Consider the following 72089-nt stretch of genomic DNA (forward strand, 5'->3'; position numbering starts at 1 on the left):
AATGGATATTAATAAAGCTACAAGCAGCAGAACTAGACTAAAGAGAGAGCTACAGTCTAGGAGACTTTATGGGGCAAATTCACCCCATAAAGGTTTTCTGCAATCCTCTGTCACTGCATCCTGACATTCTTTGTTTTGATTTCTCATTTCCTTAAAAGAGGTAAAAAACCATTTTCAGCTTGGATCCTTAAAGAGCTAGGCCACAGGCTGGTTCCTCAGAGAACTAGGGCGGCTGGATTTGGCCTACCCTTGTGCCAACTCTATTTCCATAATCTCATTCTCACTTTTTAGAAGAACAAAATATCATAGAGAAAAACCTTTAAAATATTTAATCTGACGAGTTTTAAGAATTTGAGAATTATTATGGTGGCTTCAGTAATTTAGAAAATTTCTAGAAGACATGAGGTGAGGAAAGGAAGAGAGGTCAGAGATCATTTTTCAAAAATGTTGAAAGGAGCTGTTATCTTGAGAGGCAGGGATAGAAATGGTCCAGAACCAGGTATAGAACGTGGTCAAATGGAATAACCAAGTCAGGTTATCTCCAAAGCAGGGTTAGTGGCTCATACATCACAGCTCTGTGAGGTTAAGGAAGTCGTTCTCAGCCTGTGGCTTAACCTGAATCACCTCATAAGCAAGGAAGTGCATGCCACAGGCCCTCATCTGCATCTCTACCGCCAGGCCAGGATGCTTGCTCTGTCTTCACGGGCAAAGATGAGGGAAAGAGTGAGGAGCAAGCCTTGCACATTGGCCAGGGAGGGAGGCAAGAGAGGCAAAGAGCAGGAGCAAGCGGCAAGCATCTCTGGAGTCAGGAAACACACACACACACACACACACACACACACACACACACACACACACACACACACACAGAGTCACCCAAGCCATGCAGCTGTAGTCAAGATCAAGTGTTCTTTTCTAAGATAAGTGACCAGCAGCAGCATCAGGTCAAAAGAGAATGGAATCGGAAGACAAACCGAGTGATCCTAAATCTCAGAAAAGGAAAGAGAGAAGAGAATCTCACACGTAAGACAGACGAAGATGACCGATCTTTTCTTTTTTTCCTTTCTCAAAGATATCTGAAAACCAGAGGCTTTAAAAAAATGCCTTTGAAAATGGTAGACATCACAAAGAAGGGCTAAGGTTTTCCTCAAGTGCTAGGACATGTTTCAATAGCAGTGTCTTGGGTTCAGACTTTAGCCTTCTGACACCAGGGAAACATCCAGTTTGTTGAGGTCACTGTTTTCTCATCAGGAGAATGAGAACGATGTGCTTTTCCTGTTTCACTGTTGAGGTTTCATTTGGAAGGATATTTTAACGGGCCACAAACGGTTGAATAATGCTGGACTTTATTTCCTTGGTGGGTTAACTGGGATTGGGCACACAGAGCCTCCTGCATACTGGGATTGGATAGGTTTCCAAAGTATAAGTTTCCTATGAAAATTAGACTCTAACGAGGTGATTAAATCACTTTCATGAGGCTTAAAGTCCTCAAAGTCTTCAGGCTAATTAAAGACTTAGAAGGTACAGATGCTATTGAAACCAAACCTCGGTCCAGTGGTGGGCATCTCAGCTGTTGACAAGTTGGCTGCCCAGGAAGCTTGGAGAGAAAGAAGCCAAACAGCCATTAAATATGGAGGGCCCATGGACTGGGAGGTCACCATGTAAGCACTAAAATCCTGCACCTAGCTTAACAATTCTCACTCTGGGTAAGATACATTGTACAGGTCTAAGGGTTTTGAGGGGTGACAGACTGTGGGCGTTTGACTTTTAAATTTCCTTTCCAGTGTCACCCCTTCTCCCTCCCTAAACCAATGGCTTTTCGCAATAGAGTCCTGACCAAATCTCTTAGAAGCATGCACCAGCAGGTCACCCCCCCCTCTTCCAGGGACTACTTAGTTCAGTCTCTTGTGCTGTGGTTGGGACTGGATGCTACTGGCATGAGGGAAGGAGATGAGTGGCTTTGAAAGGTCAAGGACATTACTAAGCAACCACGAGATGCGATTTCTCCTGTATCTGTTATTTTCTTCATTTGATTGTTTGTCAGCCTCCTGGGTTATTGGTGTCAAGGACAATTCCAGCAAAGGGGTCTCAGAGACAGAACAGGCACACAAGTGGAAGAAACAGAGTCACTGTTTAGACATGAGCAAACAGATCTAAAGCTGTTAACATCCAATAGAAATGCTATCGGAAGTTCAGCGTGTGGTGTAGGAGGGTGGAGTGTGTGTGTGTGTGTGTGTGTGTGTGTGTGTGTGTGTGCGTGTGTGTGTGTGTGTGTGTCTGCGTGCTATCTGGGATAGTATGAAGTGTCTGCTGCTTGCAGAATGTCTCCTGTGTGACTCCATTCCACACATCTATGATCCATTAGCTCCTTTCTCTGAGTTACTGTTCTCATCCTTACCTTCTCTCCCTGCATTCATTCTTCTCTCCTTCCAGTCACATCTTTAAGTGGATCATAAAATGAGTAGAAAGCAAAGGGAACCGAGAAAAGGTGGGTACTTTATTAATTCATTCTTCCTGCTTAATTTGGTTGCACGAGAGTAGCTCATTTTTGGTAGGAGTCCAAGACAGGTGTTTGGAGGTACTTGGCTGCAGTTCCCAGGCTGGATGTGGAAAAGGTGTAATCGTAGAGACCCTAAGTTTTAATGACATGGTTTTAAATCGAGAGCCAAGAAGAAGAGGGCTTTCACACTACTTTGCTTCCACAAAATTGGTTTCCTTTTCATTTCTTGCTTTGGCGTTGGCAGAGTGCCCTGGGAACGTGGGAGTCGTTACCGGAGCACCCCGCAGTCATTACCTGGCTTGTAAACTTGGCACAGGAGGCCCAGAGAGTTGTTTCTTCCTAAGGCCAAGCTCTGTGCCTAGATTCCAGGTTTAGATGTTCAGGTAGGAGGAAAACTGAGAGCCTTGGTGTTGTGAGGGTTGGGTGTTATAAAGTCATATAAAAAGCAAGTAAATAAACAAATATAAATGATAACGAAATAAAAACGAAACAAACTCACAAAACTGATTGAGTTCTTTCATTTTCCCATTTTCGTTAGGATTTTCCCAGTTCATCTGCTATGTGTGATCATGTGGGGCTCGCACTCAGATGGGTTGCCGCTGTGTGTCATCTGAATATAGTATTGGATAAGACGACAGTTTCTAAATAAGAAAGCACTCCACAGCTGTTTAGGGTGATGTGGCGCCACTAAAATTGGAAGACCCGGAGACCCCCTCTGCAGCATGGTTCCAGCTAGTTCAGAGAGGCAGTCCAGAACCTCAGGCCTAGACTAAGCTAACTCTCTAGGCCCAAATTCCCTGGCTTCCGAAGGACCGGACTCCAAATTCAAGGCTGAGCATCTCTGTGCTTGAATCTCTGCTACTTCCTGCCTCTAAGACTCTGAGGATGACTTTCCACCTCTTCACTGGTAAAATGGGACTATCCACGGGGCCACCATTACGGTTGCCATGTAAACGAACTGATAGAAGTGAACCCACAGATAAACATTCAGGAGGGAGCTAGCTGTTTGTAGGACTGATCTATTTTTAGTTGTGTGAGTCTCCGCCATACTGATTTGCATAACGTCCGCACCATCCCATAATCGATGAGAGAGGTTCCTCTTTTTAATGCATCTTTGCTATCAGGGGTTGTTTGTTTGCTTCATGTTAGTCATTTTGACTGACGTGAGGTGGAGTCTCAAAACAGTGTTTTAAGTTGGCGTGTTCACAGTGGCTAAGTTTCACATCCTTATTTATTGCCGTGTTATTTTATGAGAGCTAAAAAAGAAAACATCCTAGATCTTCTTACTGGATGAAGTGATTAAAAAAAAAAGGTGGTAATACACACATGGGAGTATATTGAACTCTAAAGAAATACTGGAATCACGGCATTTACAGGAACAGGGATTGAACTGGGAATCATTATGGTAAGCTAAAAAAGCCAGGCTCACAAATACAGATATTACAGATTATTTTCTCTTCTATGTGGATCCTGGTTTTTAATTTATGCACAAGTACATGAGAGAGCTGGGGAGATTGTGGAACCAGAAGGGGGACTGTGGGAAGGGAAGAAGTGATGTTATTAAGACACAGGGGTGGGGGTTGGGGATTTAGCTCAGTGGTAGAGCGCTTGCCTAGCAAAACGCAAGGCCCTGGGTTCGGGTCCCCAGCGCCAAAAAAAAAAAAAAAAAAGAAAAAAAAAAAAGAAAGAAAAAAAGACACAGGGGTGAAAACAGAATAGCATGATGTATGTTATATAAAAACAGAAGAGGAGGTGCTGGGAGGAGAGAAAAGAATGGCAGGGGAGAGGAGTAAGGAGAGAGATTCAGTAAGAAGAAAGTGTGCATAAAATTGGCGTGATGAAAGCCAGGGCTTTGTAGGCTAACCTAAAGACCTCATCAAAACAAAGAAGCAAATGGTCAGCCTGTAACTGCTGAGTAAGCCACTAAGGACCATGCCTTAGGGTACCTACTTATACTTATGGTCCTGATGAGGGTTCCTGCCTTCTCTGAGCATCCTCACAGCACTTCGATGCACATTGCCAGCACTCCCCTAACCACAGTCACAGCCAGGCTCCAGTTAGGTGCTAGAATCGCTCTCTCCCTTCATCTTCTCCGTCTGGACTCTTCTACTGTTCGTGAAACCACACCCCTTCCCCACTACAGCAGCACACAGTATATTGGTCTAGTCTTTAAGTTTGATTCATGAACTAGGATGGGGAGAATACTCTTTGATTTGTGTAGAGATACTAACATGACCGGCCCTTTTCATAGTCGCCTCTATTCTGTGATAAGAGAGGACATTTTCTCTTCTTGGGGAAAAAGTAAATGACAGGAGAGCAATTTAGAAACAATGGCAGTTGTGAGCATGCCCATACTTTGAAAATTAGTAATTAAATAGAAACAGTAACCTCTTCTATGTTTGTTGCTGGGTAACCTCTGTCACAGTAACTGCCTCAAAGCTGGAGAGGATGCCCGTTTTATTTATGGCCTGCACTCTGTGCCTCTGGCTCCTTGGTCCGTCTTCATTTAGGGATGCAAAGTGACAGAGATGAATTTAGAAGGCTGCTGCTCCCTCTGGCAGAGGAAATGGAAGTACTAGGGAACATTCATAAAAAGGTTCTTGTTTCTTCAGTCCACATGAGTTATATGGTGACCCCCGGATTTAAGACCGAATTTTCTCCTCTGCTCTTCCCCAAGGGCATAGTTTACTTCTTCCCAATAACAATCTGTGATTTCCTTTGTCTGATGCGGTGTGGGTGGAAGTAAAGACTGTTGACCCCAAGCTGAGTCACCTCAAGCTTTCCCTTTCCCTTGCCTTACCTATCCCCAGGAAAGGCAAGGCTCTCTCAAGAGCTATTTCTTCTGTATTCAGTGTTCTGGCTAGAGAGATCACCCAGACTCCAGGAGAGCAAGCAAAATCACAAACCTGTGAGCAAGGCATGTTTGCTGACCTAAGGCTAACAAGGTTTAGGCTTGTTTGTTAGTTATAAAAGCAAAAGCTGACTGTCGTTGTGCTCATCAAACACCCAGAAAGAAAAGAAAGAAAACACAACGGAACAATGAGGACTGGTTCGAAGGACTAATTCACTGTTTTTATGCCTTTAAGAGTTTTTTTTTTTTAAATTGGTGCACTATATGCTTTTATGGGGTACAGTTCAATCATTTGAAATTTGGTACACTCCCTGAAAGTACTTTATTTGAAATGTTTCAACTGCCTTTAACCCATACCATTTCATGAATGTGGAAGTCTGAGGTCCAGGTAGTGTTAATAAGAAATGGCCATAAGAAAACAAGCAGGAATGTGCTAATTTTATAAGGCTGCTGCGCAAGACTTTACAATGCCCCTGACGCGGAGTTGAAAGAGCAGTATGTGCTTCGTGCTGTTCTAGTTTAAAATTAACAAAGGATGAGAAACCGCAGGGCATGCTGGGGTTGGAGACATCAGTGCCAGCTGTGCAGGCATAAGGAACTGCACTCGGATCTCCAGGACTCCCCCCCGCCCTCCCAGAAACCAACCAACCACAAAACAAAACAAAACAAAACAAAATAAAAAATATAAAACAGAAAGCAAAAAAACCTGTGCACAGCAGCACGAGTCTGTAGCCCCAGCACTCAGGGTGTGGATCTGAGCTAAGTGGACGAAAGATCATCTCTGGTTAACTAATCTGACCCCGTGAACTCCAGGTTCAATGAGAGCTGAATTCTTTCATTAAAGAATAAGAAGGAGAATAACTAATGAAAATGCCCATCGCTGACCTTTGACTTCTACATGCACATACACAGGTGTGCATATATATGTGTACGTATAGAAGCATGTACACATGAACCACAATATCCACACCTATTAAGCACACAAATAAATAAGTTGCAACCCATGAGCATTGATTGTAGTTTTTAAAAGCTAACCAGAAAAGCACTTAATGCTCAACCTGGGAAATATGTCCTGGATTTTGGGTGCTGTCAGGTTATCTTTTGTTGTTTTAATATTCCTGGGTGTGGTAACGTATTTAATCATAACAGAAATCATTCTCAGTTGAAGAAATATTCTGACAGATTATTGCTAAATACTATGAGATCTAACCCAATTTTTTATCATGGAACATAAATTTACACAGAGACCTAAGCGTTGAAATAGCATCTGCAAGCAAGGAGAGCGTTAACATCTCTTCCGTCTATGTGACAGGTGCATCAGTGTTCACTGTTTTATCACTTCACATTTAAGTTTGAATTTTTTCATAGGAAAATGGGATGTTGGAAAGACAATGAGGTAAGTCATTTTGTGGTGTTGGTGGACCGCGGGTCTATTTATAGACCCTGTGTTTAATTGTCATCCTAATCCAGAAGTCTTGAGGTAGACATGATTTCATTTTGCTGACACTCCCCTCTTCTGAGTCTGAATGGTGCTCTTGACCTTTGGCTACTCTCATTGTTCCAAGAACCACCCATCGATTTAGAGAAAAAGATCAATACCTGCACTTTACTTGACTTGTTGCCCACCTAGAGAAAATGTTCCTTTTCGGATAAAGTCTCTTCTCGATTGTAGAGAAAAACATCTGTAACAAATATATTTGTTGATCTTGGTGTGTTATCATTTTTCCTATACTCCTACATCTTTTGTCTTAAGAGGTAAATGGATTTATCTTCTTCCCTAAGGTGATTTTCATCCTTACCCTATTTCATCCTTTCTTAATGCCTCTGAGACCTTGCTCTGATCTCTGGGCTTTAGTTTTGCTTTTGTTTTTGTTGACTTTCAGCCTTCAAATTAGTACACATATAGTCTGTTTAAGATATACGAACACACACATACACATACACACACAGACACCACACAAACACCACACACATTTGCCACCATCATATAAAATATAACTTCCTTTTCTGACACCTACTCAGATGTGCTGACGTGTTCCTATTCTTCCCCTTGAGAAGGCTAGGCTGACTCCATGACAGGCTTCAAATTTGCAGTCGAAGAGAAGAGGCCTAAGTCTCTGTTTCCAAGAACAGGGCAAGTCCTGCCCTCAGAAGCCGCCCCACTACCTGGCCTGAGGAAAGGACAGTGGGTCAGCAGCAGTTTCCAGACATCCTCAGCTACTTCTTCAGCAACGGTTTCCAGCCCCAACACCCTGGTAATGGAATGTTCCTAGAGATAGAGCAATATAAAGGTCACCCATCCTGGAAACTATTAATGTGCTTTAAATCAGGCCTTGGAGCTCATTTGGTTGTCTCTTTATTTTGGTAATGGGAGACCCCAGTGTGCTGGACTTCTGCGGAATACGTGTATTTACATACTATTTGAGTCCTGGATATCATTCTTCAGCAAATAATGGACCCTTATGCCCTGACCCCTGACACCTAAGTTTCCATTAACCGTAGGCGTGATAAACCAAGACATTTCCCACGCACTCATTCATTGGTTCCATTCATCCCTGAAGCAGCTCTCACTTAGGCCACATAAAAGCAACTTGTTAGCGGAGTCCAGTTTTCCATTTGTTTTGTTCATCTATCTCTTTCTCTTCTGCAATTTCTAAGAGACATATCCAGAACTCCCCTATGGCAGGGAGAATAAGAGCGGCCTCCACAGGCTCATGGACATGAACGCTCAGTCATCATGGAGTGGCACTACTTGGGAAGGATTAGGAGGCGCTGTGGGGGAAGTGTGCCACTGGGGGATGGGTGGGATTTGAGGTTTCAAAAGACCAAGTGAGGCCCGGTGGCTCTCTCTGCTCAATGCTGCCGATATGGATATAGAACTCTCAGCTACCTTTCCAGCACCATGCCTGCCAGCACTCTGCCATGGCAGTAGTGGACTACATTTCTGAAACTATTAGCAAACCCCAGTTAAACGCTTTCCTTATAAGAGTTGTCTTGGTGTTGGTGACTCTTGATAGCAACGAAACACTGACTAGGACACTTCTTTATCAAGTTCTTTTAGGTTTGCCGCCACACACACACACACACTTCTGGTAGGATCCAAAGACATTATTGTTTTGGGGCTGAGAGGTGCAGTCTTCTAAGGAAGAATTGATCACGTTATTAGCTTTATTGGACCTTTTCCTGCAGGCCTTGAGGCTTCAGTGGTTCTAGTCATTTAGGCTGTTGTCTCTGTCAGCCTCAGTTTCCCTCCTCCATACTCAACCCTTCATGTGATAGGATTTTTCTGTCTTTTCTATCTTGTCTCCTAAATCCTTACCAATTTAGCTCTTCACATTGGCCACTTACTCGGGATGTTTTATTGGCTTCGACTTGGTTTCCTTCCATTCTCTTTTACAATTGCATTCATCACACATCCCGATAGATGCTCAGTAGACGTTTGAAATCGCGCAAAAGAATGGATTGCATTTCGTCCTATTCCCGTAACCAATGAGGCAAAGTGTAATTTACACTTAGTATAGTAAGAGGTTGCCAGTGACAACTAATACTAAAGTAGAATACGGAAAACAATGCACCCAGCCGTAACACGAGACAACTGTATGGTCCAGAGAACGAGCTGTGATGAATGGACCTTCGGTTTTGAATGAGTAACGTTATTAGTCAGCAAGTCAACGTAAAAACAGAACAATAGTAAAGGGGTATTCATCATCCCTTGAGTGTGGAGATCAGCTGGTGATGCCCCCTTTGGGGTAGTCCTTGACGTTTCCAATAGAGAGAGTCCTGGGCAGAGAAGAATGAAGGTGAGGTTTCCAACTAGAAAAACGAAGGGCTACAGTTAGAAGAAATCGAGCATTGAAGCAGATGCTTACAACACCCAGCAGAAACCAACACAGGAAGTTAAGGCCGTTAACTTTCTTTCTATGACTGAAAGTCACACTTTAGGCCCTGATACACCATGGTTAAAAAAAAAAAAAAGTTGGAAATAATTGACCTAGTTTTTAAGGACATAATATTTTTATTCTTGAGCTGTTTTGCCCTCCCTGTAACAGAGATGGAAAACTGGATATCCCCAGGCAAGAAGCCTTGGAGGGCATGGTGAGACAAATAACACTCTGAAGTAGCAGGAGGACAAAACCAGCCTCTCACTGAGTAAACGGGGCATGCCAATTTAAAGAAGTAATGTGCACTATAGCTGCTAGGACAATCTTGGGTAATAAAAGAGATCTGATTATGCAGAACCCAACCTTTTTATTGTGTTAATATTTAAATCATAGAAAACCAACCACCAGCAAGTGGGTGGGTGGTGTGCACAGGGCTGTGTTAGCCCCTTAGGCTATGAGCTCCCTGGCAATACAGGAATTAACTCTCATGGAGTTCCCTATGTCTAAAATACCTCTGGTTGAGACCTCACAGCTGTAGGAGAAATTCTGCCGAGGCTTGTCAGGAAAAGGAAACTGGAAACTAGACTTTGTTTGGGCAGAGCCTTAATATATAATTATTTTGCCCCAGCATCAGGGCTTACTTAGGACTCAGCTACAGGGCTAAGACTTGCCAAGTTTCAAAGTGAAAGGAGGCAGTAAGTACTTTCTGTCTCTCAAGACCTGATTTTCATGATTTTCATGTCCTACCACTAATAGTGAACATCTTTGTGAGGTGAATGGTTTGAACTATCAGGATTTACACCAGTCCCCGAATTGAGGACTTAGGCTGCTGTGGAGAGAAAAATCCAGGGAGGTAAGTAAGGTATGTCAGAAATTTTCCGGAAAAAGCTTTAGGACCATTTTGCTAATCAGTAAATTAGGAGGAAAGAGGAGTCATGGGCTTCTGTGGTTAGAAGGAAGGATTATATTCCAGAAAAGAATAAGGCTGCAGGGAGCCTGGTTCTAAACCCTCAGTTGACTGTGGAACACACGTTATCTTTTATTGTACTACAACTGAGACCTTTACAAAAGAAAGTGCATTTGGCCGTGGCAGGAATTAGAACACATTGTTCAGAGGGTTGACCCAGACTGAGCCTAAAAGGAACTCTGATTTTCTGGGTGTGTTGGTCTGTAGGTGTTTTATTGACATGGATTTATATTTAGAAGAGGGTTTTTGGTTTCTAGCTGAAGGGGAAAAGCAACATGGGGGTAGAGAGCTATTTCTCGATATAAGTTAAGAATAACAGCATGGCAGAAAGCCTATGATGTCACATTCGCTTGAAAGCATGGAGCTCGAAACTCTAAGTAACCTTCCCATCGAAGACATGTCAAGTCAAGCAGATCATGTTATTCCATAATCCCAGATGTTCACGTGGCCCGGCATCTTTTCAAAAATTATGTATGCTTTTAATCTCCATTTCCTTTACTTTATTAGGTATTAGAAAATTCATTTCGGTCCACTTCCAACTGGATCCCACTTCTTTCCCACTTCTGTAGTTAAATCCCTAGAATTTGGGGGAAAGAGTGTTCCTGTGATATCTGCAGAGGTTTGTATACCTGCTGGTGGCTCGAGAAGGTTTTGGGTCTTTCACAAGGAAGAACTTACTGGAGAAACCTTATTGGAGGAAGTGGGCCACTGAGGGCGGGCTGTGAGAGGTGATAGGCTGTCTCACTTGTAACTCTGCTTCCTGTATGAGAAAGAATTACAACCCGCCTGCCTCCTGTCCTGCCTGCTGCCACGCTTTTCTTACTGGCTACTATGTTTTCCCTGGCCTGAAGAACTGCACCCTCATGGACCTGTAAGTAAAAATAAAATCTACTTCTCCCCTATGCTGCTGATGTTCATTTTATCAAAGCAGAAAAGAAACTAATACAGTAACGACTCTTTGAAAGTCACTGATAACCTTTGTGCCCTTACTGAAAGCGTGGTAGATATTTCTAAGTATGGATCAGAACATAGTTGTTAATTATGTTTTTAAACCTTTTTGCTTTTTATGTTATTTTATTCTTGGCTATTTAAAACTTTAGTTATCGAAGGAACTGTTTTGTAATTCCCGATCCTCAAGGCACATTTGTCATTTGTTCATGGAGAACTGTCAGACTTTGTTCACAGTTGTTGGCTTTACTCAGCAAGGGGCATACTGTTTAGAACTGTTATATTTGCCTTAGTGACTTTAACATTTAATCATTGTATAGCAACTCTGTCCTTAATGGCACTATTTGTCTTATAGTCTTCTCTGACTAATATTAATAGAGCTGTTCTAACTAGGGCTTTTGTGCTTAGTGCCTGATACATAGGTCCACATTTCTGCTTTGCAACTCTTCAGCACTTCAGTTTCCCCAATGTGTCTTTTGTAAACACCCTAGGAGCCACAGTGGGTTTTAATCCAGTTTAGCATTCCTTTTAAACCCGTGAGTCTAATTCATGTGTGTTCTGTCCATTGAGATATTTGAATCTTGTGTGACCGTCTTATATCCCTTCATATGATGTTTCCTTTTCCGTGTCTGTTTTCTTCTTTTTAAACAATTCGCTTAAGATTAGTCTTTATACAGAATGATGCCTACTGTGATAGTCATGTTTTCAAGAGTACCATTCATACATCTCGCGGGGACATGCCATTTATCATTACCCAGAAAATGACTTCTGATGTGGGTTTTGGGGAAATGCTGTAACGTCGCATTTACTGCTTCAGGGAGGTGAACGAGCACACAGCATAGCCACTCTGAAGTGGATGGCCCTGTGTGATTTAGTACATAGACAAGGCTGTATACCTTCCCCTGAATCTAACTCCAAGAAATGAGACTTGCTCTTTCTATTTATCCCCACAATTGTTTAAATATTACCTTCTCAAAGAGACACAGTCACTACCAACTTGAGTTACACCACATAGGCCCAGCACACATTCTTAATGAATACTATGTGCTATACATACTTATACTTGTTTTGGAAATAGTGAAGAAATCTTGTCTGATTCATGACTCACTTCCTCTCAGACTTGTAAGATGCCTGACTGGACAAAACGTGCTGATTTGTGAACAACGGCTGTTGATTTCCTGGTTTATCTCTCAAGTGCGTCTCTTTTGCATTTTTTATTTTAAAAAGGAGTTTTGCAAGTTTTTAAGACATAGGGGTTGGCTGTTTAATCACAAGTTCATAGGGAGTGTAGAGCAAAGTTTGGGTCTTTTGGGATACTCCCATGACGCAGCTGCATAATCTGTGGTGGGGGCAGCCCGACCTGCAGCAATCATTCTCAGGGGAAGGCATGTTGGTACTGGCACGGCGCTGTGTGGTTTGGAGAGCTCTCTCTGCCATGTTACATATTAAATCCTCATAGTACCATCTCCTGCTGTCCATATTTAACTGATGACGAATCAATCCCATGAGATAAGTACAAGTTAGGGTCAGAGCCTGATTTATATACTCCTGTCTTGGTACCACCTTTTACTAGGGCATTTTTCTAAGTTAAATCTGGACACCCATCTGCAGTTGTGTTTTTTGGAGATTTGTAAGAAGCCGTTCAATCGACATCAAGTAGTGACCTGATATATAGCTGCTCACCACGGGAACAAAGCCTTAGGCATCTGTTGTCCAGAGTCTCGTGGAGTGGATGTTTGTCATGAGACTTTTCTAAGAAGGAGAAGAATGCTGTCTGACATTTCAAAGTTTCTTCTAGTTGCTTGCTCTCCCCATAGCATGATAAATATAAACTTCACACTATAATAATAACATACGTTGTACACACCACGTGTCAGGTATACCTTACGAATTGCGTGCTTATGTAATTTAGCCACATCTCACGTGGAGTCTGTGCAGTAGGGACCATCAGAGGATTCTTCATCAAAGTACTAGAAAACATCTTTGATCCCATCACAGAGCTAGAAAGTGAGAACATGTAATTCTAACACATGTAGTCTCTGTACCAGGAAATTATCACCCAATAGAAATATAATGTAAATAAATACACTTACATTTTCTAGTAGCTACCTTAAAAAACAAAAGCAAAACCCAATAACGGCAGCCCAATATGTTTGATTAAAGTCAAAGTATCCAAAATATTTACTGAGTCTTCAAAACTCTGGCATATATTTTGTTCTCAGAGAACATAATTTCTGGTGGTAAATTTTCATCTATATTTACATTTATATTTATATATATTTAAAATTCACAAAATTTACAGTCGAAAATGTAGGTTTACATATTCAAGTAATTTTAATCACACTGATTTTTCTAGAAACTAAATTGAGTTTGTTTTTAATTAAAATTAAATATAATATAAAATTCAGTCCCCTCAGCTGCACACATGAAATATTTGAGAACTGCATCTAGTTGTTGTAAGCAGGTTGCTCTGGAATTCAGGCCTGTTTTCTATTTGTTTACTAACTAACTGATTAATTGATTTCTGGTGTGCATGTGTGTGTGACATACATGTGTGTGTCCATCTGTCCGTTGGTCTGTCTGTCTGCGTATGCATGCCAGAGTTCAGGGTGGGGTATCTTCCTTGATTTGCTCTCCATTTTATTCTTTGCAGCAGGGTCTTCTCCTAATGAACCTGGAACTCAAATGATTTGGTTGGGTTACTAGGCCAGAGAACTGTAGGGATCTACCCATCTGTCTTCCCAGTTCTGGAATTATAGTGCGTCCTTTGTGCCCATCTTTTAACATGGGAGCTGGCAGTTTACTAATTAAGCCATCTCCCTAACCTCTATAATTCATATAGAGATTCAGTTGCAGAATAGAATCACTCTTTTCTCTGTGCCTCTGATCCAACTGCCCAATCCTGGAATCAGCTCTTTCCACCTTCTCCTCAAGGGGTTTCCAGGTTTCTCTGACTTTCATCCCATAATATCCACAATGTCTCCTCATATTGACTTTAACACACAACTGTCAGACCCTGCATAGATCTAAACGTTTGCTTGGAGAAAGGCAAAATGCTTTGCAGAAGAAAACACAAACAAACTACAGGTAAGAAAGGTCAAGATGAGAGGAAGCAGCCAGAGAGCTATAGATTAGCAATCCCAGAAGAAAATAGCAGCCAGAACAGATTGTGTACCAGAACCCTGGGATTAATGAGGTTCCAAACTAGCTTGTGAAGTTATTTTTGAAACCCTCTCACGTCCTTCTTTTTTGGTGGTATGGTGATATAGGGAAAGTGGCATTGTCCTTTGGAAAGGCTACTGAAGAAAAAAAAAATGAGACTGCAGGCAAAGCCTGCTGGGTAATGTAAAGAAAAGGAATCAGTTGTGAGCCTCGCCTCTCTTGCATTCTGGTCAGAGCTGAGCACTAACTTAAAAATAGAGACACAGGTTATTTTGGTCATGTTATTCCTGTCCGCATGCCGTGTCAGGAGCTAAAAGTAACGGGCATCTTTCCTCTTCCTGTGCTCTTGTCCTACCTTAGTGAGTGGACGGAGGAGCTCCCTGCAAACTGACCTGTATCCCAGGATTGGGTCTTTGTATTTTATATTCTGTGAGGTGATCTCTCGGAAGATGATTATTGTGAACACATACTGACTTAGCAGGTCGGGGGAAAAGCCACTGAAACTGAAAATCTTGAGCCTGTATGAACTCGTCCAACTTCTCTGTGCATAAAGCGAGGCCTTGTCCTTGCTCTGTATGGAGAGGAGACAGCCAAGAGTGACTGAATGTTCTTCAGGCTGGGCAAAGCCGAGCAGAGATAAAGCCAAAGACAGGAATCCCACCCAGCTGTGGCACCCTTCAGATTGGCTAAGGTTTACACTTTTGTCATCTCTAATGGGCTCCCGAAGCAGGTGTGATTAGCTTGATTTTCCACATGATGGCTTTGAGAATCGTGGGGGCCCAGGTAGAACACTCAGGGAACAGGGCCATCCAGGCATAGAGCCTTGAACACAACTCATCTTAGATCTCAGCACCTTTTACACAAGCCCTGCTTCTTTTCCAATATTTTTTTAAAAGAATGTCTTTCGTTATTAGTATTGTGGGGTCAGGTTTTCCCTTCCACCTTTTCACGGCAAACACTTTACCTGGTGAGCCATCTTCCCCAGCCTCAGATTGTCTGCTGTACGTTAATTTGTGTGGAAAAGAATACACGAAACCAGATTCACGGCTGGAGAGGAGCCTTCCAAGAGTCTAGAGCCTTTCTTGGCCTCAGGTTCAGATGGATTTCATAGTCAGGCTTTATTTATCCTAGCCTCTTCTTCCTTCCACAGTGACACTTCTGAGTCCATGAATTTCTGTCCTGCTACCTGCCCACCCCCCTCATCTCACGTATTTCCTCTTTTCTCCTTTTCTCTGTCCCACCCTTTCCTACGTCTTCCCTCACTCACTAAGTGCCTGTGTATACGGACGGTTGGCTTCAGGATCTCCAAGGAAACCACTTCAGATACTCGGAAGCTTAAAAATGAAAGCTTTATTTTCAGGCACTCCGGGAAGCGGCCAGTTTGGGATCTGAACCACTCCCAAGGGGAAGTTGTATTGCATTTTTAAAGGATGGGGACACAAAGCGAGGGGGATGCTGGGAGGAGCAGCAGTGTTAGCAAACTATATTTTGACATTAGGGGTTAAGCACGGGAATACCCGTTGGAGACTGGGCCATATTCAGGGCACCTGGCTTCAAGGTCTTTAATTCATTCTTCTAGACATTTGGTTCAGAGCTCAGAGTGATAAGGAGACAAAGGAGTGATTGGTCAGCTGCATGTGGTTAATCAGGGCATAACAGGAAACTGGCGAAGAAGTAGAAACTTAAGTGTTCTTTGGAAAGTCAGTAATGTCCGATGATGCTTTGCTTGGGCAAACACATGAAAGAGTGTTTCCCTAAAGCAGATACAGAAAAAGGGATGTTTTGCTAAAGCACACTCATGAAGGAACATTTTGCTGAAGCAGACGCAGGTGAAAGGATGTTCTGCTAAAGCAAGCACGTGAAAGGACACGTGATAGATTCTTTGCAAACAACATGCATGTGTCGGTCGGCCTTACGTTGTGTGGTTGTGCTCCATTTGACTCCACAGAGAGAAACACACCAAAAAAAAAAAAAAAAAAATCTTCTCCAGGGGTTCCTACGGTTTCGTGCCACTTCCGCTTCCACGAACTCGGGCCACTAATATGACTCTCAGGGAGGTCACGTGATGTGTAGGACGCAGTGGAAAGTGCCGTGGCTAGGCTTGCTTGTATAAATAGCTTTGCAACACTTCTTGATCTCCACTTCACTGAGAGAGACACAGCGGAGAACTTGTGGAGTCCCTCGTGTTTCTGGTTCCTCCTGATGAGCCGGCTGCCGATTTGTCTCTGCTAGTTCCTGCCACTGCTACTGATTTGCATTTGCTATCCGGACACTACTGAACTAGACGGCTGGTAGATTCCTGAAGTGCTTGAGAGTGGATCGAGCTGCCGCAGGGGATTTCCACGAGCTGAATTGCCGATTTCCTAACAACGAGGACCGGAGTTGCTCAGGTCCACTGCCCCGGTATCCTAAGAATCTTTCTTTTCCACTACCTCTGGTGGGTGGTGGGCTGACTGGGAGAGTAGAGTGTTTAAGAACCCATTTTAAGGTAGGATTTGAAAAATTTAAGCCTACATGTTTTTTTTTGTTTTGTTTTGTTTTGTTTTGTTTTTGTAACTTGTGCACCTTGGTTTAGATAAGTTATATATATATATATGTATATATATATACCAGTTAATAGATAATTAAGAGAATATCTGGAAAAGGTGCATAGGTGTTCGTTCCTAGGTCTGGGAACATGAACTTGTTCAACTTTGCAAGCAAGATGGAGAAGTTGTCCTGAGATGGCTGGACTCAGACACCTGTCTGCTTATAAGTTGTCACTGAGATGTCTGTACTCAAAACACTGTTTATAATGAGGCTGTTCCACTATAGGGAAGGCCACAGCTCCCCTAGGATCTGGGACCTAGAATTTTGTTTTGGGAAATGAAATGGTAGTATTTAGAATACGTTTCTTTTGCTTGTTCCCAGCAAAATTAGGATTATGGTCAATATTAGGAAAAGAAAAGTGAAGAAAATGTCGTTCTTTGAGTCAAACGAAACAAAACAAAAATCTCTTTAGGGTGTCAGGTTTTAAAAATGAAGATTCGGGAAGAAACAAGGTTGGTATCCCAGAGGAGAGAGTGTTTTGAATGACGGTAGATGAAGGCGTTTGAAACTGGAGCTTTATGTGAGCACGGCCCGCAGTGCTGGGTGGGTATCTTTGGCATCCATTGTCTTGAGGATCAAGGGCAGCCTCTACTTGGTAGTTTTCTTACTGTGACACACACACTGACTAGGGTTGAGTTGCTAGGTAACTTGAAGGGTGTTTCTAAAATCAGGCTCAGAATTGGTATGATAGCTGTGGTAATGCTTAGGAGAAAAACAGCAATGAAGACCTCTGGCAACCTGTGGGATGAGCGCTGAGCTGTGCACTGCAGGGGTGGCATGAGCTGAGCATTGCAGGGAATATCCTGGCCTCAAATCATAGATGCTGTCACTACCTTCCCTTTCACAGCCACACCATTTTAGCCACCTGGTCCTACAACTGTTCTTAGAGATCTGCTTTCTCAGCACGTTAATATTTGAACGTATTATTCTCTGACTGACATCCTTCCTGCTTCCGAGTCTCCTTTGACTTCCGTTGCCTTGTTGTCTTTACCTGTGTCTTCTTTGACCTCATCCGCATCTGCAGTTGCTATTTCCTCTTCTTTTGAATTAACATTTTGGTTAGCATACAGACCACCGAGTTTCATTATGACCTTTCCTATCAGCCCTTTCTGCTATCCTCACTCTGGTCTCACTGCCCTGCAGTTTTTGAACTACACCATCTCAAGGTGTTTTGGCCTAATCTACCTTCAATGCTTTTTCTACTACTGTTGGATTACAGTTGAGGATATTAACAACTCATCCCATATGTCTCTTATTCCTGGGTTAGACCATCAAGACTCCCACTGATCTTCCTGTTTGAAGCCTTCCCCAGAGTGACTGAATATGGATGGAAAAGCCACTGACATCTGCAGCTCATGTCATTGTATGTTTATGACTCTCAAACTCTACTGGGTCTGGACTTTGAGGAAACCAGGGCTGGCAATTATTGTCACCTACCTGTTACCTCCATGTCACTCATTGTAACTGAAGTTAGCTTCGGAACACACTTGTTTATCACGTGCCTCTGATGAGGCTTTATAACAAAACCCCTATTTTATATTAGAGCTGCTCTATCTAATACATGACTCACGAACTGTGGTACTTAAGCACTCAGATGCTGGTCTCACAATCAAGTCTCAGGTTGGACTATTGACTTTAAGGGCTCACTCCCTGGTGCACACAGAAGCTGTTATGACACTTAAAAAATATTATTGGGATTGTAATGAAAAGGTGACAAGAGATATACTTAAGTCTGCAGGAGAAGAAATGGAGAGCTGGTTGGCAGTTGGCAAAAGTCATGCTTGAATAATCTCCATCAAGTACTCTGGTTAAGTAAAACTCATGCCTAATTCTAGTTTGGTCAGTATTTGACAACATTACCCCTTTAAACAATCTGGGTACTGAAAGGCCTGCTCTGTTCCTTAGCTCTCCCTTCTGGAGGACCTGATGGTTACCATGTTTTGAGGGTCTTAAGATCAGATTCTAGAACTATAACTGTGTTTTGAAAACACTTGCACAGTATCCGATGATGGGAATGTGTCTGTATCATCATGAACCTTCCTGTCTCTAGAATCGTTGTTAGGTCCAAGGTAGTGGCTTCCCCCATAGCGTTCTGTGTTTCTCCATCACAGCATCTCCACATTGTCACAAAGGTCCGTGGGCCAGGGGCCTGTAGCTCTCTCGCAGGTGGTAGAGCCTTTAAGACTTGGGCCTAAGTGGGAGTGAGGTCAGTAGGGGTATTTCTCCAAAGTGGCTGTTGAGCAAGTGGTTCCTCTTTCCATTCCTCTCTTTCACTTTCTACAAACATGAGGTAAAAGCACGACTGATTTTTTCATATGTTCCCACCATGGCAGACTGTGCCACCACCATCTCAGAGCAATGGGGGCCAGTTTGCCATGATCGGAAACATCCAAAACTGTGTGGACAAACACAATTTCTTCTTTGGAGCTTAATCATATCCAGCACGTTGTTATAATGCAGGAGACCACCTAACACGAACAGCACCTTCTCTTTGTCCATTTAATTAAGCTGATTCTTTTTATGCACCCTGTCCAGATACAGTATCACTTGAGAACACATGAGTCGCAAACACATTTGAAATGTGGATAGTGTGAATAAGGGTCGTATTTCTATTCTAATAAATCTTATATTCAAGACATAAAAGGCAGTGGGAACCGAACTGGACATATACAATTATAGATGTTAGGCTCTCTGACCCTTTTTCAGAGCCAGTACTGTGCTTGATATGTGATTTAAAAGTCTGCATATAGAGACCCACAGCCAAACATTAAGCGGAACTTGGGGAACCCCCAGGAAGAGAGGGAGGAAGGATTATAGGACCCAAAGGGGTTAAGGACACCACAAGAAAACCCACAGAATCAACTAACCTGAGCTCAGAGAGGCTCACGGATACTCAGCTGCCAACCAGGGAGCCTGTATGGGATGGACCTAGGCCCTTTGCACTTATGCTACAGTTGTGTAGTATTGTCTTCTTGTGGGACTCCTAACACTGGGAGCAGGGGCTGTCTCTGTCGCCTGCCTTTGGGACATTTTTCCTCTTAGCGGATTGCCTTGTCTAGCTTTAACAGAAGAGGGTGCCTGCTCTTGCTATAACTTGATATGCTATGGTTGGTTGATATCTATTGAGGCAGAGGAGGTATAGATGGGGAATGGGAAGAGGGGAGGCGAGGGAGAGGGACTAGGAGGAGAGGAGGGAGAGGATACTCTGGTCAGTATGTAAAATAAATTTAAAAAGATTTTAAAAGGCCTCAATATATCTGCAAGTTGTATGTCTCTTACTATTATTTTTAAGATGAGAATGTAAGGAAATGCTGTTTTGGAAGGATTAGGATATCTGTTCTGATGAGCTTAAGAGATTTGAATTATTGTTATTGGATATGAAAGGTCTTAAGTGTGAGCTAGCAAGATCTGATCCACTTAAGGCAGCTGGATGTGTTATACAAAAGTTTTACCTCAACTCTGAGTGATACCATAGAGATTTTTTTAAAATGTATATTCATAAATCAAATATCTAAAAGTAAGAAAAATGAAGGATCTTTCCTCCTGGGTTAAAAGATACTTCGTTATGGAGGTTTGGAATGGGCATCTCTTTAGTTTTCCCCGTGTCTAAAGAGATATGGTTTCTACAATCCTTGAGTTAGAAAATCAAGTTCACAAGTTTCTGAAGTGAGTTCACATCCATAGTTTGTGCAAGTTATTAAAACATATCGAAGTGCTCCACACAGGTTAACATATGGGCGTTTTGCCAACATCTCTCTGAGGTCAATACTGATGGAACTCTCCACCTGACAGTTATGGACTTAGATGTCGGACAAGTGAGAGGATGGTTATCCTGTTAACTCTCCTAAGTGGAGAGGTGAAGCTTGAGTCAGGGCACTCTCATTCCAAAGCCCACTCTCACTTCCGCTGCTTTCTGTTCTTTCCCTCACACTAGCTCTCCGTGCCCCTTCTAACTCTACAGTGGTTTGCTGTGGCTGTGAGATTGTGGGTTGGTGCACGGGGAGACTGTCCTGACGATGATGCTCTGAGACGTGGCCTGGAAGATGATTAGTGAGCAGAATAAAGCACCTCCATCTTGTTCATTTTGTTTTTAAATAAATCACATACAGTGCATAGAGGGACGACCTCCTCCCAAGCAGGGCTGGTGGTGCCTGGCAGGATATTGAGGGCTGTGACTGCTCAGTGTAGTGGTTTGCCTAAGGTTGGCAGAAACTCTGACCTTCTGTTCACTGTGGTTCAAAGACTGTTTTCTGTAAGCTGAAAGAGAGGCCCAGGGGACTTCTGCTTCCTGCGCTTTGAAGTTCTTTCATCCACAGATGCCCACTGCTGAGGAACTCCCTGAGATCACAAGCATGCTGGAGATTTACAGATGAAGGCCAACCAGTTTAGCCTATGGTTTTGTGTTTCCTGTGGAGTTGGATTTTGTTTTTATTTTTGATTCTTTTGTTGTTTTGTTTTGTTGCAAAAGCTGTATTGAATCTTTGAGTAGCTTCCTCATATCCCTCCCATGGAAGCAACTCTTTTCTCCATGGCTGGGAACACCCCAGCTCATACATTTGCAATGCCAGGAGCAGCCACAGAGCACTCAGAAAGCTTTAGTCTTGCCAGTCCTTGGCTTTCCCTGGAAACTGGGTACCTGTGCTGCGCTGGCCTGAGAATGCTGTTGGCAGCTGTATGTGTGATTGTGTGCTGTGGAAGTGTTAGTGGGCCAGGGGAGCTAGGAAATGTTTACAGAGGTAATCTTGTGAAGAAACAATTTAATAATGTATGTTACACCTGGAAAACAAGACTGTGGAAAAAATAGCAACAAAATCCACAAAAACTTTGAGGTAGAAGTTAAATCCTTGGTTACTATCCTCCCTGACATTCATTGCAATCAGACATTTACTAAGCTTAGTGCATGAGCCAGGCATTGTGGGAAGTGATAGTCTGACATTATCCCGTTTTTATTTAAAATTTTCCTACTGAATAGTCTTTATGTGTTTACTTTATAGACAAGTAGCATGCCTGAGATCAGTGAATGTAAGGACCAGGATTTGAAGACTCACACATGCAGCACACAAGGCATGCATGCACACATGCATACATGCACACATGCACACACAAATGCACACATACACCTACTCTTCCTACTCTAGTATTGCTTTTTCTGAATCACAGAAGGGAGGGCTTGGACATCGGATTCAAGAAGGATATTTTCTGCACAAGCATGCAGATCTAAATGAAGGCAATAGTGTTTCAGAGAGCAACACCCTCTCTCTTGGTAGCAGTCTTCCCAGAGTCCAGACCCACACTTGACTTGGACACTTGACAATATTCATAGAAATGAACATGGATGATGAGATATTTCAAATTTATATATATATATTCATGACACCCAGGCCCTCTTCTATACTATAGTTTCTTCTCATCTTGGTCCCTTCTGACATCAACACAATAACCACAGCATGACAACAATCATTTATAACTACCTGCCTGAAGTATTAAAACGAGGTTAATATGCTTTTCTCTCCAATGGTCTTGTCTCCTTAGGGAATTTTTAATAATACACAAAGTAGGATATTTTTAATTAGGTGATTAAAATTTCAAATGTTTCTTGCCTAACCTTCATTATGCTATTTTAAAGGTAGGGTTTTCTACTGCAAAGCAAGCATGGAGGTCTTAAATTTCAGGTCACACAGAGGGTGCTGGCAATGATGGTTTAGGTAGAGGGCGATCTTGGTGCTTTTCAGTATAGGCTGCAAAGAAGAAAGACCAAAGGATAAAGGTGTAGGTCAGAGGGTTAGAGGTTAGAAGGGTACTTTAATTTACAGCTGTAAATGAAGGACTCAGAGGAACTCATTCATGAATGGAGGCCTTGGGGCCCCAAATAGCCAATGTAAGACACTACTCGATCTGTAGCAGAATTCAAAGGGTAGGTGTTGGCTCAAGGAACCAAAGCTTGATTTGATTGCAGTTGACCCTCGCCAAAAAACATTTTCCATTCAGGCTCCATATATTCCCCACCTTGGCAATAGCCTACAAATTCTTTAGTATAAGAGGAAAACAGCAGGTAGATCTGAAAGTTTCTTTTCTTTGAATCCAGATTAACTAAATGAATCATGGTAAATTGTAGGACATTTATACCAAAGTAGCCAAATTTTCCATAATTATATTAAATTCATACAGAGGAATGAAAATCACTTGGCAGAACTTTCACAGATCAGCAGTGGGACTATGAGTGGTTTTTATAGTATGCTTGTTTGACTAAAATTTCTGATTTTTGAAGAAATGATTTAAATTGCTTTTGTAACATGAACAAAGGTAAGAACAAGCAAGCTTAATAAAATAAATGGTAAAACAGAAGAAAATTGTATGTTTTTTGGAGAATTTCTACTTTTCATTTCTTTTTTTTTGCTAGCAAAAGCAACACAGAATAATCTACTGAAAATAAATTATAGGTACAAAGCAGACAGTTAAGAACAATCCTTAACTTTGGAAAATTGATTTGAAAATGTAAACTTGCAAAAATAGCTAAAAAATGATTGTGATGGGGGGCTGTTCAGCTGTCAAGTTACCAACAATTTTAAAACAGTTCCCACACTGAGAATATTGTTTCTTAAAATAATTGACTATACACATATGTATGTATAGTAGCGGTAAACAGTTGCTTAAAGGTATAACAAGAACAGCGCAAGTAACCGTGGGCCCAGCTCCCAGTTCTAGAACAAATTAGTGTAGGGACTTCTAAAACTCCATGATGACACCCACTCTTATCCACTTTCTGCCCTCCTGAAATACACACTGAGTACCTTGGACTGTTATCACTTTGTATCGTTCAACAATATGCTGCTTTTATAATATACATTCATACTATACACTACTAGGTCTACAGATGTTGCCAATGTCATTCATGTTCTTTGTGGTTCATTTCCATCTGTATTGTACAGCACTCTCTGCAAATCTGACAGTCTTCCCTTTCTCTTTCTACCCTTACTTGCTCTCACTGTCCTTCATCTTTTCTCTCCCTCCTATCTTTCCTCTCCCCTCTGTGGTCCTAACCAATCAGCATGGTTGAAAGTTTCCTCCAGGAATGGGAGCTACGTTGGAATATGTATATTTTTAAAATTTAATAGAAGATTTTGCATTTGTTTGAAGCAAATTACATCTTTGTGCACCACCAGCAGTATGATCTAGATGATACGTATGGGTTGGATAAATGTCTCAGTGGGTAAAAATTTCTTACTGGGTAATGTGAGGACCTGAGATTAGAACTCTAGAACTCACAAAAGGCAAAGATAATGTACACCTTTAACCTTGGTGCTTGAGGAGCAGACAGAGGTGGTTTGGATCCCTGGTGCTTGCTGGCCATCGACTGAAACTATAAGTACAAGTTCAGGATAAATGAACAAATCTCTCTCTCTCTCTCTCTCTCTCTCTCTCTCTCTCTCCTCTCTCCCTCTCTCTCTCTCTCTCTCACACACACACACACACACACACACACACACACACACACACACACAGACCACCCCACATTGACTTCCCCATACCCATTCACTCAGACCCACCTACCAATACACTCATAAATATGCATACACATATACCTATAAATACAGAACATAACACACCTGCACATAAATGCACATATATACGTGCACATACACACACATATGTGCATCCCACAGCCACATGCATGTATGTTCACATACATATATAACACATGTCTACATGTATATATGCACACCCCACATGGATATGACTATACATATACGTGTGCACACACAGACACAAGCTCCTTTATATCCACATGCACATCCACATATAACTATCACATAGACAAACATTCTCACACATACACATACACACCATTAAAGGACACAAAAACCACACACATGCACAAACATATATACCAACATATGCACAGGAACATACACAAAGATAGTAAGAGTTTTCATGTTATAGATGTGAGGTAGAGCTTAGAAAGTATCTAAACCTCTTTGTATAGACACTAAAAACAAGGAAATATAAATTTGAAAGGCGGGACATCTAAGTGTCAGTATATATTAAACTATAACCTTGACAAAGCCATGCAATATGAAGCAAACACTTCAAATAGCATATAAGAAGAAACAATTCATAGATTTTAATTTACACACTGTTTACCTCTTCCTATGCTTCTGGACATATATCCATGTGCCTTCTGGTATGTCTCTACACTACAGTTTTACTCTTTAGTTAAAGTGACAATATTTGTGGATATGACAGAGGTTAGGAGTCAAGTATCATGCTAGGTTGAATTTCTAAGACACAGATGCTGAGATTTGCCTGAGGGAGTCACAGGAGCATTTGTAAGTGAGAGAGGTAAACTGCATTGGGCAGGGGGAGAAGCTGAACTCACACATTCGTAGTGGCAGCTGCAGAAGCCCCCTCAGGTCCCCTCAGGCTTGGCTGGCTTTCAGTTGTCCAGAGATGAGGCACCCTTTCCAGAAGTTAACAGCTGCCTTCAAGCTGAGTACAAGCAGCAGTGTGACCTTGGGCAAGGTGGCTCCCTTTGCAGAAGATGATTCTGGTACAAAACTCAGCTGTCAGCAGCATGTACTCTTAGTTGGGGCGGTGAGCAATGGGTTAAGGGATTGAAGATCAGGGTGGTGACAATTTCCAGTGCAGTTACAATAAACAGTTACTGAACCACAACCACACAGAATAGGTAAGTCAGGGGTGAGCAGAAAGTGGTTTTTGGCCATCCTAGAAGACAGGGTAGCAAAATATTTGAATGATTTTGTGGTAATATGCTTCATGGATTCAGGAGATATATCTTGGAGTGTCCAATTTTTTGTGTGTGGGCTGGTATATATTTTAAAGAGCTTTGTGTTGTCCAGAGAAGAAAATAATAAAACTATGACAAAGACGAAGAACTTGGGAAATGCCAGAAACTGAGCAGGGAAGCCAGGGTGGTTGGAAAGGTAAGCAAGCTTAGAAGAGACTTTCAGTAAGACAGCTGCTTTCACCTCTGTGCTTCTGTTTTCATCATTAGAGCTGATTCCATCCACTTTGTCACCAGGAAGTGGTGTGGGGTGATGTGGTAAGGTTAGAATTTGGGCTGTGGTTTCTGCTGGCTCAAGTTCAGGAATCCTTTTTGTACAATGTGTTAATCATATAACCTTAACGAACCTAAGCCTCTATTTTGAGAACGAACCCATTCTCAATTTTGATGTAACATAAGTGAGTTATTAATCACTTGAAACGTTGACTGTAACTATTGAAGTTAGAGGTTCAGAGACAGTGACAGCCCAAGCGAGAAAAAGTCACCCAGACTACAGAAGTCTTGTATCATGTCCTGTGTGAGAACTCCCAACCAGACTTTAAGGAAGAATTTTATGTCATCTTTGAATAAAAGACAAAGCAACGATGATGACACAAAATAAATATGAGAAGTGGATGCATATGCATGTGTGTGTATGTATGTACATATGTATGCATGCATTTTTAGCTATCAACAGAGAGAAAAGAAACGGTTGGTATTTGGATATTACAGCTTTATTGACATAAGAGTGAGGTGTTGGTTACCAATATGCAGAAGGAATTTAATTAGAGAATCAGGGTGATGCTCTTGATATCAGGAATCAATAAATGATAGACTGCATTAGCTTATGAGAATCTTGGTGTATTAGATACCTTCATATTTGTGATGTTCAGGTATGTCATATGATTGATAAAATATCCCAGTCTATTCACAGGAGGACACAGGAATCAGGTGTCAGAGACAGAGATTCTATCTTATGCACACATACATGCATACATACATGCATGCATACATACATGCATGCATGCATGCATATATGCACACACATGCACACATGCAGACACATACACACATGCAGACACATACACACATGTATACACATACACACATGTGCGTGTGTACACACATGCTCATACCATGTTGCTGTGCTTTGTCATGGCCTGAGTATATCCCAATGACTCGGTGCTTGTCCTTGTCTCTCCGTTTCCTGCTCTTCTGTCCTTCCGCAACCTCTGTAACTGTCCTCTCTTTTATCCCCAGCTACATTAACTTTTCCATAATTTTGTAAATCTTATCCCACCTGACAAGCAATGAGCAAGCAGAAGTAGAAAGTTACTAACTGTAAAGAGAAGCGCAACAGAAGGACCTGTCTTTTACATACAGAAATGGTGTGATGGATTCTTATCATTAAAAGCTCATTAGCAAGTGATTATTATAAATGTTGGGCTGTAAACTGGAAAAAAAACCCTGTTATTATCCCCATGTATCCTGAAGTTCAGCACAGGGGTGGTCCTTGCATACAGACTTCCATTGCACAATCAGAAATCAACTGACTCCTCTTACAGTCCGCCATGTCCTTACATCACCTCTGACTTATCCTTGTCACTAGTGTCCTGAGTATGAGTCACACTAAACAGACATGGTAAGCAGTCATGGTGAGTTGGGCATGGGATGGTCTTATGGAGATTAGTAAAACTCACACACATGTAACAGTTGTGGGCTGACATCTCAGTATATTACGTTCTCTTTGCTCATTGTTATTTTTGAAACATGGACTTATCTAGCCCAAGTTGTCCTTGAAGTTCCTTCGTAGCCAGAGATGGCTTTGAAATGATCTTGCCACCCCCACCCTTTAAGTGCAGCATCCTGGCTGGCTTGATTTTTACATTGTTTATTAACAATATTTGAAGATGTCATATGCTCCTATAGCTTGCAATTTTATGAAAATAGAAACAACACAAAAGAATTTCATGATACTAGTAATGGTGCACGGCATTTGCTGGATGTTTTACATTTTTCAGTTAACATTTCTTAGTATTAACTATATAAACTCAATGTTCATAATGACTTCCCCCCATAGGTACACTCAGGTACTCTCATGGAGTAGGTACTTCAGAAGGCCACGAGACTTAAGCTCACCCAAGCCGATGTGTATTTTCATTTGTATGTTAGGGTAGCAGATCTCACGAATCTGTGTCTAATGCAACTATAACAGGATGACCAGGGAATCCTGACTTTGGGCTTGGAGGATTTAAGAATGATTTTAGAAGAAGAGAATTGTAAAGACAGATCTAGCTATGGTAAGTAATTGATCAAATGGAGGGGGATGGAAAGAGTAGCAAGGCAGCAGGACTCAGTATAGGGGATTGAGGGATGTGGAGGAAGGCCTGACCACTGACCTGAGACTACTGGACAAATTGTTCCTCGTGCAGGGACAACTCACACCAGAAACAAGGCCTGTGTGCAGGCAGAAGGTAAGGGGAATCTTCTACAGGGTAGCAAAACGGTATGACCCTGCAGCTTCAGAAGCTTAGAGCTTTCTCGAAGGCCATTATTTCTGCTTTGTCCCTCTTTCTGTTCATCTTTTTCAGGACAGTATGGCTGAGCATACGTCAAGTAACCTAGACTAGAAGTCAGGAAATGAGGGGTGAAAGTCATAGGAAAATGAGGAAATGACCAACTATATGTTTCCTAAATCTGAGGAGAGCTTTTGAGATCTGAAACCTTCCACTCTCTGGCTTTACTGAGTTATATTGGCATAGATAACTGGTAGGTGTTTACAGGATGTAATGTAGTGTCTTCATGATGTAGTATTTTGTGAGATGATCATCATATAACCACACTAATCTACTTGTGTATGTGTTTGTGTGTGTGTGTGCGCGCGCGCGTGTGTGTCCACATGGATATCCTTTTACTGTGGGTATGGTGAGGATGTTTGAGATCTATTTTATTTTCACAAGTTTCAAATATATATTACACTATTGATCCCCATACTCTGTCTTCATCCTGCCTTCTGGTACCCACAGGCTTATGCTTCTGTTCTCTAGTGCTCTGACCTTTTGTTCTAAGTCTCCCTCCTTTGTCCTTCTTCTGCCCAGTGTCACGCTGTCTGAGCTCTCTGAGTCTCTTGGGCATGCTTCCATATCTCCTCCTTCCTCAGCCACATCCTCTCCACAGCATCAGTCGCCATCTGCATTCTGATGCCGCTTGCGTTATCCAGAGTTCTGACCTTTCATTTAAGCTCCAGGCTCAGAGGTTCCATTAAATCTCTGTATTTACATATCTCATGAGTACCTCAAATTCAACACTTCCTGCACGCAGCCCACATTCGTATCACCTGCTCTGACCTTCCCCTCCTCTTCCCGTTTTTTGGTTTTTTTTTTTTGTAACGATGACACTTTTTGAATGCTTTTCTGTCCCAGCATTTTGGGTTTAGCCTTCAAATCTCTACCTCTTTTCTTTCTTTGTTTTCTTCTTCTTTTTCTCGTTTGTTTTGTTTTGTTTTGTTTTGTTTTGTTTTTATTAGGCACATGTCACCTTTGGGGTTTTCCAGCATCTTCCAAATACTTCACAGAAGTAAGCCCAACTTTCAGCTTCCTTTGCAGTGCAGATGGCTGGAGCTGACCAGGGCTTGCCCTAACGAGGTTTGAGTCTGACATCTTTGTTATTAAGAACCAGAAACACGGAGGGCGTCGACCTTGCCAATACGGCTCCTTTAGGGGTGTTTAGCTTTCAGGCACCAACTGAAATTGCAAAGGGATTGCTGACACAGAGGCAGCACTGGGGCTGAAGTTGTAGCAGTTGCTGAGGAACCAGATCTTGACACTCTGCAGGTGACAGCAGCGGCGAGCTTCCTTCCTCAGAACAGCTACTGTGCGGTTTGAGGTGTTGGTGGGGGAAGAGGTGGGGGCCCTTTTCCTGTGAGTTTAGACCAGACTTTGAGCCTTCATCCTTTACTGGTCTCTGAGGTTATTATTTTTAAGAAAACAGACTTTATTAAACCAGCTGGAGTCAATTCTGTTGTTTGCAGCAAGACTCTTGAGCAATTTGAGGTTATCGATCCTTCCGTGGAAGGGAACTTAGCTATATTTTGAACTGTGTGACAGGTTCCGAGAAGGATGGGATGAACAAGAAATAGGAACCGTGGGGTTGGAGAATGGTAGGACCTATCGTCTAGAGTTTGCTTAATCTCTCTATTCCTAAAAATGGTTTCGTATCTTAGGAATGGAATTATTCCCAGATGTTCTAAAAAGGCAAGGCATAGAAAGAGAAAGAGAATGGGCATCGTAGCAGAACACAGTAGATGCACACAGAAGTGACAGGTGTGCTCCTGAGCACCCGACTTCCTTCGAGTCTTCATTTCATTCCAGCTCCAGTAGCTTAAGCTTTGAGTCAGAACTACTCTAGTGTTCTGTGAGGTAACCTGGGGAAAAGAGAGCCCTCAGTGGCTGAGTAATACAGTTTAACATTGTATCTGAGGCAATTACACATTATATGTGCATAGGCATATTATATATGTGTCTTATAGATTACATATATAGTATACTATATAACACACACACACACACACACACACACACACACACACACACACACACACAGTATTATGAAAGAACTTCCATTTCATTAAAGTAGGCTTCTTCTACTCCACAGAATTCCTATTTACTGAGACCCGGACCCCGGGGCAGGCACTGCAACACATGTGCACATCTTTAATTCTAGCACATGGAGATGTGACCCAGGTGAACCACCAGGTCAAGGGGGGTTTGGGATATTGTGGAAATTGTCTTTCAATAAAATTAAAAAAAATAATTGACTCTGAACAGGATGAGTCCAAGCGCTTTCCCCCCTAATGAATCCTTTCTAAACTAATTTATCTGGATTAATTCTACTTCTAAAATGGCACTTAATTTATTATGGATCATGTTTGGTGTTAACGTCATTGTGCATGATTTCTGGGGCTGATAGGATGATAAACAGTTCAGCAAGAATTTTCAGAGCCTCCTTTATTTAAGACTTAATCCTTATTTTCATCGAATCCATATATTGCTCCAGCTTAAAATTCATTGGGAAAGTAGCTCCTTTGGTGATGGGAATGCTATTCAGCGACAGAGTGCTGGCCTAGCATGCACAGTGTCCTCAGTGTAGTCCCCTTGCACTGGTCAAAAAACAAATCAAAACAAAACAAAACAACATAACTCTCGGCCCCATGTGTTCCTACCTCAAGTGCTACTCACTTGCACCCAGTACTTTGACCCTTTGCTTTCAGTTTTATGCTCTGAGACAGGATCTCTGGGTGAAGCCCTGGCTGCCATTGAACTTACCATGTAGGCCAACCTGAGGCAACTCTCTCCCCACTAATTCTCAAGTGACGAAATGTCAGGTGCATGCCACAGGGCCTGGCCATGTTCAGCCTTTTCTCATGATAATACGTTTTTAATCTCCCAGTTTTAGCTATGCCATAACCTACTTTCAGTTTCCTGCAACGGAAGCTAAAAATTTCGTTTCCTCACCCCTCTCTTTTCCTATGATTTTGAGAGTCCCCACATCTCACACATACAGATGATTTCAATATCCAAGTGTAGTCATCTCACACTTTCTGATTAAAACCCACAGACACTTAGTATTTTGCATCTCACTCTGCATCTCAAACTTCCCCTTGACCTGGTGGTTCACCTGGTTCAGCCTCTAGGTGCTAGAATTAAAGATGAACACTGCGTGCACTGCAGGGCCTGTCTCGGGGTCAGGGTCTCAGCAAGTAGGAATTCTGTAAAGTATAAGCTTTGATGCTATTAAAAACAAAACAAAACAAACATCAAAAGTCACTTACTTTTTAAATATCTGAATGGTAAAGAAGTAGTAGTTGCAAGTGAAAGCCCAATGTTATCCCTTGAGAAATAATGGACCTTGGCAACTATGTCAGTAAGTGAGTACACTATACATATAAAATAAAACCACAAAACGGAAAAAACAAATTGAAGAAAAAAAATAGAGACATGTCCCAAGTTCATGGAGAAGTAGATTCCGTACCATTCATGAGTCATTTCTCAACTCGATCTATACATTCAATGCAAACAAAATTCCAATGAATGACTTCATGAATTCTCAAAAATTGGTTGTAATGTTATAGAGAAAAGTAAAAAAAAATCTTGAATCATTTATACAATCCTGAAGAATAAGAAATTTAGAGGACTGAAGTTACCCAGCTTCAAGACTAGCAATGGGGCTGTGAAAACTAAGACAGTGTGACAGTGATGGAAAAACACACACGTACGAAGCTGGGCCTGTGTGCTGCTCTAGCAGAGGACCCCAACTGTGCTCCTGGCACCTACAAAAGGCAGCTCACATCCATTTGTCACTCCAGTTCCAGGGTTTCCAATGCCCTCTTCTGGTTCCCAGAGTTTCTCGAGTACATGAGAAAACACACAGCCTCACATATAAAGAGTAAATAAAATTAAAAATATACGTACAACCAATGGGTCAGAGCACAAATCCTAAAAGTAGACCCAAATAAGCATGGTTAAGCGATAGATTCTTGATGAAGTAGAAAAAGTAACGAAATGACTATTTTTTAATTTCAGTAAAAATAGATTTTTTTTCACATAATAATTCCTTACCTCAAATTATCTTCCCTCTAGTTCTCTCAGTTTTTCCCCACACCCCTCCTATATGGTCTAACACATAGTCATTGGACAATACAAACAAACTGAAGGAAAAGAGCTCAAGAGAAGGCACAAGAACCAGAGACCCATTCATTCACACACTATGAGATCCCATAGAAACACTAAACTGGAAGTCATAATACATACTTGGCGCAGACACTTGTAGGCTCTGTGCAAACTGCCTTAGTCTCTGTGAGTTCATATGAGCTTGGTCGTGCTGATTCACAGACCCTTGTTTTCTTGGTTTTCTCCATCTCTCTGGCTCTTACCCTCTTTCCATCTCCTCTTCTGGGGGCTTTGTTGAGCTCTGAGGTGGAGGATTTGAAGGAGACATCACATTTAGGGCCGAGAGTTCCAAGGTCTCTTACTTGCTTCATACTGTCTGACAGCCGGCCTCCATATTTGTATATTTGTATCTATATTATATTTCATCTGCTGCAGAAGGAAGCTTCTCTGATAATGGCAAAAGGTACTCTTTTCAGCAAAGGATTCCAGGCAGCTGGTCACCAATGCCTGGAACGTAAAATACAAGACTGAAGATTCTCAAAGAGGGTTGGGAGATGATGACTCAGATAGAGCTGATTGCTGCCAATCCTGGCTAATCTTAGGAACCCCCACAGTGGAAAGAGAGGACTGACTCCTGAGGGTTGTTTGTTGACTTCCACATGGACACAGTAGCATGTGTACATATGTACTTCCTCCCTTTCCCCCTCTTCCCTCCCCTTCCCCTTTTCTTCTCCCCCTCCCCTTTTCCCTCTCTTCCTCTCCCTCTCTTCCCCTCCCCTCCTCCTCTTTCTCCATCCCCCCTTCTCCCCTCCCCCATCCATTCCCTCTCCTGCTCCCTCTCCCCCCTTCCTCTCTCCCTCTCTCCCTCTCTCTTGCCTGCTTTCCCTTCATTCTTGCTCTCAATCTCTCGCTCTTTCTTGCTTACACCCTTGCTCTCTCACTGTCAGTCTTTTTCTCTCTAAATAAATAATTTCATCAACGTGAAACCTTTTCAAATATTCTTAGAAGATAGCATAGGTGAAACTCTACACACCTGCATGTATGGTCAAGGCTTTAAATGGAACTCCAAAGACCGCAAGCTCAGAAAGAAGTGAACATTTTCAGGGAAATTAAAATTTTCTGCTATTTGAAAGACTTGCCAGAGAGCAATTAAAATGTATTTGCCAAGGTCATGTCTGATGCATTATTTATGTTAAAAAATACATAAAGAACTCATTTCAGTTGTTAAAACACCCAGAAATCTATTAATAAATGGATCAGATATCTTGACAGGCACCTGACCAAAGGGAGTAGATAAATGTCAGACAATTAAGTGAAGAGAGGCTTTGTCTCATGTGCCATTAGCAGGGCATAAAGCATAAGCAAGGACGTCACACCCTCCTCTCCCATCTGCAATGAGCTCTGACAGTACCATGTACCAGCAAGGTCATGGACCAACAGGAAAGCTAGCTCACTGTTAGAGGAAATGCAAAGTGAAACAGTGTGTTGCGGTAAATATTAAAAAACATAACCTCTTAACACCACCAGGGCCTGCACCCATAGGGCCACACAGCACTGTGGGGTGCAATGACTGAACCTTTTATCCCACACCATTGCCAGCACCTGTGGGACCTCATGGCACTGCAGGGCAGCAGTGGCTCCCCTCTGCCCCCAAGTACTCCAGGCTTCACATCCCAATCCCGTGCATGGTGTGTCCCTCCAGCACACATTTCTCTTGAATTCAATTAAGTCGCTGCATGAAAGAGCACACCACACAATAACCCCTGATTCAGTTGATAAGATATAATTTGCCCATCTAGCCAGAACAAAATCCTGTACACATATGTGCAGAGAAAAATCTTAATATCTGCCGCCATGTTCTCCCAGCTCCTTCTGCTCACTCCCGCTCCTTCTCCTCTTTCTAAAACTTTGTTCCCGCCCATCCTTCCTTCTTGTCCAATGACAGCCTTCGTTCTATCCTGTCCCTGCCTTTCCGAATAAAGACATCATCTTCAGAACAGCGTTGGTGGGTTCTTATAAAGCCACTTCTGCTTTGACTGTACATCCCTTGGTGACACACAGAACTAAAAGCCATGCACACAGGAACCTGGGCATGGATATTTACAGCAGTATTAGTGATAGTTGAATAAACTTGAGAGTAACCAAAATGTTATCCAGTAGGAAAAATGAATTTTCAAAGGCTGGTTTATCTAGACAATAGAATATTATTCAGCACCAGAAATAAATGAAGTGAAGACAAAGCAAAACAGAAAACCTACAAAGGAAACTTAAATACATATTAAACAAGATTGATAGAGCAATCTGAAAAGACTGAGTAGTGTGTGATATATGCGTGGTAACTTCTGACAAAGGTAATAATGATGATAATAACCATGCAGATGGTGAAAGATGGCGGCTGGTTGCAGTTAGTGGTCAGTAGGCGTGACTAGGCAGACATTAGTGTATGCTTAAGGTTGGGGAAACCATTCTGAACTGGTGGCTGCCCGTCATTACACATCTTCCTCATACATACAGACACCTTTGATTCCAGGACTGAAGCCTGATGTGAGCTGAAGACTTTGAACAATAATGTGTGCCAGTGTATGCCTCTCACTCTTAGCAAAAGTTCCACTCTGGAATGCTGGTAGTAGTGGAAACTGTATATGAGGTGGACCAGACCCATGGGTTGCCTCTACCTTTAGCTCTGTGTTGCAAGATGCTTTGTAAAGTAAAGTCTGTTAAAACAAACTCCAAAAATCAAAACAAAGCAATGTGCCTTGGTTATCCCTTGTTTATCCAACTAGACCGTATTTTATTTGTTTGGAAGGACTGCAGAGTGTCTCTAGGGCATTGCATTGCTGGGTTGAAGCTCTTCTGTTGAGCTTTGTCTCTGACCCTAGACAGCATTTCTCTGTAGCTCCTGCTTTCTTTGCTCACTCCTGTGTGACTTCTTATTAGGTAGTCATTTTATTCTAGAACACAGTCCATACTTCTTATTTTTCTTCCCTCCATCCCACTGTGTTCTCTCTACACTTATACAGAGTGTTCTTCAGCCGCATCTTTATCACCCCGTTAACTTTAAAAGGATTTCTTCTATGACATTCAGTGTTCCAAAAATCCTTTTGTTAGTCCATTCATTATCACAGTTGTCAGTATTTCTTCATTGTTGCAACTTCTGTCTAAATGTCTTGTTGGCTGACTATATTTTTCTTTTACTCTATGCCTTGTCTCTTTCTTTTAAGTACCTTTTCCATTTCCCATTGCTGTAGTAAAATTCCCCCAATGAAATTAATTCAGGGAACAAAGGGTTAATTTGGGCTCACAGTTTGAAGGTACAGTCATCACATCAGGAGAGTCACAATCAGGCAGCTGTTCACATTGCATCCACATTAAGGATCCCAGCCCAGGGATTGGGGTCTGATCTTCCTGCCTTAGTTAACTTAATCAAAATAACCTCCCACACGCATGCGCAGATGCCCATATCCCCGTGGTTCTATATCTTGAAGGAAGTTAAGAACTGAGTTTAACCATCAGAGTACTCTCTAGTCTTAAAGGTCTTACTTACACATTAAATACATACATTTCAAATGGTGGTTGATTATATATGTGGGGGAAAAGTAATACGCAGAAGGTTACAGAATGTAATGAGCATTGATGGCTCATTGATAGGGTCCTCTTTGAGGTTATATCTGTGGCCGTATCGGGATGATTCTTGTAGTGAGAGTTAAAAGAGGCCCCTCACTGCTTGACTGTGATCACAGAGCACGGTTAGAGGTTATTCATCTGCCCTCATGGCTTCCGGAGCTTGTTTCTGTTAGAACTGTTCTTGTAACTTGTCACTGTATATTTTTAATTGAATCTCCACTTTCATGACTTCAAGTAGCAGCTCAACACATAGAACCTCTTCATATTCCATCTGTCACTATAAACATGTATATCATCAATGTTGATGCCTTGAATTAGAAAGGAGATCTTCACATCCACCACTGGCTTCGGAGTCTGAGAGAAGATGGAGGATTTTAGATGCATTTTTGTTTGAGATGCATTTGTTTGCAATTTTTTTGTTCAGTTAGGTTTTATTTTTGTTTTGGTTAGGTTTGTTTTTTTGGACATGGACACTCATATAGCACAGACCTTAGGGTTAAATTTGTGCAGATCAGCATGTCCTGAAATATTTATCCTCACCTTTGCCCTCTAAACACCCTGAGAAGGTCCTAATGATCAGAAATCAGGTGGTACCTTAGGTCTGTTTGCTACACAAGTATCAGCAACTCATCTGTTATCACTTCTTACAGACTCTTGGTCATTTCTTTCTTTATGTCACTGTAGCTTTGAGATGAATCATCAGGAAGCAGCTATAAAAATTTATTTTTTATGACTATGAAAGGAACAATATCTCAGCTAACTTAGCTGGATCCTACCAGCCATGAGCATGGGACTCTTTTTGGTGCCTTGGGGCAAAGGTCGGTGCTTAGCAGCGGTACTGTAAAACAGCTTCATGTGCCAGATGGAGGCAGTACATGCGTGTTGGGCAACAAGGGATAAGAAGCGAAGCAGAGTATTGGGTCAGGGTGATTTTATGGTTTTTTGACAGGAGAGACGTCTGAGGGCCCCAGCTATGCTGCGCATCCTCTGAGAGTTTGACCATGAACAAATGACACAAGCTCTGAAAGTAGACATTTTCTTTACTGTCACTCCAGCTCTGTCCCCTGGAGTCTCTTGGTTCGACTCATTTCTCTTGAGCTTCAATCACTCTTAAAGATTTCCTGCCAGTCTTTTTAGGAGACTGACATTTTCTGCAGTTCCACGTGCAAGGTCCCTGAGGCACCTCTATGGCAGTAGCCCAGGAGTTTAATGACTTAAACCCTCATCCAGCACTGGGAGTCTTCTACCTGACATGTCTGCCCTGGGGCCCTCTGTCTTAGTCTGAGACAATTGGCCAGCTTCAAGATCCCAACCTTGTTCCTCCACTTTTCCTCATATTTTCATCTTCTGTCTTTTGAAAACATAGTTTTGAAAAAAAAAATACCCATCCACCTTCTTTTCCCAGTTCCTAACACAAGCCCTCACCTCCCATCCCCGGCTAATCTGCTATTCCTTGTGAAATATCACTACTCTGAACCTTGTCTATCACTTGTCTATTAGTAGCTGACTTTGACTCAATGATTACTCTCACAAGGTTTTCTTATAAGTTCTTGATTCAGTAGCATGGCATTATAACAGTGGCCATTTAATGGAGATGTTCACCTTTTCCCCATTTTACACTTGAGGATGTGGACACATTAGAAGGTTGTAATTTACCAGATGTCACACAGCCAATAAATGGCAGAGCCAGGATTTGAGTCTGTGTCTGTCTAGCTGTATAGCTGTCAGCCGTAGGCAGCAAGTGAACACCGTTGGAAGTCCTTGAAGAATTGAGAAATCTTGGCACAAGAAAGGTGGGCGTCTGTCCCTCACAGCAGATGTCAGATGCAGGAAATGGGAGAGTGGGCTTCCTTTGTTTCAGAAGGTGTGCTCCAGAGGAATCCTCCTCAGGCTCATCCACAGGAGCAATTTTCCTTTTGTTCTTCTATACCACAGCTTGCCCGCCCCCTTCTAGATCATTCTCATCAGCATGAAACAGAGTCTGATGCCTCCCATGTTAGAAAAGCAAGCAAGCGCAAGTGTCTTTCTCCATTTCCTTCCCCACCTCCCACCCTGTCTTCTGTCACATTTCTCTGACACTTTTACAGCAAGAGCTGGGTTGAATTTCCATCCCGCATTCCTTGTTGCTCTTTTTGTTACCAATAACTCCACATGGCTAAACCCATGGCACATCTGCAGTCCTCACCTTAGGTAGCATTACAACAAAACAAACAAAAGAGACACAGTTGATTCTATTTTAACTTTAAGAGTGATCTTCTTTTCTTAGCTTCTGAAATGCATGTTCTCTTTTGCTATAATCCCTCAACTGCCACTTCCTGAAGAGGATGCTCGGTCTGCTATTGGCGGTGGTCCGTGAGCTAGCTTTGAATTCTTGTTTCTCTCTCAGCAGTTCTTCTGATTAATTTACTCATGCTGAGTTCACCCAGGTCTATGCCATACCAGTAGACACACAAGTCCCTACTTAGTGGTAAACCACGTCAAATGATCTTGATAATTTGTACTTGATCTGCCTGGTAACACTAACTTGAAGATAGCTGATGCCCAGGCCTAAGGACCATCAAGGGCAACACTAACCAGGGTTACACCTGAGTCTCACAGGCAGAGAAAACTCTGTAATGTGAGTAGGGTGTGTGTCCTTTGCCTACTTCCAGGCTGGTGACTTGAAGCTGTTGTACTAAGCTTGTAGGCAGTTGTTTAATTCCACTGCATGTTGGGAGGCTTTTCCTGTGAAGTGTGGCTCGGGTCTAAAAGGCTTTACTTTCTGTTTGTTGCTACTTCCCACTGCAGTAAGCAGAATTCTGGGCTAGATTTGGGTCCTGTTACCTGTGGGTGGAGACCTTTTTGTTCATCCTTCTGTCCTACCCAGATCCAAGGAGGAGAACTAAAGGAAGTGAGCAGACTGGCTTCCACAGTTCCAGTTGCTCAGTCTAACCCCTAGTCTAGTCTAAGGGCTTACAGAATTCTTCCAGGGAGTGATATTTCACTATGCTAGCATGGTACTGAATTTAAAGTCTAAGGCTTGGGATGAATTATTTCTTCTTCTTCTTCTTCTTCTTCTTCTTCTTCTTCTTCTTCTTCTTCTTCTTCTTCTTCTTCTTCTTCTTCTTGTTCTTGTTCTTGTTCTTCTTCTTGTTCTTCTTCTTTTTCTTCTTCTTCTTGTTCTTCTTCTTCTTCTTCTTCTTCTTCTTGTTCTTCTTCTTGTTCTTCTTCTTCTTCTTCTTCTTCTTCTTGTTCTTCTTGTTCTTCTTCTTCTTCTTCTTCTTCTTCTTCTTCTTCTTCTTCTTCTTCTCCTTCTTCTTCTCTTCTTCTTCTTCTTCTTCTCCTTCTCCTCCTCTCTTCCTCATCCTCATCCTTGTCCTCCTCCTCCTCCTTGTCCTCCTCCTCCTTGTCCTCCTCCTCCTTGTCCTCCTCTTCCTTGTCCTCCTCCTCCTTCTCCTCCTCCTCCTCCTCCTCCTCCTCCTCCTCCTCCTCCTCCTCCTCCTCTTCCTCCTCCTCCTCTTCTTCTCCTCCTCCTCCTCCTTCTCCTCTTTCTTCTCCTCTCCCCCCTCCACTTTGTGAACTTGGAGGAGTGTCAACATGGACAAAGCGTTCCCTCCCATTTCTTCATTGTGTCTTTTCTTACTATCCAATGAAACCAAGACACAAAGGTCTCTCACATGGCTCTTTAGGTATTAGAAGGGTGGGTTGGGCTCTGTACAGCCAGTTAAAATTTGTGTGCCTGTGGTAAGATGGCTGCTGGGGTCCTTATTTAGCTGCCATCTTGTTCTGTGATCTTTCAACTGGGCTTCTCAGTCAAGCCAAAGGTACCCTGAAAACAGCCCAGAAGATGCCTAGAGCTGTGTTTTTAGTTAGAGAAGCTTTGCCTACTCAGTCAGCGAATGTTTGTTGAATAGTTGTTGTATCACAGATGGTATTTTCAGAACTAGGACTGCAGACATGAACAATGGAGTCCTTGCCCACAGACTACTTTCATTCTAGCACAGAATGTGAACCAAAGCACAAACAAAAACTACTGGATTGCTAAGTAGACAAGTAGAGAGGTACTGGAAAGTTTGTGGTAACAGAGGAACAGGGTCAGCTCTAGTTTTATAAAATACATGCAGGGAAAGTCAAACAGAAACCTACAGAGAGTTGGGTTTCAGTTATTCTGACACGCTGTGAAGAGAGATAAATGGTTTTGACAGGGGAAAATGATGGCAATTTGTGATGTTATTATTAATATTTCGAGTTACAAATGAGCATGTAAGGAATGGTTGTTGTGAAATAACAGTAACATTAGAATTTTGTTGTTTTGTTTTGTGGTTTGTTTTGTTTTTAATTCAAAGGTATCATTGCACATTCTGTGAATAATACAAAGGCAGTTGGCAAAAGAGAGCAGAGGGCTTGGATTCAGAAGACTTGAGGTCAGGCCATCTAGTCATCCTTTATAAGCTGTGTGGCATCAGGTAAGTGATTCTGCCTCGAATCCCAATTTAACCTACAACTGCTACGGAGCTGGTGTTTTCCAGGTATGTCATACAGGACAATTTCATGTCCTGGTAACATACCTCCTAGATAGAAAGTCATTCTTGCCAATATGTTCTTTTTCCGTCCCATCTCTCAGACTCCCTGTGCAAGCACTTTGAATATACACTGTGCGCGGTATGGCATGTACTCTCAGATTGCAGCTGCCACTCTTGATGGCCATGAAGCTGCCAATCAGATCGGAGTGCATTTCCTTCGAATATCTCCACTCTCTAACCAACCCCTCACTGGTTGTGTTTTGTGGTGCTTTCAGTTGAACCCCAAGCTTCCTGTATAGTAGTCAAGGGCTCTACTGCCGAGATTCATTTTGGTCCCAACAAATACTTTACAACTTTTTAAGCAGACTTACTATGTAGTAAAATTGTATGTAAATAAGATAACCACGTTCAGAGAAATTGGTGTCTTAATTTTTCGTATAAAATGTGATTGCATGTGGACTGTTTTTATTGAAGAGGGGTGTAAGAAGATTCAAATTTCACACAGACCAGTAGAACACAAGCTGAGGTGGTTAGCGCACTGCACATGCTAAGCCAGAGGAGACTTCCTTCCTCCCTATTATCAAAAGGACTGGTGCCCTGGTGCAGATTTATCCCGATGCTATTTCAGGTGTATTTCTTAAGTTGGAAAAGATGCTTATGGTAGTTTTGAGCTTTGAGTATGAGCACCACCCATGTAAACAGAGCCACTCTGATCTTTCCTTTACCTGCCCAGTTTTTACCAGGACAGTGATAATGGTCCTCTACAGAGCTCATTGACACTGCCCACACTGATGGGAAACTTCCGGGTCTTTGGCCAGTTGCTTTGCTCTCATGATCCACATCTTAGCCATATGTCTTCTACATTATTCTCTCAAAAGTAACATTATTAGCAATGTCAATGATATTCTCCTACATCGTCATCACATACTGAGGCACATTGCTTGCCCATCTCTTTTCACTGCTTTTCACCTAGACAGCTGATAATTTCTCACAGATATGTGTTTTTTTCATGTATTCTGAAAAGGTGTTTATTAATTATGGACACTCAAGGTGGTACAGTCCCAGCTTGGACCTTTTAAGTTGATGTTTGCATTATTTGTATTTTGATGAAGAAATTTAGAATATGCATTCAATGAAATGGAATACAATCTCACCTCTCTAACATGTCCTTTATGTACATTGTTTAGGAAGTTTTTCTTTTTCTCAATGTAAAGTGAAGAAAACAATTCCAGCGTTTCTCAACTGTATTGCTATTCCTATTTAGGTATTTTATCTGGGTGAGTATTTACTTTTCTGTGATTTAAGGCAAAGATCAATGGTCATTCCCTACATAGTTTTTGAATACTTTTCATTGCTGGTCATTCTTTCTTACAGATTTATTCAGATTGTTTCTGTGCCACGTTTCCTTGTATATGTGATTTTGACTTAACTCTGACATTTTTCTGCTTTAATATCTGATTTTCTTAATTATTACATCTTTATAAAATATTTATAGGCAGAAAGCATAGTGTTTCTTGGTGAATATTTTTTAATCATTTTGTATATTTTTGTCCTTATCTTTTCACGGATTTTAGAATGATCCTTAGACATTTTCTCTGAGATTTTGCATGTAGTTTGTATATTAATTGACAAAGTTGACATCTTCATTTTATTGAATGTTCCCATTCAGAATATCACATACATCCTAAATTAATAGAGAGATAAGCTAAAGAACAGGGGAAAGAATCCGTAAATAGACAAACTCAGATATGGGAAAGTGAATTTTTGGCAGAAGAAGAAGTCATAGTCTTTTCCATGTGATCATGGAAGAATGTTTGCTATTCGAACAAGAAGATCTTTTTATATTTTTCTACCATATACAAAAGAATCCAGAATAGGTCATGGATATACAAGTTAAACCTTTAAAATCTCTAGAGAAGAGCTCAGGAGTTAGCTCTTCTGATCTTGACTGGAAAAGATGGGACACCCAAAATGTGGTCTTCAAGCCAATGAACTGGTAAATATATTTTGAGAATATGTATGTTAAGGTTTTAAATTGTATGTCTGAAGTATACATACTATGTCACATACTCTATGCTTTAGAGGGGACAGGAACATAGACCCTAAGAATCCCTAGGTTATCACATGCCCTTTGAAAGAATCCTTTCCTGGCACTAGTGACCATCTTGCATAGTGATTCACCTTTTATGTTTCACCTAAGGCTCTCTTCCTGCTCTGTCATCTTGGGTATTTCCTGTTACCTATTCACCCTGTGTATCCTGAGTGGAGACTTACATAGAATGCTGTAATCTTACAGTCGAGGTTTCTTTTCAGGCTGATCCTGGGTCTGGGACATGGAGAGTGACTTTCGGGAAATGCTGTTGTTGACCGGCCTGGACCACATCACGGAGGAGGAACTGAAACGGTTCAAGTACTTGGCCTTGACTGAGTTTAACATTCCCAGGAAGACACTGAACATTGCAGACAGGACGGAGTTAGCTGACCAACTGATTCAAAGTGCAGGAGCAGCATCTGCGGTGGCGAAAGCCATTAGTATTTTCCAGAAGTTGAATTATATGGATATTGCAAAGGCTCTTGAAGAGAAAAAGAAAGAAGGTGTGTAGAGCGCCCCTCCCCCAATGAGATGAGAGAAACGAAGCCCTTGTACATCGTGTTGTAGGAAATGAATTTGCTTAATCACCAGGCCCTTCACCTCCCTGCTCAGGAGTCACTAACCAGCATGTTACAAATTCCTTAGCCAGTAGTGAGGGCTGCCACCGTTGTCTCTTTCTCCACCAAACTATTGGTAGAAACTGTGGAAATGGGATGTCGGTGTTAATGTCCAAGGTTCCATTACACAGTAGTTAAGGTTTTCACACTTTGCTGAAGGCCTGGCTGTAACATTAAGAAAGCACATCCTTGAACAAATAAACCAGAGACTCGTTTAACTTTGCCATGGACTATCCACTTCTGTACTGAGCCATCCTGCCATGGTCCCAGTCAGTATTTTTTTTTTAGGAAGCCTTTGTGCTTCTACTCCATGGAATTTTTATTCCCTTATTTATCTCCAGTATAGATGACGTTACAAATTTTCAGGACACAAAGCACGTGTTTGCATTCAATAAGCCACTTCCCAATTTCCACAGAATCATACGCATGTTGTTAAGTTCCCAGTCGCTCCCTAAGAACAAGTGGTGTTTCCTTTGTGTTCAAATGACTAATAAGAACCAACAAAAGAATACTTCATCAAGGGCATCCTTAAAATGAGAGATTCCAAAGGCAGTAGTTTAGGGACACTATGTAATACAGAAGCTGCAAAATGTTACCTGCTTGCAGAGTTGATGTGCATGATGCAGGAGGAGTGGCTTGGCTTCCCGAGGGTTATTTCTACACCATTGAAGTGATGAAGTAAGGGCAAAATCACATACAGATATGAGATGTTATATGACTTTGAAGAACTTAGAGCAAGGCCTGATTAATGATCATTTTAAGGGTGGCTGACATCAGATGGAAAGTGTAGTTCTTACATTTGACCACATGGTGACAGTAAGAGCACATCATTGCTCCCAGTCACTTCTGTTCATCTACTGGCAACCCAACTGAATAAATCTGATAGCATCGTTTAGTTCCCCCCCTCCCCCCAATTACTTTTTATTTGGGTTTTTTTTCCTCGATAAGATGATATAAAACACCGTTACTTAAAAGTTTCCTTCAGCTTACTGTTGAAATGATGGTGGAATTTTGATTAGCTCAAAATGATCTACTTTGAGACCTGGTTGAAAACTCAGGGGTGAGTGCTGATCTAGAAGTCAGTTTAGTTTCTTTGCAGCTTAGAAGCACTACCTGAAGTCATCTGCAAGCTTGCCTCAACCACCGCTGTGTCAGTGATGCCAGTGGCTGTTATGGTAGAGCACTGATCTCTGGACTATTTCCGAGAAGTTTCACCTCGTATTTATTCTAGGAAATGTCCAGCATGTCATGACCTTGCCTCATGAAAAGTGGGGGCTATCTGAACAACTTAAACAATGTAATCAAAGAATGATAACAGGGTCCCAACCTTTAGTTGAGGCTTGAGCAAGAGAATGGTTAAGAAAATTATGAGGACAAATAAGTATGACAAAGTCAAGCAAATCTAAGCAAATTCTCTAATTATAATGATCTTAGATAGGTGAAAAGTATGCATCGAATTATTTGATAAAATGAGAGGTATCTAGCGGAAGATGACAGTTTTCCAAATGCTTCCTTACAAAATTGTGAATGACCTTTATAAAAAGGTCAGTGTGATTGATAGGTTGGAATAGCATGACATGTTTATTCCCTTGAGCTTCCTTAACTCTTTCTCTTTTCCTGTGCTGTCAATATAGATTAGATATTCTTATGTGCACGTTTATCAAAAAAATAAAGAAAAAATTTATAGAACTAACCATTAGAAGATCAGTTGAACTTCTTGCAAGCATATTTAATCATTTTGGTATTAGTCATACGCCATCATCATTTCCTAAGTTTATGTACCATAACTGCACAACAGAGTTAGAAATGGGACAAAAATATCTAGTAAGTTTATAGTTTTGCATTGGGTTTCATTCAGAGCTTTCTTGGGCACATGCGATTCACAGACCAAAGATTAGACATATCTACAAGAACAAATGTCTCTATAGGATTCCTGAGCAAGATTCAAATCCTTTCTGTTGTCTGAAATAGAGTGACGGAATACTTGTTATGTGACCACTGTTAGCCATATACATTAAATTATTTGATTTCTAACAAGATTAAATCTGTGAACATTCTGTAATGGTTCAGATTCTGTGAGAAACCACATCTAAAGAGGTTCTTATCACACCTTTACCTATAAGTTCCTTAAGTAATTGAACACCGACCATATTAAGAGATAGTCACTTAATAATCAGGACAAGAAGTTTCTTTGTGGAATAAAATAAAGGGTTAGTGTCTGCACATTTGAGGAAGAGAAAGCAGTAACTTATTCTTAGTCCTTATTCTATTTCTTCTTCATTCTCTCTTCACTCACCTACCACCCCCCCCTCCTATTCTTTAACCCAGGCTGCGCTTTGTATATGTTGGCTAGTATCAATTACAAGGAGATACCTTGTTTCAGGCTCTCTGATTGGACCAGGTGGCTGCTTGTATTCTGTGGTCAAATAAAAAATATTAGCTACATTGTATGGTTTAATAAGATCACTAACTGGACTTAGCAGTCAGGCAGAGCTGCTGGCTAGAGTCTTTGATCCTCTTTAATTAACTAAGTTTACAGGATAAAGGTCCTAAATGGGCAGCATTGCTACTTAGATTCTCCATTTGTGTATGGCCGAAGATTGGGGTCTGAGGATGGGAAGACACACACACACACACACCACAGCAGCCTACCCCACACACCGATGTATAAAATAAAATCATAGACTTTTATCCCAGTTTGGCTCATGCTGAACCACAGGCTGAGCTCAAAACTCACCCCATTCTCATCACTTCTCGGTCACTAGGTTTGGGGAGACCAGGTACTCTACTCCAAAGAAATATTGGACACACTTGCCTTTAGCAAGAAGCCCCCCTTCTTTTCAAACACTGGGGCTGAGTGGTGTGATTTTCTCAATAGGCTGTGGCTAGCAATGTCAGATGGTTCCTTTCAAAGACATTTGTGTGGATGAGATTGCCTATAACCTTCAGGAAGCCTGATGTGTTGCCCTGAGGCTGGGTGGGATCAGCATTCCACAGTGGAGGAAAGGCAGATTTGGATGCTGTGCTCTGCACACATGCATATGTGTATACCCTTACCCAGCAAGTCTCAGGTCTTTTACAGAGTAGTAAAACCAGAGGAAAGTTGACTATGATTCAAAGCCAACAGATCTGTTGCATGAGGCTCTTAAAGGTGCTATTGGATATTCTGTTTGGGTGACTCCACAGTAAGACCCACTTCATTTTGTTTATGTCTAACTGATCCCTGTTATTCCAGTCTTGCCAGTGTATTCAATGTTTCTTATGGGATGAGGTGAGAATAAGCCTTCTACAATGCCTACATTATGGTGGGGTGCCACATGGGCACTCCCTGCCCTTCACCCTCACCATCGAAGTTGTAGAACCATGGGCTTCTCTCTATACAGTACTGTCCCATTTTGGGAGGGAGATAATGTGGTTAAAAATGAAAACATTCCACTCAATCTCTAGAGGAACTTTTCTCAGTCTTATGGTTCTGTTGCATTCAGAGATTTTCCCAATGTGCCTGTCTGTGGATAGTCATGTGTTGTATTCCTGTGAGGACCCGAAGATGGGAAACTCCTAATCCATCACCCTGCCACTGTCTCCTTTATAATTTTCTTCTTGAAAGTTAATGGTATTTTAATGATATTTTAATTAAAATTAGAACTCTAATGAGAATTCTAATTCTCAGCTATGGTTATCATAGATTTTAATGTGTCTATTTCTTGTTTCTTCTTTTTCTTTCTTTTCTCCTTCTCCTTCTCCCTCCTCCTCCTCTTCCTCCTCCTCCTCCTCCTTCTTCAGCTGAAAGTAAATATATGACAAATACAAAGAAGAGAGGAACACAGAAAGTAGAAAATAGAAGTCAAGCTAAAAACTGTTCTGTTGCTTCTGCCACCCGCAGTGACAAAGACCTCAAGGGACACTCTGCTACAGAAGTCTGTCCTCAAGTTAAGGTAGGGTAGTGCCACTCTTATCAGAGCATTTTGTCATCACTATCCCCTCATCCACCACATAAAGTCTTCTGCTCTTTGTCTCAGAACATACAAATCAAGAAAACAAGGCTATTATAGGAAAGATATGTCTGCATTACAAAAAGAAAAGTCACTCAAATTTATCAGTGTCCATGCCCAGGAAGCTCCTAATTTCTGCCATGCTCTGGACATAATAACATGTTGCTATGTTAACCTCTATTTGAAGAAAACTCTGCCGGGACCTTTTACAGTGAGTAAATTTAAGGGTGCTCTTATCACTAGTTCTTGTGAGAAGGTTTAGGATGAGAGAGAATGGGGAGAGTTCTAGTTCAATAGATTGCAGCAGAGAGTTCAACCTATCCATGGGAGCCTTGGGGGCTAAGAATGCCCTTCAGGATTGTCACGATGTGGGTAGAAATGACAGTTCCTTTAGTCACGATGTGCCTGCTCTTATTGTGGTGAAATAAATGGCTCTTTGTAGCAGAGGGAATAAAACTGGAAGACAGTCCTTGTCCCTTAGTCCTAATAAAGTAGCATGTACCACAAAATCCACTAAGCATCTTCAATTTCATTTTCTGTAATGAAAGTGTCACGTAACTTTACAGAGGAGTCAGCTTAGGGTATGGGCACCATTCTATGTAGAGCACCCAACCATTTCTTCTGTGTTTGGCTCAGAAATTTCCAGAATTGTCAAGAAAACAATACAGTACCCAAGTTTAAACGTGACAATTGAACAAGTAGACATAAAAATACATATTGTATAGTCTCTGAAAAATCCAAATAAAATGCCTAGGACTGAAGACATATTCTAAAGTGGTTCTCAGTGCGGGAACTCTGTGCACACCACTTACTGAAGAGCCAAATAAATGCTCAGCGTTGGAGGGAAAAAAATGCTGTCATAGAATCACAAGGAGATAGAATCTAATTCAGCCCCTCACAATGATTCGGGTTTCTGACACACTCTTTTCATAGCAAAGAAGGGTTCTGACTCAGGAATTTTGTCTCCAGAGTCAGTGCACTGCCCCATCTGACTACTGAGCGCAGATCATTCCTTTGATGTCCTTTCAATCTAGGTAGTTTCAAGTCTCTAATCTCTTCCTAACGTCTCCATTTTCCCTTCAGCTCAGCTTCTTTCTTTCTGGGGCTTTCCTGAGAATGAAGGCTGCCTGAGTGGATCCATAGCTAACATCTTCTTTCTCTTGTCACAGCCTCAGAAGAAACAGATGGTGGCAGAACAGGAAGCCATCAGAGAAGATTTACAGCAAGATTCACTAGTGGTCATGGTGCTGAAAGCTATGAATCCCTTTGAGTGTGAGACCCAGGAAGGAAAACAAAAGATATTCCATGCCACAGTGGCCACAGAGACAGAATTTTTCTTTGTAAAAGTTTCAAATGCACAGTTTAAAGATAAATTTATTCCAAAGAGAACAATTCAAATATCAAATTATCTCCGTCACAGTTACTTTGTGGAGGTCACCAGCTCCTCAGTTGTGGTTGATGTTGAATCTAGCCACAAGGTCTGCGTTCCTAATAACATTATGAAGAAAGCTGGAGAAACTCCTAAGATTAGTAAACTGAAAACTCTGCCGTGCGGGACAATTGTGAATGGGTTATTTAAAGTCCAGAAGGTAAGTTCCTATATGCAATTTTATATTGATCAGTAAGAATAATATAACATATAACACCTATTGGAACTTTAGAAATTAACTTTCAATGTTTTCACCCTAAATAAAAGATAAAACAATAAAAATAAATTTAAGAGTTGATTTTAAATAATTTTAACAATTTTTTTTACACAAAGTTAAGGGTTTGTAGGGTGATAATTTGCCAAAACTTGTGTACAAAGCTGGGAAATTTTTATTTTGTTATTTTGATTGTTCTGCTTTTGGACACAGGGTCTTCCTGTGTAGCTTTCTCCTGTCTGGCATGCACTGAGATTTCCTGCCTCTACCTCTTGTGTGCTGGGATCCAAGTGCATGCCAGCACACCCAGCAAAGGTTTGATTTTGAAATTACTTTCTTTGTAGCGTCTGAAACATAGACACAGGCATTTCCCCTCTGTGTTGCTTTTATACACTTATGTATCATCTATATTCAAAGTCACTTTTGTTTTGAGCACTCTGCAGAGGGCTGATGTGCAGGGATGGTTTGAACACACACACACACACACACACAGAGAGAGAGAGAGAGAGAGAGAGAGAGAGAGAGAGAGAGAGAGAGAGAGAGAGAGAGAGAGAGAGAGAGAAGTGGGCCTGGCTTGAGCTTCCGAAACATTAAGGCTCACCCCAGTGACCCATTTCCTCCAACAAGACCACTCCTACTCCAACAAGGCCACATATTTGAATCCTTTCAAATTCTGCCACTCCCTACGATTCTGTGGGGACCCTTTTCATTCAAACCAGGAATCAGGAAAAAAAAAAAAAAAAAAAAAAAAAAAAAAACCCACTAGTTTTGTATGAACAGTTTTCTGGCCTAAGACAGATCCTGAAGAGCCACAGGGAGCCTGTTAATTTCTGCACCTAGTAGCCAGGATGACCTCTCTAGTTTTGTCAGAAGAGGAGACAGGAGGAAATCTTCCTCCTTGGAAAATTAAAGGATAAAAACACCCCATCTCCACCCCCCCTCCCAGTTTCGAGCCCTCCGTTTGATCAATTACCCACTAATGTCTACTCAGTAAATGAATAAAACTAACATTTAAATACTGATATTTTGCTTAACTGACCAGCATCTGGTCTCCTAATCTGGACTTGATTGGGAATGATATTTCATTCATGATCGACTTTTGAACTTTTAGATTTATTTACTAGGTCTTTTATTGTTAGTTCATGTGTCTCTGTACTTGTTTCTCTACGTGACTCTCCTCCTAACCACAAGGTGTTCCTTTCCCATGACTGTGTCCTGTGTGCTGGCCCTGGAGAAGTACCACCTTCCCTGTCTAGTAGCAATTTCTGTGAGCTATCCTGGCCTCCCAAAAGAAAGAGCTTAGGACTAGAGAAAAGTGGACACAAGAGGCAACATGCTTTTCATAAAATTCTTCTACCCCCTCCACTGAGATTTGCTAGTAATCGTTAGGGAGAAGCCTATTAGTTTGGAAGCAGTGATTATTTCTCACATTTCTTTTGGAAAGCTGCTCCAGTCTTGTCTGATAATTGATTTATGTGCTGCTCTTCCTTAGTCATCTCAGCAGGACTTGATTCATATTTGCCTTCCACAGATAACAGAGGAAAAAGATAGAATAATATATGGCATACATGACAAAAGAGGGACCATGGAGGTGTTGGTGCTTGGAAACCAGAGCAAAACAAAATGCGAGGAAGGAGACAAGATTAGACTCACATTCTTTGAGGTGTCAAACAATAGAGGGAAAATTCAGTTGAAATCTGGACCCTATAGCATCTATAAGGTATGGAAATTCTCAAAAGAGGATATCGTTTTGTGCTGTCTGTCAGAAATCCAGTGGACAGGATACGACAGAGAAGAGCCTGATATGTAGTGCCTTTGCATCTCACAGACCTAGGGAGCCTGTCTTTAGAAAATGCATATCCCAGATACACAATTACAAAGCCATGGATGCCCCAAGGAAGACATACATGTGCATGTGTATGCACACACCTACATACAGACACACACAGAAACAAACACACTCCCATAGGGACACACACAATCTCCCTTGCCCTCTCTCAAAAAAAAAAAAAAAAAAACTCTCCATGAGTTTCTTGAATACAGTCTAAATCTGAAGGCAGTTTGCTTGAAGTTGCACACATCATTCTGGAAAATGCAGTTAAAGTCAAGTCAGACTATAAAACACCCTAACAGTGAATGCCTGAGCCAGTGTAACCATCCTTGCATGTGTCATAGCCCAGGGCAGTTAAGTCAGTTATCACATCCCTCACTGATGACCCCATTGATACTGCTTTCCATTCTCTTTCATGGCTCAACAGTGTTTATATAGACTGTCATTAGATGGGGACCTGAGAAGTCTTTATATCCTTCTTTAGGTAGAAGCATGTGTAATCAGTGCAGATACACTTTAGGGGAGGCAGCAAGAGTGAAAGAATTAAGAGACGACATCGGGCCTGGGAGGAGATTTGATGAGAAAGGCACATTTCAGGAGAATGCAGTAACTGGAAGTAGAGGAGAGGTAATTAATCAATCAACAACAGTTCAGTCTACGTCTTTCTTTCTTCTCCAGGTTATTAAGGCTGCAAAGCCCAAAACTAAGGTGAAAAGTGTGGAGTGAAGTCAACTCATCTAAAAAGCACTGTTCTGAAGAATCCTAATTCTGCTTCTTGAACCAGACTTAATTAACTACCTGAGGATAGCAGCTTTCAGCCGTATATTCCTATTATATTAGTAAGAAAAGGACAAACACACTCACACACAAAAAAAAAACCCAACTGAAAATGTATTATTAATTAATTATTATTAATTAAATTATTGCTTTGTCTAAGGGTTGGGCTATTATTCTTCTCTACAAAGAAATTGAGGGTATAAATATGGCAGAATTGGAGATGTGACAGCTGGGGCTGGTATGAGAGAAGCCTGTGGTTGATAGAGAAGAAGGTTGGTGATATATTTTTTTAATTTTAATTTTTTAATTTTCTTTCGGGGAGGAGGTTACAAGGGTGGAGGGTGGATATGGGAGGACTAAGACATGAGTGAGATGATGTTAAAAAAAAAGGGAAGATTGTTGAAAAATAAATAAACATGATTTTATTCAGAATTCAGAAAGTTACAAAAATTTTGTGGCTGTTCTATTTTTATTGCTTATTCGATTTTTGATATTATAATATAACAATACTATTTTTCCCTTTCCTTTCTTCCCTTTAAACCTCCTTGTTTTCTTTCAAATTCATGGCCTCTTATTTCATCAATTGTTGCTACAAGCATATATATATATATATATATATATATATATATTCACAAATCCAACCTGCTCAATCTGTGTAATGTTTCTTAGGTGTATATTTTCAAGAATGACCATTTGCTATTAAATAATTAATTAGTGTTCTCTTTCCCAGGATAAACTGTTCTTCCAATAAAATAATGTTAGATCATTTGCAAAGATCATAACATTTTTTTTTTAGATTCCAGCCAGAGAGCTGAGGATACAGTTCAAGCACATGAGAAAAATCTAAAGGAAGGCAAACATCTTCAGATAGTGAGGAGATGGAAATATTTTCTCCCCGGGGCAGGTCGTGCATACTTAACAACCCACAAATTATAATTAAGCTAAAATGCTAACACACTGTCTGTGGTTGAGCTCACGACAATGGAGATCTACAGAGAAAATCAGCCATAAGAAGAGCTCACACTCATTTTCAGGCACTATCCTGGGTGAGCATGACTAAGTCTAGGCATAGGCTTTGGAAAGATGAGGTACTGTGGGAAAAGCATGAAGATCTCCCTTGTTCTTCTCATATAAGGTGAAATTCCTCTAGTGTTGCAGGATATTTGGTCACACAGTGAACCCCAAGATTGTGTTGTTAACTGGAAAAACCCTGTTTCTAGTTGTGTGGCTCAACCATATCACTTACCTAAATCCCTCTGGCTGGAATACAGATACGCACTCTGTACACAACTTTAACCCCAAACAATGAAGGTAAGGTTAGTTTGTAGAAGGAAGCACCCATGTTTGAAAGATGTCTAATTGAGTGGAAGACAAAGTGACAAGTCAGAAAAAGGTCTTAGAGAATATGATATGTCCAACTCTCATGACAAGAGAGAGGAAAGGGAACCTACTTGAGGAACAGTGCAGAGGCAGGGGGTGTGGGGGTTGTGGGGGTGGGAGACAGTTTTACTGGGCCAGTTGTATGAGCCAGAGAATGAGAAAGAGTCAGAAGGTTAAAACATATTGCCAAAGTTAGTTTAAGGCCTAGCAGGGAAATCAAGGAGACGCTGAGAGAAGCCATATTGAATCAGAGTGGAGAGGAGTTTTGAACATGGAAGCTCTAATAGAAGCTTCCAGGACTAGGCCTAAGTTAGTAGACGGAGGCAGTAAGCCCCCAAGATGACAATTACTCCCTGACTGAGGGAGGGCATGGGTCTCAAAAGAACTGGAAGCCACTTTTGAGAACATTCTGCTCAAGCTCCTGGCCCATTTCTTAAATTCCCCCCCACAACTTTTATTTGATTCATTGTAAGTTTCACATCATGCACCCCAGCTACACTCATTTCCCCATCCCCCATCTCTACTCTCTGCCATTGTAACCTCCCCTCAAAATAAACACACACACACACACACACACACACACACACACACACACACACACAAAAAACAAAGCATTAAAAAAATCTGTCACATAGGCCCTAGTGTCTCAGAGTGTACCCCTCTGTTTACACATCTTCATTTGCAAATATTCCAGTGAGTCATTGGTCTGGTCCGAGGTCTGGCTTCTGTCACGCCATCAATATTGGGCCCACAACAGGAGTCTTCTCGGGTATGTTGCTGTTTGCCCAGTGTCATGGAGATCCTTCAGCTTTGGATCAGCAGGACCAGCCCTTTCATGTGCCCCAAGATGCTGCCCTAGTATGTTGCTGGCCCTCATAGCTGGGTAATGGGTAAGCTGTGCCCTGAGTGACCCTGCCACTCATCTATTCTGAGGTGGCCTGAGTGGGAGTGATCTCTGCCCCCTTGTGCCTTGCTACCTGAGGCAGTGGGGAGAGCTGGATCCAGGGTCATGATAGCAGGAGAGCTATCCTGTTCCTCAGTGGTGGGAGAGTGGGCCCTTTACCTTGCCTGGGTAACATAGTGGGGCTGGCCCTGATGGAAAAGGCACAAATGAGCCAGCCCCAAGGGTGCAAAAGCAGGAGAGCTGGCCCGCACCATTGCTGCTTCCCTGCCTCAACTGGGCAGCTCAGTGGAGCTGGCTCTGGAGGTGTGGATGCAGGAGAGCCAGCCTGGAGTGTGTGAGAATGGGATTGCTGACTTTCTTACTGCTGATGTGGCATTGGGTGGCTTTGTCAGAGCAGTGCTGGAGAACTCACCCTGGTGGTGTGGATAAGGGAGTGCTGGTGGACTGACCAGTTCACCCACCACACAGACCCACACTCAAGGCTTTGAGTTGGCCCACACCCAAATCTCCATAATTATGAGTTCTTTGTGTAATCTGGATATTAATCCTTTGTCAGTTATATAGCAAAAAAAAAAAAAACCAAAAAAAACAAAAAACAAAAAACAAAAAACAAAACAAAACAAAAAAACAAACCTAACAAAAAAGCCAACACCAGGCTTGAGAAACTGTCTTTTGAGTAGCGGGTTAAGGTTATCCAAGAGATTTACAAAACATTACAGGCTATTGTTATTGCCCATTGTTGCCCCCACACCTGCCCCCCACCACCAGGTAAGGGTAAGTCCCTATTGCAGAAGACACGTTGTACTTCAGATAGGTAGTCTAGAGGCCCATGGGCTGGAACTGACATGATAGTTTTCTACTCGAGTATTATCTTTTGTGGTAACAGGAGGTCCATAGAAGCTTACAAAAGAGGGAAGCAACCATCAGTACACCTAGCCATAATGCCTGTGAACCATAAAAATGTTCAGTATGGCACCATAAACCTAAGAGTGAAGTAATGTCATGAATGCCTTAGTGGTAAGCAACAGTGCTCTAGTTGGGTTTGAAATCTACTCAACAAGAATGAAATCATTCCTGGTACTAGGGACCCAGGGCTAGTGAAGTCATGGATTTTAGAGGAGAACCTACAATCAGCACTTTTCAAACCAGCATAATCCCTAACTATCATCATAGAAAATCTCAAGCAATCAAAATGTAGAGTTATGGATCCCAGTCCCAAGGGACATCTACAATAGAAGTCTTGAACCCAAGGCTCAGAGAACGTGGAAGAGGGATCCCAAAGACTGTAAGCGCCAGAGCTGTGCTTTCTAGTCATACATATATACTAAACTATTTTACCTATATGACCTCTGTGGCAGCTAGTTAGCTCCTCACTGGCATCAGCCATAAAAAGTGCAAATAAATGAACCTATATGTATTCGAATAGAATTTTATAATTTTTATAATAATAATTATTATTTTTTACTTATTGTAGAATTTAAGATTTATTGCATTGTGGTCAGATAGGATACAATAGTAACTTCAATTTTTCTAAAGTTGTTAAGGTTTATTTTGTATCACATTATGTGAGGTGTGTGTGTGTGTGTGTGTGTGTGTGTGTGTGTGTGTGTGTGTGTGTGTGTGTGTGTTGGTGGTGGTGGTGGTTCCTTTTTTTAAAACAAGCTTCCATGGGCTGCTTGAGCACAATGAGTCTTGTTTCTTGTTCAGGTAGAACAGTCTGTAGATATCTGCTATGTCTATTTGATGAATAATGTCACTTAATTTTGATGTTTCTCTGCTTTTGTGTCCCAATACCCTATCTCATTGGGAAAGCGGTATGGTGAAATCATCTGGTATTACTGAGGTGATGTTAATCTGGTTCTTGAAGTGCAGTGGTGTGCTTTTTATGAAATTGGGTGAACAAGAGTTTGGAGCATAGCTGATTAGTATTCAATATCTTGTTAGAATATGCTGCCTTTCTTTATGTCTCCTGAAATTTGTCCCTAATCAGCATAATAATGTTATAATTTTAACAACTTCATTGGTTCTCCTACTGTAGTAAAGAAAATCAGATTCTGTGATTAAGGTATATAACGACCAAACTATTTCTATAAAGAAGTAAATATATGAAGATACATATACTTAGGCAGTCAAATAACTACATTTATGTAATATGTGAATAGCCATATGTCTTCATGTAAATATAAATGTATACACACATGTGTATGCTATTAACATAATATCAGGTGAAGATATATATATACATATGTATATGTGAATGTATGTATAATATCAAGATTTAGATATTATATTGTATACTATTATTTACTATAGTAACATGCATAATCAGAGAGCAAAATAATTGAAAATGAAACAATATATTGTAAGCCTTGGATCTTCAGACACAATGCCTAATGGTAGAACTTTAATGTCTCTTTGTCCCACAGCTGTTGGAAGTAAAAAGCCTTGAATTTAGAGTAGTAAACCTCCTCCTTCTGCCCCTCGGGGTCTCCACCCTCTTATCCCTTGTGTGCCCACCCCTATTCTCTGTCTTTCTGCTCAAAAGCAAGCTAATTGCCTTCAATATCTGTCTCACACAAGTCTTTGCTTGAATACCTCCTAGTAGCTCTAGACTCACAAAGTGGAAGCCACGGACTGCCGTGGGAGAGTTGCCAAGGAACCCTGGGTTGTAAGTAAATGAATGGACTCAGATGATCCACATCACAGGGCTAAATGTTCTAATAGATTAGGGACTTCATGAAACCACCAGAGAACTCTCATTTGCTAAAATAATCATTCATACCGTATTCAGAGATGAACTTTGAAAAGGCATTCCCTCACCCTCTTTTTTTCTCAGCCAATGAAACCCTCCCTGGGACATAAGTCTTGATAACAGCAATTCATATTATACTCCAGACCCTACCTTCCTTTTACCTTGATTTCTATGATTGGAATACAGCCTGGTTCTTCAAGAAAAGGGTTTTGTCCTTCCCCATCACACCTGTAGTACTTTCTGGCATATTCCTTGAACACTGTGTGTTTTACCCTGATCTGTAAAACACCAACAATTATTTTATAATGACTTATAAATGCATAAAGGAGACACCTGAGGAAGCACCCATTTACATAAAATATTTATTAGTCTTTCTTTCATATTTTGAGACATACAGATGGAAATATGTAATATAGAGAATCTAAATTGCATAAGGAACGAATTAAAAGGATAGTAGTCCCTAGGATTAAGAGCTGGAGTTGATATGCATTTTATTTCACTATATGCCTTATACACATTTTTCTTCTGCACTTGAAGCTTATTGGCAATCTTTCCATTCTTGTTGAGGAAGCCGTCAATAGGGGCTTTGAGCTGTTTCAATAATTGCATAAGGATCGAGAGGTCTACTGATTCTCTTCCTATTCTGGATGACCTTGAAGAAGAAAAGGATGCAGTCAGGTCTGTTGAGCCATAGCTTGCCACACTCTTCTTCACTCATATCGTCTCTATGAATCACCTCCCTTTCTTATCCTCAACTGACCCCTTTACAGAATCTCTGTCTTTGGAATTAACTTCACTCCCGCTTCTTTAGAGCATAAAATGTCCTACTTACACATACTAGGCCTGGGCACAGGTAGAAGAGCAGGAGATATTATGGAGCAATAGTAGGGAGGAAGAAACTCCCAAAGGCAGGAGTCGAGTAGAAGATATCGCACAGATGGTTTAAAAAAACAGTACAGAAGGCACGCCTGATGCAGCTGCTGGGGGTTGGGGGTGGGGATTCAGAATGTTTGATTTATGGCCCTGGGAATAACAGAGATCTGGAAACATTTCTGTGACTGAATAGGTCAGCTCCTATATTTCATTTGTGCATTAATATTAGACTTTGGTAGTGTATAGTGAATCTCAGTGTGTGACAAGAACATGGGCCTTGGTACATTGGGCTCTGATTTCTTAAAACATCCTGTGAATCATACGACGTATGTTGTGAGTTCTGTTCATGGTCGCCTGTGATGAACATTGTTTCCTAGAAACCCCTGAGCTTCAGGGTCTTCAGTCAATTTAAAAATATCAGAAAAAAAAAATATCAGAGCCAGAGTTTTAAACACTTCAGACCCAAATTCTTATAAAGTAATTTCTCTGTTTTGATACATCCATCAATTTTATTATTTAACTTAGGAAATAATAGTTTAAGAGTCTTTATGAGTATCTTCTTTTTACCATGATTTACTCCATTGACTGGATAAGCCAGAGACCACGGCAAAACCAAATACTATTGTTCTGTTAAGGAATGTAGCAACAGAATGACTCCTAATGACATTCTGCTATACCTGCAGATCGGTGTTTGACTTAGTCAACACTAGAAAAACTCCCTTCTCCAGTAGGTGGAAACTAACACTGAGACCCAAACATAGGTAATACACAGATATAGAGGCCTTGGAACATGGGGTTCTAAATTGGCTATCTTCATCAAACCCCTTCCCTGAGAGTTCAGGGAGCTATGTGGACAAGGATGCAGAAAACATCTAAGACCAGAAGAATGGAAGTCACCAAGGAAACAAAATGTTCTAAACAAAGCAGGAACGACACACATAGGAACTCACAGTAGAGAGTGAGGAGCAATGAGCAGGGCATGCACAAATCCAACACTGTGAGGGGGAATCGTCTATAAGCATCCACCCCTAAGCAGGAAGCTATTTCAAGCAGACAACTGCTTGCAAAGGAAAACAATAGTTTTCTCCAATGGCATCTCACTGGACATACAAAACATACTTAAATGTAGATGACAGAATCAAAATGAACTCAATGGCCATTTTGGATATTTTTGTTGCTGTTATTATTACATAATGTTTAGGAATTTTTTTTTAATCTATCATACTGATTTTTTGCTTGTACATTATGGTTTTTTTCTCTTTTGTTTCTAAGGCGCGCGCACACACACACACACACACACACACACACACACGCACGCACGCGCGCATGCATGCGTGCGTGAGTGCTTTTTTGTTTTATTCTGGTTATTTTGTTTTGCTTGTTTGTTTCCTAAAGATAGATGAAGGAGGGGTAGAGTTGGATAGATGGGTAGGTGGGAGTATCTGAGAGGAGATACGGGAGGAGAAACTGTGATAAGAATATATTCTATGGAAAAATTATTTTTTAAAACAACCAAAATAGAAAGAAACAAAGAAAAATAGCCTCATTTTTAAAACTATGGAAAGAAAATGTTCACATATATTAACATTTAAGCATAATCTCCTTTCTGTTACAGCCAGGTCTTACCAGCGTATTAAAAGGGATTGTTAGGAAGATACCGTGACACCATAGAGCACGCACCTGCATATAACTGTGCCTCACAGATCTCAACTGCCAATTGTCAAAACTTGAGCTCAGCTCAAAGCAGAAGAGTCTAAGTTTATCCCCAGGCTCACAGTATAGATTGGCCAATTGTCCGTATACCACCACTTCCATTCTCCCTGTTCGATCTTCTATTCTGTAGTAAGTGAATTCACTCTTCACTGTTTTCTGAAAACAAAACAAAACAAAACAAAACATTCATCTTCTGAAAAATGTGTCATGGGTCAAGATGTCTATGAGATATAAATAGCATTACTTGTCTCTGATGTGGCAAATGCATTCCTAGGTGTAGAATTATGGGAACAAGACAGCTTCAGGCATTTCGGTTCATAAGTCCTATCTTAGGAAATGTCTCTCAAGATTTTCTTATGGAAGGTCTTCATTTGGTGGATTAGTCTAGAAAACCTTTCCTGCTACCATATGGGTAGAGATGAGAGTTCTTAAGGAGCCCAAGTAGAAGAAAATCCGAATAAAACTAATTGCCATTGTGGGTGTCTTAGGTAATGCCACTAGAAATAAGAAGGTGACTTGTGACTCATTGTAAGTCTGGGATTAGTCAAGTCTCATTAAATGGACCGTGTTTTCTCTATGCTTACGTGTATTTACTGTATTCCAAGTGCTTCAAACATTAAGTCTGCACCAGCCAATTCTGCTTTCCTCCCCTTTATTTGGTTTCTTTTGTTAAGGTGTACTTGCATAGTCACTGAAACATACTATACAGAAACACCAGACTCCACTGGTGAATATGTATAACAGAATATAAGACCACACTTTAAACAATGGTTGGGTCTTCTAAGCATGATGCTTACAGGGGAACTGCAACTAAAAGATACACCTCTTAGTCTATAGACTAAGTCCATAGTCTAAGAATCCTTCACTCCACTCTAAATGTTTTTATCCTCTGTCTTAATGTGAGATGTAAAGAAAACCCGTATGTATTTCTCCAGTCTGTTATATTTGCTTCTCTTAAGATTTCAAGTAAAGTTTGCTTGCTCAGCAATCACTTGATAAATCTAAACCCAATCAGAATGGCTAAGACCATGAAAACATTGGACAGCAAATGCTGATGTGACTGTGAGGAAGGGGACATTGTTGGTGACATTGCAAATTGGTACAGTCACTCTAGAAATCAGTGTGGAGAATGCCCTAAAATATAAAAAGCATCTTCCATATGACCATTGTTTAGCATATGCCCCAAGAATTGACCCTCTATTCCATAAGCACCTGTTCAGCCATATTCCTTGCTGATTTATTTACAATAGCTAGGAGACCATGACAATCTAAATGTCCTTCAACTAATGAATGTTAGTAAATAATAAAAATATGATGCACTTATAAAATAGAATACTATTTAGCTGTAAGGGAAAATGAAGTTTGCAGGTAAATGCACGGAACTAGCAAATATGCAAATTAATGTAACCTGGATCCAGAAAGACAAATGTGTAGAGTGTTTCCACAAGCATTAGAGCTAGCAGAGTGTCAGTCCATAGGAGGCAGAAAGGGAATCCATTCAGCCCTACGCAGAAGCTGGTGTTCTTTCAAACTTCTAGTGTCTGACACCAGGCAGTTTGTTTTAGGCATATCTAATCACAGTACAATTTTGGGAAAAAAGTTTTCTGATAATAATTAACTCAATCCTATGTGTAAGAGAAAGCTTAAGACATGTTTACATGGAAACTCTTTATAAGGGAGAGATAACCTCCTCCATGAAGATGAGTTAGTTCTATTGGCTGAAAAACACAAAAGTCTGGGGGAGCCACAGATAGCTCAGAGGTCACCAAGCTCTTAACTATGCTCCATTTGTAAAGTACATGTGACATCTCCCATAAGAATGGTTTCTATTGACTGAGAAACAATGTGCTAGATAAAAGTCCACGGAGAAAGAATCTGTGCAAAGACTTCTCCCAGTATTGATAATTACCTTGCTACTGATATAGGTAGGGAAGAATTTCATTGTATATTGACACAAAGTACTTTAAATGGATCATCACAGTGAAATGCCAGATTTTGCTAGGTTTTATGTAGAGTGTCTTTCTAAAACATTTTCATGATGATACCTTGAAAAGAATGAGAAGCAACCATCCCACACCTTAAAATGGGGAACTCCACTTTCTGCTCCCTGATCAAGGAGACCTTGTTTTCCTGTGTGCAGAAAACTGACCATATTCCGGCTGCTAGGCCTCCTGCCTATGCAACCTTAAATTTGCAAATGAAATTTTACAAAATAATTTAACAGCTTACCTCATATACTTTAAATATTCCATTCACAAATGTTCCTTCTCTTTGTGTACAAAGAGTATCAATTTTAGGTGTTGAGTTGGCTCTTTGTCTCAGGGAAGATGGGATATTCATCACATTGTTGCCATTCACTTCTGCTACACAGTCGGTTTTGTGTATCTCTAGAAACCCATTGTAGCCGAAATAATCTGAGATGACAATGACTTTATTAGGGATGAACATTTTCTCGAGGGCTATGTCAAACACCTTCACTCTGAAGAATTCAGTCTCTGTAGCCACAGTGGCATGGAACATCCTTTTGTTTCCTCTCATGTCATATGTGAATGGCTTTGTTGCTTTTAACACCATCACTTGTTTGGAATCTTGCCGTTGACCGTCTTCTTCAGAAGGTTGTGTAGGTACATTCTTCAGTCTTGGTTTCTGTATAGAATGCACACAGAAAAACCAGGCACAGTTAATACAAACTCTAAGGAATAGCACTATTAGGCAGAGTGGAGAGATCTAAGCAGTGTTTAATATACTGATGTAAGTGATGGGAAATGAATAGAGATCTGGGTAAGAACGCCAGCATGTCATAATTACTCACAGTAGGTAAATAGGTTGCATTAATACTTTGATGGCATTTGACCATACACTCGAGACCTTGTGAATGCTAGACAAATTGTCTCCCTGTCAGCTTCACCACAAGTGTAATGAGCATAATAGCACATTTTTAAAACTTAGATTACAATTAGTTTCACACACACAAACACACAAAGTCAACATTGATTGTCTTGTAAAACACTTAGAGAGGCAGCCACTGGAAGCAACCCCAGGGCTCTGCTGATTTGAATAATTCAGATTAGAAGTTCTTCCACTTGCTTAAGATCATCCCTGGAGAAGAATCCTGGATTTGCAATAGAAAGGGTTATTTGACTACCTGTCTCCACAGTATTCCACAGACTTCACAGCACCTTCCCTCCGTACCTCCCACCCTCCCTCCCTCCCTCCCTCCCTCCCATCCTCCCAATCTTTCTCTCTTCCTTCCTTCCTCCCACCTTCCCTCCCTCCCTCCCTCTTTCTTTCTTTCTTTCTTTCTTTCTTTCTTTCTTTCTTTCTTTCTTTCTTTCTTTCTTTCTTTCTTCCTTCCTTCCTTCCTTCCTTCCTTCCTTCCTTTCCTTCCTTCCTCCCTCTCCCTCCCTCTTTCTTTCTTTCTTTCTTTCTCTCTTCCTTCCTTCCTTCCTTCCTTCCTTTCCTTCCTTCCTCCCTCCCTCCCTCCTTCCCTCCCTCCCAATCTTTCTCTCTTCCTTCCTCCCTCCCACCTTTCTTCCCTCCCTCCCTCCCTCTTTCTTTCTTTCCTTCTTTCTTTCTTTCTTTCTTTCTTTCTTTCTTTCTTTCCTTCTTTCTTTCTTTCTTTCCTCAGCTCTTTCCTTTTCGCTTTGAGACAAAGTCTCAATGTGTGTTCTTGGTTGACTCTGAACTTGCTCTATAGATCAGGCTGTCTGGCCTTGAGCTCACAGAGGTCCACCAGCCGCATTTGGAATTATAGGTGTGTGCCACCACATCAAGCTACTCCGTGTCCTTTCTGAATCCAGGAGCACACGTGGACATGGAGAAGAATGGTGGCAACAACAGGAAACCTAGAGGCCAATATAGAGAGGTAGCTATAAGCCAACAGCATTTCCTGTGACCTGATTTGGAACCATGTGAATGTCAGAGCTTAACTGTGACTTTTTGTCAATGTGGTCCAAGGTTTTCTAACCTTAGCAAGTATATTCCTAGTGCGACTTAAGCAGTACCTCAGAACAGTGCTAAGAACACCCGCCAAAAAGTGCATAGGACCTCAGGAGCAGATGTTCTATACTTCTTTAGAAAGGAACGAGGTTCTTGGTGTTTGCAGGAATACAGAATACTGGAAAGAGCCTAAAGCCAAACCACACAGGATTATTTTTTACAATGTATGAACTATTGCAATGCTTCAGATAATAAAATCTATATTGGTTAATTAACTTGGATATTTAAATCTATATTGGTTGATTGAATGGAAGTTCAAGACTTGTTAACTATTTTTAAAAATATTTTGTGACTTTGTGTGCTGGGGGAGAGTGCTTGTGTGTGTGTGTGTGTGTGTGTGTGTCCGTCTGTCTGTCTGTCTGTCTGTCTGTGATCACAGGACAACATTAAATGTTAGCTCTCATCTTCTACTTTGTCTGAGATAGGGTCTGTAGTTCCCCACTGCGCATGCCTAACATGGTGGCCTGTGAGCTTCTGCAGATTCTCTGTCACTACCCCAAGTCTCTGCTTTGGAGAACAGTGGGGTTAATCACATGGATGTTCCTGTGTCCAGATTTTGCATGGGTTCAGGTGACCTCAGTTCAGGTTGTCAGACTTCTGGGGCTAGCGCTTTCACCCATTAGCCATCTTCCAGGCCCACTTAAATAAAATTTAAAAACATACACTACAGAAAGTTATGTGAATTGTGACACAAATCTGGTAAGTAAAGGATATTCTGCAAATATGTAACAAAAGACAAAATTGGATAGGAAATGTGACATTTTTATAAAGCGATTCTAGATCATTTAAAACTTATTTTTGTGTATTACATACCTTCCTAAGTTTTCTAAAATGATATTGGTATAATTAAAAAATAAAATGGAAATCATTGAGAATACGTTTTATATTTTTACATCACGTTTTCCACGTTTTGCCTATGGTAAAAACAGATGAAAGCCAAAATAACAAAAACAGTAAAACTAAATGCATGTTTAATTGTGTCTCTTAAAGAACAAGGGTGCTCAGGTGTTCAATAGCGAAGCAGAGCTTAAGAGAAGTATGAAATGAATTTAGGGAAGGACCTCAAATCATATGTTTAAAGTAGACAACTGACTTATTTCAACAAGATGTATGGTGATGCATCATAGACAGTTAAAGGGAACATCTTCCAAGATTATGTTAAGTATTGTCATCATTTTATCATGAGATATAATTAATAACTTATTAATTCATTAAGTCATTACCTTGAGTGGTGTTGCTGGAGACACCAAGGTAGCACTGTGCACTGTTGCAGAAGACACCTGAGGGGTATTGTGACTGCTGGGCACTGTTGCTGGGGTCACCTGCAGATTATTACAACCACTGGTCATTGCTGCTGGGGTCATTCCTAAGGTCTGGACCCGGCTGGGCACTGTTGCTGGGGTCACCTGACGTTTATTGAAACTGCTGGATACTGTTGCTGCAGGCACCCGAGGACTATTGTGACCACTGGTCATTGTTGCTGGGGTCATTTGAAAGGCCTGGACACTGGTGGTCACTATTGCTTGAGGCATCATCCATGGGGCCTCCACACTGCTGGGCACTGTGGCTGGAGTCATCTGAGATTTATTGAAACCACTGGATACTGTTGCTGCAGGCTCCTGAGGACCATTACAACCACTGGTCATTGTTGCCGGGGTCATTTGAGAGGTCTGGACACTGCTGGGCACTGTGGCTCGGGTCACCTGAGGTCTATTGAAACTGCTGGATACTGTTGCTGCAGGCACCCGAGGACTGTTGTGACCACTCGTCATTGTTGCTGGGGTCATTTGAGAGGTCCGGACACTGCTGGGCACTGTGGCTCGGGTCACCTGACGTTTATTGAAACTGCTGGATACTGTTGCTGCAGGCACCCGAGGACTGTTGTGACCACTGGTCATTGTTGCTGGGGTCATTTGAGAGGTCTGGACACTGGTGGTCACTATTGCTTGAGGCATCATCCATGGGGCCTCCACACTGCTGGGCACTGTGGCTGGAGTCATGTGAGATTTATTGAAACCACTGGATACTGTTGCTGCAGGCTCCTGAGGACCATTACAACCACTGGTCATTGTTGCCGGGGTCATTTGAGAGGTCCGGACACTGCTGGGCACTGTGGCTCGGGTCACCTGAGGTCTATTGAAACTGCTGGATACTGTTGCTGCAGGCACCCGAGGACTGTTGTGACCACTGGTCATTGTTGCTGGGGTCATTTGAGAGGTCCGGACACTGCTGGGCACTGTGGCTCGGGTCACCTGACGTTTATTGAAACTGCTGGATACTGTTGCTGCAGGCACCCGAGGACTGTTGTGACCACTCGTCATTGTTGCTGGGGTCATTTGAGAGGTCTGGACACTGGTGGTCACTATTGCTTGAGGCATCCATGGGGCCTCCACACTGCTGGGCACTGTGGCTGGAGTCATCTGAGATTTATTGAAACCACTGGATACTGTTGCTGCAGGCTCCTGAGGACCATTACAACCACTGGTCATTGTTGCCGGGGTCATTTGAGAGGTCCGGACACTGCTGGGCACTGTGGCTCGGGTCACCTGACGTTTATTGAAACTGCTGGATACTGTTGCTGCAGGCACCCGAGGACTGTTGTGACCACTGGTCATTGTTGCTGGGGTCATTTGAGAGGTCTGGTCACTGCTGGGCACTATTGCTTGAGGCATCCATGGGGCCTCCACACTGCTGGGCACTGTGGCTGGAGTCATGTGAGATTTATTGAAACCACTGGATACTGTTGCTGCAGGCTCCTGAGGACCATTACAACCACTGGTCATTGTTGCCGGGGTCATTTGAGAGGTCTGGACACTGCTGGGCACTGTGGCTCGGGTCACCTGACGTTTATTGAAACTGCTGGATACTGTTGCTGCAGGCACCCGAGGACTATTGTGACCACTGGTCATTGTTGCTGGGGTTATTTGAAAGGCCAGGACACTGCTGGGCTCTGCTTTTGGAGACATCAGGGTAGCTTGGTGATTATAAGAAAGTGTTGAGGTTTTTTGACAGGTCTGGATATTCTGGATGCTCCTGGACATCGTTACTGGAGACACCTGGGAAACCTTGACATAGGTGGAACATGGAGCTGAAGAACCTTGAGATGTTGCCAATATGGTGGATGATATTTCTGAACGCTCCAATGGCGTCTGGAGGCAGCTGGAAGTTAGGGGTTCACTCTTAGCTGGGCATGTGTTGGTTGCTGAAAGTTCTGGAAGGTTAGACTCTTCCATCAAAAACTGGGCTTTTATAATGTCAGGGATAACATCTTTGCTTTCCTGAAAGGAAATAGATTTTAAAAATTCTTTGTATCCTAGTAAATAGTTTTGAAAAAATCAGGTCAAACACAACTTCGTCTTTTTCCCTTGCAAAAATTCTTCTACTCTGCCAGTGTCCCTGTTGCCCCTACACTGCCCCAGCTGGGCTACACAGGCATTTTTAGATCCCATGTAGGTACTTCCTAAAGCTAGCCCCTTCCCTTCCTAATCAAAATGTCTCTTAGAAATGTAGTCACTAAACTGCACTGGTCTGGCTCAGAATACTGATTCTACATATCTTTTTTTTTCTCTCTGCTGATTTGTTTTTATTTTTCCTAATTGAAATGTGGTCCATGTTATCAGGCCATCTACCCTGTAACAAAACACATCAGTAAACAAGACTGAGACAGTGTTTTGTTAGGAGAAACATCAGATTTTGTTCTTGTTAAAAAAAATTTGGGGGGTTGGGGATTTAGCTTAGTGGTAGAGCGCTTGCCTAGCAAGCGCAAGGCCCTGTGTTCGGTTCCCAGCTCCGAAAAAAAGAAAAGAAAAAAAGAAAAGAAAAAGCACCTAGAACTGACTTTTGGGGGCTGGAGAGATGACTCAGCGGTTAAGAGCACCCGACTGCTCTTCCAGAGGTCATGAGTTCAATTCCCAGCAACCACATGGTGGCTCACAACCATCTGTAAAGAGATCTGATGCCCTCTTCTGGTATATCTGAAGACAGCTACAGTGTACTTATATATAATAAATAAATAAATCTTAAATAAAAAATTAAAAAAAAAATTTTTCCTGAAAGGGCACTTTTTTGATATAAAGAGGAAAACTTGGAAAATAGAACACACACACACACACACACACACACACACACACACACACACACACACACACACACAAGATGCTGCTCCCTTCCTTACATATCTGAGCCCAAGATGCACATCAACTTTCTTTAGATAAACTCATGATACCAAACACACATATCTTATGAAACAGAGAAAAGGTAACCTGGTGTTGTTCAACTCAGAGCTAATGGATGGGAAACAAGCCGTTCAGCAAAACCGGATCCCATTTGTGGGATTTTTCTCCCCTCAGCTTCCTAATGAAACCACCTCAAATTGTCTGCTTTTTGGGACACAAGAATCCCTGTCACCATCCTTTCAGGTGATCTGATTATAACTGTGTAATAGGTTCCCTGAGATAATGGACCACAGAATTAAATATCCGGGAGACCGGACGGAGCTCGATTGATATCGTACCTGCCCTGAATGTGCTAGGCGGGGCTCATTTCTACATAAGGAGCATGTGTGCATAAGGCAATACATCTGCTTAGGGCCTTTAAATTCTACTTATATAAACTTATTTGAGGCATAAAACTTGCTTAAACAGCTTCAAATGTAAAAAGTAAGTAGGTGAAACCATGTAGAAACTCTGTCACGTTAATTACTACTGTTTTCTTTATGTGTTTTAGAAGAAAGAAAAGAAAGCCATACCAAAGGGAAAAAAAGACAGGGGTTTCTTTATTCTGATGATAATGTAGCGGGCAAAACGAACAACAGAAGAGGAGAAGGGGCTTTGCTTTCATAGGGCTGGTTGCAAAGGAGTACGCAGATTTGCTGCCAAGAGTCCCATGCAGTGCAAGATTCCCCAGTGTATTTGTAAAATATAGTCATTAAAAAGTCTTTGCTCAAACAAACAAACAAAAACAAAAAAAAACAAAGAAAAAAGAAAGAAAAGAAAACAGCTGATGTCATTTGAACAAAACACTAGTTGTCAGAAGTGGGATTCGAACCCACGCCTCCAAGGGAGACTGCAACCTGAACACAGCGCCTTAGACTGCTCAGCCATCCTGACACACTGAGCAAAACACTATTTATGGGCTTTTCTTCAGGCTTAGATAAGTTTTAATTATATTATTATCATTACTTATGAAGACAGATAATTAGATGTGCACATTGATTTTACATTCCAAGTAATGCAACTCTAATAATTAAAATGACAAAACATTGATCATATAGAGATTCCTGGTGCGATAGAATTCAATAAACGAAACATATGTAAACAGTTGTCAGGGTTTCACGATGTACACTAAAAGAATGGTTACACTGAATAAATCAGTTAGCGGGAGATTAGATGAGAAGCTCCTTCAAGATTTTTATCATTGCGAAAAAGTCTGGAGTATCTTAAATGAATGGACCATAGAGTTAACATTTCTGTCAATCATCTTGTATTTCACCCGGTAGGTAGAATGCTTGCCTAGGAAACCCAATTGTAACTCTTTTAAATATATGTAAAGGTAAAGTGTTTTAAATGATCAAATTATGTGATAAGCCCTGCTTAAATGAAACTACCATATATAGCCTGTCAAGATAATAAATTATTTCTTAATAACTAACGTATACCTTGTCGAGAGCAAAAGCTTCTCACTGAGGTCGTCATAGAAACATCTGATAATGTGATGACTGATTTAGTCAAATGATAGAATCATGGAGGCTTTACGGTATTTTTGGAGTTTATTTTCCCTTTTTATTTTTAAAGGAAAAAATGCATACATTTCCTACTGGTAATGACTGATCTTCTCTTTTGTGCATTAGAGGTTGAACTTGAGGTCTTATGTGTGCCAAGCTAGGCTCCACTACAGGGTTTTATCCTCAGTCCCTGTCATGCGTTTTAAAATTATAGGAAGAACAATGATTTTAATACCAAGATGATTGATTCTGTGTTACTGGGTTCTGAGTGTATCGATTCCTTGGGAACTTCACTTTCTGAACACATGGCCAGAGGAGAGCATAGGATCATCTTGTACAGGGACGGAAACACTTCATGTACGTCACTACTTTACGCACGTTCCATGGTGGGAGAACATGACATCTAGATTCAGAAAGTACAAGTTGAGTTTAATGCCTTTTAACAGGCTTTGGAAAGACATATCCTTAAACTGACTGCTACTACTTTTGCAAAGGTTGTTAAAAGGAATAATGAGGGGTTGGAGAGGTGACTTATGGGACAAGAATATTTGCTGCACATACATGAGGACCTAAGATCAGATCTCAGCACCCACACAAAAATCTGGGCTTTCCAGACATGATTCCAGCACTGTGAAAGGCACAGTTAGGACAGTCTCTGAGGCTTCCTACCTACCAACATAGCTGTAGGTTCGGGGTGAGACTCTATATCTCAAAGGAGTAAGGCAGAGAGTGATCAAGCAGAATATTTGACGTCCTCCTCTGACGTCAATGGCATCACGCATACACATGCATATAAGCAAGTAATGTTTTTATATATTTGTTACAGAAAATTATATTATGACAAAATACACATCAATTTTAAAACAAAATGAGTAACCAGAAATGATTAATGTGTTCAGCCTTCCTTTTGTCTTAGTTAGGTCCTTGGCACAGATGAGGGGCTTAGACTAAGTCCTCAGAGAAAGGTCCTGGGGAGAACAAGCTTAGTGGATGTTTTTTTCAGTGAGATCTTAGACTGCGTACCTCTGATGAAGACGTCGTCCTAGCTGGCTCTACTTCTGGAATTTCCATCTTGTTGGAGGTAAGTAGGGGAGTACTGGATTCAGAGTTTCTTTCGGCTTTGTTTCTAACTGATGAAGTAAAGAAAAGACAATAAATAAATGAAGTGGTCCTGTTGTAAGACAGATGAATTCCATTTCGTGCACTCTCTTCCTACTTGTGTCTCAGTATATTTCCTGCCCCTGCCACCAACAAGGCAGGCACAGGAACTGCCTCTGGGTTTCCTTGCTCTTGTCTTGGGGATTTCAATGCCTACCAGCCAAGCCCCACCCCAGCCCTTTTATCCTATAGTTGGATTTTAAGAGTATAAAATTTGCATGATAATTTGACAGATTATCTTCTATAGGTCACCCCAAATTAGAGAAACAGAAGAAGGTGTAACCAGTTCTGACCAGTGACAAAGGGGTAACAGTGAACGTCCATTGCTTCCATTTGGGGCTCCTTTTTATTTTCTTGAGACCTGTCTCAAGATGAACTCATGAACTTGAGACTAGTCCTTAAACTGGTGATCTCTCTGCCCAAGCCAGCTGAGTGCTAAGATCACAGATGTGAGGCAATGTACCCATATTCGCTTCCATTTATTGTGAATCCAGTAACAGGGAACTTCACATCTCTTAGATTCAGCTCTCTACTTAAATGTTGGCTCACACGTGTTGCGGGAAGACATATTAATGATAGTGTTTCTTAATTTGGAACTGTGAGGTATTTTAAATGTGGCATTCAATTTTTCCTTTGTAATTTTCTACCCATTCCATTATACTGGAAGCTACTGTTTCTCTAAGCAGCTTCTGTTTTTGTTATTTTCTTCCCTTCGCCTACCCCAGAGACATCTACCTCCAAACCCATTACAGCTCTTTGTAGGAAAGGAGTTCCCTACGTTTCCCCCATTTAAAGTGGTGCCATCCTATTGGACGTACACACTGGGGAAGAAGCATGCCAGCTATGATCCCTGCAAGGAGCTAAGGTTAGGGAGGAAAGAGAAAAGGTGGGCATCCAGACTGCTTCTCTTTACCTTTCTCCATCTCTTTTCTAAGCGTATCAGCATGATCTTCAAATTCTGGAATACCTTCCCACACTTCTATCAGTTTGCTCAATCCAGCGTCCTCTGGGAACTTTTCTTCCATTAAGTCAGCAATCTTAATTCTGTCATAATCATCTTGCATTTTCTGAGTCAGTTTTAGGTCATGGGTCAGTAAGGACTTAAGCGTTCTAAAGTTATAGTCATTGATACGTTCTAATCCGAACATTAGAACAATTTTCTTGTAATGATTCACCATCTCTCAAGTTATGGATAAGCCTACAAGAGAATAGCAGTAGACCGAATTACACACATAAAGAGACCATTTAAAATACAAGAGTATATCTAGGTGAGCGAACAACGCACGGCATGGTGTTGTTCATAGCAGTGCATGTGAAAAAAAGGAGCATTGATTACTAACTGCGCCACCGTGGGAAACGATATGTGCAGAACTGCTTGGTTAGTAAATATGTCTAAGAACTTCTTTCCTGTTGATGACGATGGCTGAGTGAGGTCAGTGGTTAAGGGAAAGGATAGAAATCACCTTTAGTTACAGGTGTAGAGTATGGGCTGTAAAGGTTTAAATCCCAGGTCCCTTTTCCCATTATATATTGATGCTGGATCTTGGTTCCTCTCCCCATTTTTTCTTTTAATGGTTCTTTATTATTTTATTTATTTACCTATTTACTTATTTATATACACCCTAAATGCTGTCTCCCCTCTCAGTTCCCCCTCACAGAGTTCCTCCTTCCATTCCCCCTCCTCTTTGCCTCCCTGGTATCCCCCCCATCCTGGTGCATCACATTGCTGCAGGATTGGGCACATCCTCTCCCACTGAGGCCAGAAGTGGCAACCCTCTGCTATATATGTATCAGGGGCCTTGGACCAGCCCGCTTATGCTGCTTGGTTGGCAGCTCAGTCTCTAGGAGCTCCCAGGGTTCCAGGGTAGTTGACACTGTCTTTATTGGTACTAGAACCTGCCCCTAGATGTCCCCCAGTGAGTTCCTGACTTGCCCATGCTCAAGTGGCTTATCTGTAAATGGTCTACATTCTCTCTCCACCTACAGAATGGGTGTTGGCTAGAACAGGATGAACCTTGCCGGGGCTGGACATTGACTCTAACCCACTTGGATTTTTGTTAAGCGACTTCCATTAGCATCCCATAGACCTTGCTTTCTGTGTCCACAGAACTGTCATTTTGCTAAGTACTTTCTAGTGCCAGATGACAGCATTCAAGGGGGTG

At 41.5% G+C, this 72089-nt stretch overlaps 2 protein-coding genes and 1 non-coding gene across 4 annotated transcripts; 1 reads left to right on the forward strand and 2 right to left on the reverse strand.

The window, feature by feature from the left end:
• Window positions 1-28110: 28110 nt before the first annotated feature.
• Aim2 (absent in melanoma 2) lies at window positions 28111-51869 on the forward strand. 2 transcript variants are annotated; one of them, XM_032915629.1, is made up of 7 exons: window positions 28111-28449; window positions 40298-40480; window positions 42788-43069; window positions 46967-47118; window positions 48345-48764; window positions 50350-50538; window positions 51328-51869. In XM_032915629.1, exons 3-7 carry the CDS (start codon window positions 42808-42810, stop codon window positions 51373-51375), a joined length of 1071 nt encoding a protein of 356 aa, XP_032771520.1. In that variant the 5' UTR covers window positions 28111-28449; window positions 40298-40480; window positions 42788-42807; the 3' UTR covers window positions 51376-51869. The 2 variants fall into 2 exon arrangements, with proteins under 2 accessions (XP_032771520.1, XP_032771521.1); XM_032915630.1 differs by lacking the exons at window positions 28111-28449; window positions 40298-40480 and adding an exon at window positions 47203-47386 and having other exon boundaries at window positions 42856-43069.
• Window positions 51870-57036: 5167 nt separating this feature from the next.
• LOC116911474 (mucin-5AC-like) lies at window positions 57037-71116 on the reverse strand. The gene is made up of 7 exons (XM_032915457.1): window positions 70841-71116; window positions 69793-69899; window positions 65888-66325; window positions 64271-65467; window positions 61278-61694; window positions 59016-59204; window positions 57037-57114 (listed from the first exon to the last, which is right to left on the reverse strand). The coding sequence occupies exons 1-7, from the start codon at window positions 71103-71105 to the stop codon at window positions 57037-57039; spliced, it is 2691 nt and encodes an 896-aa protein (XP_032771348.1). The 5' UTR covers window positions 71106-71116.
• Trnal-cag lies at window positions 68073-68155 on the reverse strand. The gene has a single exon. It is a non-coding gene; the product is annotated as a tRNA-Leu (tRNA).
• Window positions 71117-72089: the final 973 nt, after the last annotated feature.

This window comes from Rattus rattus, chromosome 10, assembly GCF_011064425.1.
Source record: "Rattus rattus isolate New Zealand chromosome 10, Rrattus_CSIRO_v1, whole genome shotgun sequence".
In the NCBI taxonomy this organism is placed as follows: domain Eukaryota; kingdom Metazoa; phylum Chordata; class Mammalia; order Rodentia; family Muridae; genus Rattus; species Rattus rattus.

Bases quoted from the DNA above. Each gene is read 5' to 3' on its own strand.
- Aim2 (XM_032915629.1), top strand. From the start codon at position 42,808: ATGGAGAGTGACTTTCGGGAAATGCTGTTGTTGACCGGCCTGGACCAC. The intron at 43,070-46,966 runs GTGTGTAGAGCG...CTCCTTCTTCAG, and splicing joins TGAAGAGAAAAAGAAAGAAG to CTGAAAGTAAATATATGACA. The intron at 47,119-48,344 runs GTAGGGTAGTGC...CTCTTGTCACAG, and splicing joins AAGTCTGTCCTCAAGTTAAG to CCTCAGAAGAAACAGATGGT.
- LOC116911474 (XM_032915457.1), bottom strand. From the start codon at position 71,105: ATGGTGAATCATTACAAGAAAATTGTTCTAATGTTCGGATTAGAACGT. The intron at 61,695-64,270 runs GTAATGACTTAA...CATTCTATACAG, and splicing joins CTCCAGCAACACCACTCAAG to AAACCAAGACTGAAGAATGT. The intron at 57,115-59,015 runs GTGCGTGCTCTA...TTCTTCTTCAAG, and splicing joins TGAGGCACAGTTATATGCAG to GTCATCCAGAATAGGAAGAG.